This window comes from Triticum urartu, chromosome 1, assembly GCF_003073215.2.
Source record: "Triticum urartu cultivar G1812 chromosome 1, Tu2.1, whole genome shotgun sequence".
NCBI lineage: Eukaryota > Viridiplantae > Streptophyta > Magnoliopsida > Poales > Poaceae > Triticum > Triticum urartu.
In genome coordinates this window covers 303,837,061-303,909,149 of record NC_053022.1, presented here as the reverse complement: position 1 = coordinate 303,909,149, position 72,089 = coordinate 303,837,061, and the positions used below count along the sequence as shown (strand labels likewise).

Sequence of the window (72,089 nt, the reverse complement as noted above, 5' to 3'; positions counted from 1 at the left end):
AAGAAAATACGGCCACGTATGTGTACATACGGGCGGGGTCTCGAACGCCTACTCGCGCATACGTACGGCCAGGGCTCGTGTACATGGCTGGGTCGGAACGGAGAAACATCATCGTCGTCGTGTTCATGGGGAGGCAACGGAATGCGTCGTGTTCATGGGGAGGCAACGGAATGCGTCGTGTTCATGGGGAGGCAACGGAATGCGTCGTGTTCATCGGGAGGGCTTGGATGGAACAGGCGATGGAAACGAGGCCTGGCGTACCGCAGAACGGAGGAAACGGCCTTGTGTTCGACCGGCCACGTTCGAAACGGGATCCTGTTGATCGGGAGGGGTCTGGCGTACCGCAAAACGGAGGAAACGGACCTCCTACGGTCGAAACGGGGGTCCTATTCATCGGGAGGGGTGTGGCGTACCGCAAAATGGACGAAACGGACCTCCTAGGGTCGAAACGGGGGTCCTCTTCATCGGGAGGGGTGTGGCGTACCGCAAAACGGGACTCCACGGGATACTATTCATCTCCACCGTCGACCCCCTCCAGCCTCCACGAGCTACTGTTTATCCACCGTCGACCTCCTCCAGCCTCCACCTGCGACTGTTCATCCACGGGCTCCTGTTCATCCAGCCTCCACCGCACGCTACTCCACCGGCTACTGTTCAACCAGCCCTCTCCACGGGCTCCTGTTCAACCACCCCTCCATGGGCTACTGTTCATCTTGCCCTCCACCGTCTACTGTTCATCCTGCCCTCCGCGGGGTGGTCCTGTTCATCCAGCCCTCCACGGGGTCCTGTTCATCCAGCCCCAACCGGCTCGATCGATCGGGTCCTGTTCATCTAGAGGCAACACCACGGGGTCTTGTTCATCCACCCCCACTGGGAACTGTTCATCCACCCCCCCCCCCCGCAACACTCACTATTCATCCAGAGGCAGCATCGATCGGCTTCAGTTAGCAGCAGTAGCGAAGGAATCGCTCGATCGGGTTCAGTTAACAGCCATCAATCGATCGCTCGGGTTCAGTAACGCGTAGCCTGCAGTGCAATCGCTCGGGTTCAGTTAGAGCCCAACGCCTCGCTCGGGTTCAGTTAGAGCCAACGCCTCGCACACACGCACGTACGTGTACGAGAGAAACGCGCATCGCTCGGCCCCCGACCTCCCACCGTAACCGGGAACTCCCCGAAATTTTCCTCACCCTCGCTTCTACCACGGTTTTTTCCATCATGGACGGCCCAAAGAATGTCATGCAGCTGCGTCTCCGGCCCGCCCAGGACGAAAAGCCCATTCTCTGTCATGATTTTTTGTCATAGAAGTAGGAGCCCACCACATCTATGATGATACCAGGTTTTGTCACAATTATCATCATAGAAGTGTCATATGTATGACAGAAAAAAATTTCGTTCGGCCCAAAATGTCATGGATGTGTCTTTTTTTTGTAGTGAGCACCTCCGCAAGGTAGGGGTTGATGACCTTCTTGAAGAACTTGTCCTTGGGTAGGGATGGCAGTTTTGCCCATGGGTATGGGTACCTGCGGGTACCCTACCTGAAAACAATGGGTATGGGCAAGACTTGAAGAGATTTTCTACCCACGAGTAATGGGTACACATACCCGCAAAATATATGGGTAGGTTATGGGTAAGAAATTGTGCCCATGGGTAACCCAATGGATACCCAGAAAAAATTAATAAATGAAAATAACTCCTATAACATGTGGGGTTAGCATCCAACTCATATGGTCCAACCCTAAATCTCATATTCCTTAAACAAGTCATAGCTCATAGGCTCATAATCACCTGCTCTCCACTCCTCATACATCCTATGTGACTCCTCAAAAAGATGAAATATCGACTCTTTGCTACCAGACTCTTGTCGAACACTCAATCCAGCGATGCCCAATTCCCATCACCGAGGGGCGCTTTCCACCAATCGCTGCTCATACTCCCCTGATGCTTCCAAGAGGCCACCAACTGGAGGAGGCCACATACGTGCTATACTACTCTACCATGGTCACTTGAATTTTAAACTCATTTCTATACCTCTTAAGAATTTGAATGCTATATATTGTACCCAATGGATACCCATTGGGTATAGGATACCCGATGGGTATGGGAATGGGTGTCAGTTTATACCCATGGGTATTGAAGTGGGTGGGTATAAAAAGTTTCTATGTGTATGGGTTTGGGTAGAAGGAGGTTGTACCCGCCCATACCCTACCCATTGCCATCCCTATCCTTGGGGCACTTGAAGACGCCATGGCGATCTAGATCTATCAGAAAAATAGCTCGAAACAAAGACAGAAAATATTTGCATGATACAGTGGTCAAAACCTTCGGGAGATTATATAGTGAATTTTTACCGACCAAAAGAAGTATCGTGCAAGAAAACGGAGTCCGGAGAGCACACGAGCTGCCCACGAGGCAGGGGGCGCGCCCAGGGGGTAGGGCACGCCCTCCACCCTCGTGGAAGCCCCGTGTCCTTCCCGGACTGCTTCTTATTTTCCTATTTTCTTAAATATTCCAGAGAAAAATTGCCATTAGAACTATTTTGGAGTCGGTTTACTTACCGTACCACGTACCTATTCCTTTTCAGAGTCTGAAACGTTCTGGAAAGTGTCCCTTATGTATTCCTCCGGCATTACGGTTTCAATAACATTAGTTTCAACATTTATGGGATTACCTGAGATATAATGTTTGATTCTTTGACCGTTCACCACCCTCGGATTTGTGCCTTCGAAGTTTTTGATTTTTATGGCACCAGAACGGTAGACCTCCTCGATGACGTAAGGACCTTCCCATTTTGAGAGGAGTTTGCTTGCAAAAAATATTAAACGAGTTGTATAATAATACATAATCACCTACATTGAACTCACGCTTCTGTATCCTTTTTTCATGCCATCTTTTAACTTTTTCTTTAAATAGTTTGGCATTTTCATAGGCCTGGGTTCTCCATTCATCGAGTGAACCAATGTCAAAAAGCCTCTTCTCACCGGCAAGTTTGAAGTCATAGTTGAGCTCTTCAATAACCCAATATGCCTTATGTTCTAGTTCAAGAGGTAAGTGACATGCTTTACCATAAACCATTTTATACGGAGACATACCCATAGGATTTTTATATGCAGTTCTATAGGCCCATAATGCATCATCAAGTTTCTTGGACCAATTCTTTCTAGATCTATTGGCAGTCTTTTGCAAAATCAATTTAAGCTCTCTATTGCTAAGTTCTACTTGACCACTATACTGTGGATGATATGGAGATGCAATTCTATGATTAACATCATACTTAGCAAGCATTTTAAGGAAAGCACCATGAATGAAATGTGAACCACCATCAGTCATCAAATATCTAGGGAATCCAAACCTTGGAAAAATAACTTATTTAAGCATCTGAATAGAGGTGTTATGATCAACACTACTAGTTGGAATAGCTTCTACCCACTTAGTAACGTAATCAACAGCAACTAAAATATGTGTATACCCATTAGAGGAAGGAAACGGTCCCATATAATCAAAGCCCCAAACATCAAATGGTTCAATAACAAGTGAATAATTCATAGGCATTTCTTGATGTCTGCTAATATTACCAATTCTTTGACATTCATCACAAGACAGAACAAACTTACGGGCATCCTTGAAGAGAGTAGGCCAATAAAAACCGGACTGCAATACCTTATGTGCAGTTCTATCTCCAGCATGGTGTCCTCCATAAGCCTCAGAGTGGCACTTGCATAGGATATATTCCTGTTCATGCTCATGTACACAACGTCTAATAACACCATCTACTCCTTATTTATAAAGATGTGGGTCATCCCAGAAGTAATGTCTTAAATCACAGAAGAACATTTTCTTTTGCTGGTATGTGAAACTAGGTGGTATAAATTTAGCAACAATGTAATTAGCATAATCAACATACCATGGAGCAGTACGAGAAGCATTTATGACAGCTAATTGTTCATCAGGAAAGCTATCATCAATAGGTAGTGGGTCATCAAGAACATTCTCTAACCTAGACAAGTTGTTTGCAACGGGGTTCACAGCTCCCTTTCTATCAATAATATGCAAATCAAATTCTTGTAGCAAGAGAACCCATCTAATAAGTCTAGGTTTAGCATTTTTCTTTTCCATCATATATTTAATAGCAGCATGATCAGTGTGAACAGTTACTTTACAATCAACAATATAAGGTCTGAACTTATCACAAGCAAATACAACTGCTAAAAATTCTTTTTCAGTAATAGCATAATTTCTTTGAGGAGTGTCTAGAGTTTTACTAGCATATTGAATAACATTTAATTTTTTATCAACTCTTTGTCCTAGAACAGCCCCTACAGCATAATCACTAGCATCACACATAATTTCAAATGGTAAATTCCAATCAGGAGGTTGAACAATAGGTGCAGAAACCAAACCTTTCTTAAGTATTTCAAATGCTTCTACACAATCATCATCAAAGACAAAAGGAACATCTTTTTGTAAGAGATTAGTCAGAGGCTGAGAAATTTTAGAGAAGTCCTTAATGAACCTCCTATAAAAACCGGCATGACCAAGGAAACTTCTTATACCTTTAATGTCCTTAGGACACGGCATCTTTTCAATAGCATCAACTTTAGCTTTATCAACTTCAATACCTCTTTCAGAAATTTTATGCCCCAAGACAATACCTTCATTAACCATAAAGTGGCATTTCTCCCAATTCAAAACAAGATTAGTTTCTTCACATTTCTGCAAAACTCGATCAAGGTTGCTTAAGAAATCATCAAAAGAAGTCCCATAAACAGAGAAATCATCCATGAATACCTCAATAATCTTTTCACAAAAGTCAGAGAATATAGCAGTCATACATCTTTGAAAGGTAGCAGGTGCATTACATAAACCAAAAGGCATACATCTATAAGCAAAGGTACTGAAAGGGCAAGTAAAAGTTGTCTTTTCTTGATCCTCTTTTGACACAGGTATTTGAGAGAAACCAGAATAACCATCTAGAAAGCAAAAATGTGTATGCTTGGATAATCTTTCTAGCATTTGATCAATAAAAGGTAAAGGGTAATGATCCTTTTTAGTAGCTTTATTTAATTTGCAGAAATCAATTACCATTCTATAACCTGTAACAATTCTTTGTGGGATCAATTCATCTTTATCATTAGGAACAACAGTAATACCTCCCTTCTTAGGGACACAATGGACAGGACTCACCCACTGACTATCAGCAACGGGATAAATTATACCTACCTCCAGAAGCTTTAGTATTTCTTTTCTTACCACTTCTTTCATCTTAGGATTTAACCGTAGTTGGTGATCAACAACCGGTTTATCATCCTTCTCCAATTTTATTTTGTGCTGGCATAAGGTGGGACTAATGCCCTTAAGATCATCAAGAGTATATCCAATAGCAGCACGGTGCTTCTTCAGAGTTTTCAATAATTTTTTTTCCTCATGCTCTGAAAGGTTAGCACTAATAATAACATGATATATCTCTTTCTCATCAAGATAAGCATATTTGAGAGTATCAGGTAAAGGTTTAAGCTCAAACACGGGATCACCCTTGGGTGGAGGAGGATCCCCTAGAGTTTCAACAGGCAAGTTGTGTTTCAAGATAGGTCCCTGTTTAAAGAATACTTCATCTATTTCCCTTCTTTCATTCATAAACATATCGTTTTCATGGTCTAGCAAATATTATTCTAAAGGATCACTAGGAGGCACGGCAATAGAAGCAACACCAATAATTTCATCTTTACTAGGAAATTCTTTATCATGGGGTTGTCTATGAAATTTAGCAAAATTAAACTCATGAGACATATCCCCTAAACCAACAGAAACAATATCCTTATTGCAGTCTATCTTATCATTAACAGTATTCAAGAAGGGTCTACCAAATATAATGGGACAAAAGTCATCTTGTGGGGAACCAAGAACAAGAAAATCAGCAGGATATTTAACTTTCCCACACGAGACTTCAAAATCTCTAACAATCCCAACTGGTGAAATAGTATCTCTATTGGCAAGCTTAATTGTAACATCTATCTCTTCTATCTCAGCAGGTGCAATATCATGCATAATTTCTTTGTATAAGGAATGAGGTATTGCACTTGCACTAGCACCCATATCACATAAGCCATGATAGCAATGATCTCCTATTTTAACAAAACTAATAGCATGCCTACAACAAGTCTATGTTTATTTTTAGTATCAGGTCTAGCAATTCTAGCAGATTCATTGCAGAAGTAAATAACATGCCCATCAATATTATCGGCCAAGAGATCTTTAATCATAGCAACACTAGGTTCAACTTTAATTTGCTCAAGGGGTTTAGGTGTCTTAATATTACTTTTGTTAACCACAGTTGAAGCTTTAGCATGGTCCTTTATTCTAACAGGGAAAGGTGGTTTCTCAATATAAGCAGTAGGAACAACAGGATCATTATAAGTGATAGTCTTTTCTTCAACTTTAATAGGTGCAACTACTTTTACTTCAATGGGAGGATTATATTTAAACCACTTCTCCTTAGGGAGATCAACATGAGTAGCAAAGGATTCACATAAAGAAGCTACTATCTCAGAGTCAAGTCCATATTTAGTGCTAAATTCACGAAAAGCATCGGTATCCATAAAAGATTTAACACAATCAAACTTAGGTGTTATACCTGACTCCTTACCTTCATCAAGGTCCCAATATTCAGAGTTGCGTTTAATTCTTTCCAATAAATCCCATTTGAATTCAATAGTCTTCATCAAAAAAGATCCAGTATAAGAAGTATCGAGCATGGAGCGATTACTGAGAGAAAGTCGAGCATAATTTTTTTGAATAATCATTTCTTTTGAGAGCTCATGATTGGGGCATGAATATAACATTGACTTAAGCCTCCCCCAAGCTTGAGCGATGCTTTCTCCTTCGCGAGGCCAAAAATTATATATATAATTACGATCACGATGAACCAGATGCATAGGATAAAACTTCTGATGAAATTCCAATTTCAATCATTGGTAGTTCCATGATCCAATATCATCACATAGCCTAAACTATGTCAATGCATCTCCCTTCAAAGATAAAGGGAACACCTTCTTCTTGATAACATCCTCGGGCATACCTGCAAGCTTAAATAATCCACAAACTTCATCCACATAGATTAGGTGCAAATCAGGATGCAATGTTCCATCTCCTGTAAAAGGATTAGCTAGCAGTTTCTCTATCATACCCGAAGGAATTTCAAAGTAAACATTTTCAGTAGGTTCAGTAGGTTGAGGAGCAACTCTTTCATATATTGTGCCTCCCTGTATCCCCAACACCAGATTGCATAACCAAAAAGTTTCGGGAGTTTATAGGTGGGAATTCAAGTAGCTCCTAGAATATCTTTCTGACAGATACATGATATGGGATTGGGTAAATCTCTATCATATGTTTGTTTCTAGCTTATTTTGCAAGCCAATCCTTTGCTTTTTTTGTGTTGTGGTATTCGAGTTGCTTCGGAGTCAAATGTGGATTCCATACCTTTTCTAAACGGTGTTCTCATATTTCTATGTGGATACTAATCCTTCTTGTTTATCGAGATTGTCGTGCCAATTCTTTTCCAACCGGTTCGCTTCTCGTCAAGATGATCCTATCATTTTCCCCATTCGCAAGATCACCTCTCAGTTTTCCCAACGTTGTTCGTTTCATCCGTTCCCAAGTTGCCTTTGTTTTCCATCCCTCCCACCTTTTTTCTTCAAGGACTCGGAGATATCTAATCAACTATCCATTTTATTCATGTGAAGTCTCTTCATTCTTTTCAATCAATGTTCTTACCCGGTGGTTCTCATGAAGATGCTTTACAAGTTCATCATTCTTCGTTCTCATTTTCTTCCCTAGTGGAGTTAATTCAAGATTCGGTGTTGAGCATATTCCTTTCATTTGTCCAATGATTTCCCAAGCTGGTGCACCTCTCAATCATTCACCTCTCGCTATTCATTTGTTCTGGAGTGCTGAAGATATATCAGAATATTCACGTTTCCATTGCTAATCCGTTCAAGCTATTTCGAGGTTGTTATCTCATTCAAGTCATTTAATTCAACGGGTGCAATCTCTCTTCAAAATCATTTCAACAGTGTTTCTCTTGAGTGGGCCCTAACCTACAGGTCTTTTCCCAGGATCTTACCTGATTCTTCTAATTTATCCGGAGCGATTCCCAAATTATTTTCAAAAGTGTGACGTAAGAATGGATTCCATCAGTCATATGCCTCCTTCTTCGCTTTCATATTATTTTTATCTTTGGCTCAATCTTTCTATTCTTCATTCCGGAGTGCCTCAACAATTCATGGTGGTGTTTCTCATCGTCATTCTCAGCGTTAAAGACCGAAGAAGAGTTTCTCTCAAAACTTGGTTCGTTCTCTCAAAGATTCATAGTTCAAGCTTGATGCCATCATCTCATAATTGTTTTGATTGTGAGAATTCTTTTCATACCCATCTGAAGGGAGTCTTTTTGTCTTGATTCTCCGGAGGCCATCATTTTTTTCTGGTATAATATTTCATTCTCAGTTTTCAGCTTTGTTCTCCAACTATTCTATATTGAAGCCTCTTCGTTCGTCTCCGTATTCTTCGGGGGCATCGTTCAAGTATTATCTAGCCAGCTCATGATCTCTTCGTTCTCTTGTATCTAATTCCCTCAAGTATCTTTGTTCATTTCTAATTCTTACCGGCGATTTGTTCTCTTTCTTCATCGTTTTCAATTTTATGTCGGTGCATTCAAGGTTCCTCTTCCTTTATCATCACATTAATTCATTCGTTTCTTTCCAAAATCCTACCGGTAGTCCATTGAGTTTGAGCAATATCTCTCTTCAATCCTTTTTTTCAATGAGTATAAGTAGCATGCCTATCTGTTGCTTGTCATCAATTTAAGATGGTGAAGGATACGCATAACATAATTCTTATTCTTGTTTCATCCAAGTGTTTAATCCCTTCCTTCGGAGTTTGTTCATGAGGAATAAATTCTCAGTTCAAAGTGTTTTCGTCTTTTCTTTTTCGGAGTTCCAAGCTCTCTCATTTACCTCGTCGCGAAGCTCCATCTAAATCATTGCAAGGGTACACCTTGTTCTTTCAACTTCTCTTTCTTTCTCTCATCCTTTTATTACCAGAGTCCTTCTACAGTTTTCTTAATGGTGGCTCATCAGTATTTAATTCATTCTTCAAGTGTTCATCAAGATTCTGGTTGGAAGAGCTCAAGTATTCTTCTTCTCGAATTCTGAAGTGCAATTTGTTCTACCTTATCTTTGATGTGTTGGAATGTCGTTCTTGACAATTTCCCTTCATATTTCATGATAAACATGTTGTCAAGAATGACATATTTTAAATCCATCAATCTCTTTGTGGGAGTTATCTTGGTATAGATTTCACCTAAATCCTTCCCTAAGGAATGTTGCTATTATGGTGTTTATCAATGATCCAAGTTTCCTCCTATTCTTGCGGTGAAAGAAGTTTTTCCATCTCTTCGTTCACCACAGCTAATCAATCTCTTGGTAGTGGCTGGTTGCCACCTCATAATTTTGAGATGTCTCCATAAGCCCACGAGGATCATGTCCTTTCGTATTGATCTTCCAACAACTCCGTTCAATCCTTCTTTTTAAGGATGCTCTCTTAAATTCATTTCAGGTAGAACATGTTGTTTTCTTCTCCGTTCTTTTGATTCCATTCTTACATTTGTTCCGGAGGCATTGTGATGTTACTCTCTTCGACCCATCATCTCATTTTACCAAGATCATGTTCTTTTCTCTGCTTATCCATTTAACCGGAGTGTTGTGTCCTCTCTCAAGTTCTTTTCATCTTATCAAGTCTTGCATCTCTTTTCAACCGGAGTGTTGTCTGATGACCCACAAGTGTAGGGGGTCTATCATAGCCTTTTCGATAAGTAAGAGTGTCGAACCCAACGAGGAGCAGAAGGAAATGATAAGCAGTTTTCAGTAAGGTATTCTCTGCAAGCACTGAAATTATCGGTAACAGATAGTTTTGTGATAAGGTAATTTGTAACGAGTAACAAGTAATGCAAGTAAATAAGGTGCAGCAAGATGGCCGAATCCTTTTTGTAGCAAAGGACAAGCCTGGACAAACTCTTATATAAAGGAAAGCGCTCCCGAGGACACATGGGAATTATCGTCAAGCTAGTTTTCATCACGTTCATATGATTCACGTTCGGTACTTTGATAATTTGATGTGTGGGTGGACCGGTGCTTGGGTACTGCCCTTACTTGGACAAGCATCCCACTTATGATTAACCCCTATTGCAAGCATCCGCAACTACAACAGAAGTATTAAGGTAAACCTAACCATAGCATGAGACATATGGATCCAAATCAGCCCCTTACGAAGCAACGCATAAACTAGGGTTTAAGCTTCTGTCACTCTAGCAACCCATCATCTACTTATTACTTCCCAATGCCTTCCTCTAGGCCCAAACAATGGTGAAGTGTCATGTAGTTGACATTCACATGACACCACTAGAGGGATGACAACATACATCTCATCAAAATATCGAACGAATACCAAATTCACACGACTACTTATAGCAAGACTTCTCCCATGTCCTCAGGAACAAACGCAACTACTCACAAAGCATATTCATGTTCATAATCAGAGGGTTATTAATATGAATAATGGATCTGAACATATGATCTTCCACCAAGTAAACCAACTAGCATCAACTACAAGGAGTAATCAACACTACTAGCAACCCACAGGTACCAATCTGAGGTTTGGGTACAAAGATTTGATACAAGAGATGAACTAGGGTTTGAGATGAGATGGTGCTGTGAAGATGTTGATGGAGATTGACCCCCTCCCGATGAGAGGATCGTTGGTCATGACGATGGTGATGATTTCCCCCTGCCGGAGGGAAGTTTCCCCGGCAGAACAGCTCTGCTGGAGCCCTAGATTGGTTCCGCCAAGGTTCCGCCTCGTGGCGGCGGAGTTTCGTCCCGTGAGCTAGCTTATGATTTTTTCCTCGACGAAAGACTCCATATAGCTAAAGATGGGAATCAGAGGGTGATACGTCCATTTTGCATCATGCTTTTATATTGATATTTATTGCATTATGGGTTGTTATTACACATTATGTCACAATACTTATGCCTATTCTCTCTTATTTTACAAGGTTTACATAAAGAGGGAGAATGCCGGCAGCTGAGATTCTGGGTTGGAAAAGGAGAAAATATTAGAGACCTATTTTGCACAGCTCCAAAAGTCCTGAAACTTCACGGAAGACGTTTGCAGAATATATAAAAAAATACTGAGTGCAAGAAGTTCACCAGGGGGCCACACCCTGCCCACGAGGGTGGGGGGCGCGCCCTACCCCCCTAGGCGCGCTCCCCCTACCTCGTGGGCCCCCTGGTGGCCCTCCAATGGTCATCTTCTGCTATATGGAGTCTTTCAATGAAGAAAAAATCATAAGCCATCTTCCCGGATGAGACTCCGCCGCCATGAGGCGAAACCTTGGCGGAACCAATCTAGGGCTCTGGCAGAGCTGTTCTGCCGGGGAAATTTCCCTCCGGGAGGGGGAAATCATCGTCATCGTCATCACCAACGATCCTCTCATCGGGAGAGGGCAATCTCCATCAACATCTTCACCAGCACCATCTCCTCTCAAAACCCTAGTTCATCTCTTGTATCCAATTCTTATCTCCAAGTCCGGGATTGGTACCTGTGGGTTGCTAGTAGTGTTAATTACTCCTTGTAGTTGATGCTAGTTGGTTTATTTGGTGGAAGATCATATGTTCAGATCCTTTATGCATATTAATACCCCTCTGATGAACATGAATATGCTTTGTGAGTAGTTACGTTTGTTCCTGAGGACATGGGAGAAGTCTTGCTATTAGTAGTCATGTGAATTTGGTATTCGTTCGATATTTTGATGAGATGTATGTTGTCTCTCCTCTAGTGGTGTTATGTGAACGTCGACTACATGACATTTCACCATTATTTGGGCCTAGAGGAAGGCATTGGGAAGTAATAAGTAGATGATGGGTTGCTAGAGTGACAGAAGCTTAAACCCTAGTCTATGTGTTGCTTCGTAAGGGGCTGATTTGGATCCATATGTTTCATGCTATGGTTAGGTTTACCTTAATACTTTTGTTGTAGTTGCGGATGCTTGCAATAGAGGTTAATTATAAGTGGGATGCTTGTCCAAGTAAGGACAGCACCCAAGCACCGGTCCACCCACATATCAGATTATCAAAGTACCGAACGTGAATCATATGAACATGATGAAACCTAGCTTGACAATAATTCCCATGTGTCCTCGGGAGTGCTTTTCTTTATATAAGAATTTTGTCCAGGCTTGTCCTTTGCTACAAAAAGGATTGGGCCACCTTTCTGCACCTTATTTACTTTTGTTACTTGTTACTCGTTACAAATTATCCTATCACAAAACTATCTATTACCTATTATTTTAGTGCTTGCAGAGAATACCTTGCTGAAAACCGCTTATCATTTCCTTCTGCTCCTCGTTGGGTTCGACACTCTTACTTATCGAAAGGACTATAATAGACCCCCTATACTTGTGGGTCATCAGAGGGCCACCAGGGGTCCCACGAGGCAGGGGGCGCGCCCAGGGGGGTAGGGCGCGCCCCCACCCTCGTGGACGGTGAGTGGCCCCCCTCTGGTACTTCTTTCGCCCAATATTTTTTGTATATTCTGAAAATAATTCCCGTGGAGTTTCAGGACTTTTGGAGATGTGCAGAATAGGTCTCTAATATTTGCTCCTTTTCCAGCCTAGAATTCCAGCTGCCGGCATTTCCCCTCTTCATGTAAACCTTGTAAAATAAGAGAGAATAGGCATAAGTATTGTGACATAATGTGTAATAACAACCATAATGCAATAAATATCGATATAAAAGCATGATGCAAAATGGACGTATCACTGTCCGAATTTGTTCTTCCTTATTCCTTGTTTATCTCAGTTCAACCGGAGTGGTTTCAATTCCTTCTTGTCCATTGCGCTCGTCATTCATAGCTTTGCAACCTCCAAGGTTCACATGGTGTTCCTTGTTTCTCTTTTCTACCGGAGTGCTCTCACTTGTGTTCAACTCTGTTGTGTTCTTCTTTCAAGTTTTCAACCTCTCAATGTTCATTTGTTTCACTCGTTTGTCAAAGAAGCAACTTGTCTTACCTCTTCCTCTTCTGTTTCTCCCCGGTGCCATCCTTGATCTCGGGTCGAGATCTCTTGTAAGTGGAGGAGAGTTGTGACGCCCCAAGACCGGTGCTCCAGATGCCTTTCCATGGATTCCAAGATTCGTCTTGTGAGTTGTTGGTTTGTTGCATTCATCATTGCATCATTTGCATTGCATCATGTCATCATGCAACCCTTTTTCAAACTCAACTAAATAAATCATATGGATTTTCGATCCATTTAAAACGAGGGAATTCGCATGGTGATTTCTCTTTATAACATATCCTCCCAATATATTAGGGGGCTATAATAAATATTCCATTAACTTAGAATCACCCATAACACATTTGCATTATTCTTCAACTCTTCTTTTATCCGACTCAACTTCCTATCCTTCCTTTTCGACCTTTTAGTAAAAATTGATTTGTAATTTTACTTCTCCATAAATGTTCCAAATCTTCCCATAAATCACATCTGGTGTTTAGGGTCACCCGCTATAATTTCAACCCATTTGGAGTTCATTTGAATGGGGTTCGAAATTCAAACTTGTCTGGGTTAAATCCAACACGTGTGGATTTTACTTCCTCTAAAAATGCTCAGGCTATTTTTTTCAAATTCCTCGCATCTTTTTGAGTCCGGGAAAATAATCCCCATGCCCAAATTCTTTCCCTAACCCCCTCTTTCTTTTTCTTCTCTTTAATTGTTTTCTGCTAAAGAAAATAAGATTTAGAGAGAGAGAGAGAAGAGGGCGAGCCCAAACTCCCCTTAGCCCAGCTGGCCTCCCTAGGCCCAACTCCAGCGTCGGCCCACCTCTCCTAAAGCCCAACCGGCGCCCCCACCAGCTCTAACCCTAGCTCGACCGATCCCATCACTCGATCCCCTCCTCTCTCTCCTTCACCTTCTCCCTCGCGCTGCCACCCCCAGTAACCACGTGCCCGCGCCCGATCTCCTCACCCCCGTGCCTCTACGCCGCCCCACGCGCAAGGAGTGGCGCCCCGCGCTCGGCTTCGATCTCGCCGCCGGCGACGACCAAGACTCCTCCCGCGCCGCCTCTCCTCCTGCTTCTCCTCATCGTCCCCGACCCGCCTTGACCTCTCCGCCGCGTCCTCCCTCTCATCCGTGTTCGTCCGTCGCCAGGAGCTCAAGCCCCGCCATGGCCGCGCCTCCCTGCTGCCGAGGCCCCGCCGCCAAGTCCCGCCTGCGTCCTCCTATAGAGCACCGGGACGAACGGCAGTAGCTCCTCCTCGCCTCGTCCACGTCGACGGGAGCCGTGCCATGGACCTCGGCACCCCCGCCGGAGTGAGCTCGTCCCCGCCGCGCCAAGCCCCTCTCCATCGCCCCCGCCGCACTGCGCCCTCGGGCCCCGCCGGACCTCCTTCCTCTACTCCAAGTCCGCCGCTCCGTCCTGGGTCTCCGTTGGCGTCGGCCTCCTGTCCCGCCGGTCTGCCTCCCCAGGCCGGCAGCAAGCCCCGCTATCGCTGCTCTTCACCAAGCCCCCAGATCCTTCCCTGTTTTGCAAGTCCAGTGACGACCACGCCCGTTGACTCCTGGGATGCCTGCCGCTGCTGCTATTTTCCCCTGTCAAACGAACGAGCACGCCGCCTCCCCGCCACGGCGCCGCGCCCCTGTTCGTCGTCGTTGTCACCACGAGCCCCGTGCCCACTTCCTGTCGCTGCTCGCGCGCCGCCCTGCCTTGCTGCTGCCCACCAGAGGCCTTTTTGTCTCGCGTTGTTTTGGATCAGCAAGGATGAGACGCCAAGACCCGTACCAGGACCGTCAAGCTTTTTCTCTGAGAATTTTGCCAAGTACCACGAGGATGCGCCAAGTTCCTCTACGACCCGTGTACGACTACGTGGACTCGTCAAGTACCCTTTGGATGCGCCAAGTTCCACGATGCCGCATAAGTTTCTTCTTGAACGTGTACAACTACGCGGATTCGCCAAGTATCACGACATCCGGAGCCCTCAGATACGTCAACTTCAACTACCGTCACAAGAACTGGAATCGGCAAGTCCGAAGACCCCAAGTACCACGACATCTTTGGGAGAACCGTGAACATCAAGTTCCTCTGCCACAAACGGTTACAGTGTTGTGGATCCGGCAAGTACCCTTTCCGGATCGTTGAGTTTGTCTACGAAATGTGTACCACTACGCCGGAGACCTTAGATCTGTCAAGTTCCTCTTCGAAATGTATACCACTACTTCCCTCGACGAACTTGATCCGTTTCAAAAATGCACGCTTCAAAGGTATAATGACGAGACGACTGCCTGTGAACGAATGCATGTGTGATGTATGAGATGCCCGTGTTTACACCGTGTCTGAGTTGTCGCTTGCTCGTTCCTTCTCGTTTGCCATGCCGTCGAACCATGGGAACCCGGTAATCGGGATCATCCCACCATCTCTAGCTTGTTCCGCACATCCGCACACTTTTCTTTTGCATTGATGTCTCAATCGAGTTACCGGGACCGGAATGTTGCCGTGGCACCGTTTCTGTTTCGTCACCGTGGCACCCTTTTTCTTCCGCCATGGCGACAAATGACTCATATCATGCTCACGTCAGCATTTTTATAAAACTTGCATATGTCATCCGCATCATGATAACTGAAAGTGCGTTATATCGACTAGAGGGGGGGTGAATAGGCGATTTTTATGAAAGTCTTCAAAACGTGAGAGTTATGAAGACAAACAGTGAAGATTATGCCTATTACTATGCAGCGGAAGTTAGATTACACTAGGCCAGCCGTGGTCATGTATTCAATAGAGTGAAAGCGCAATGACAAACAGCTTCAGTGTAATAAGGATCAGGTAGGAAGAAGTTATGAAGCCAAACAGATCATACATTCATGTTGTGAAGACAAAAGATAAAGCAAGCATGCAATGGCTTCACAATGAATAACTGTAAGTAAAAAGGAAGTGAAGATGAAACCAGTGACACGTTGAAGACAATGATTTGTTGGACCAGTTCCAGTTGCTGTGACAACTGTACGTCTGGTTGGAGCGGCTAGGTATTTAAACCAAAGGACACACAGTCCCGGACACCCAGTCAAGGACACTTAGTCCAAGACACTCAGTCCTCACCGTTTTCTCCTTGAGCTAAGGTCACACAGACCTCGCACAATCACTCAGGTAAGTCTTCAAGGTAGACTCCCAAACCTTCACAGACTTCTTTCACTGGCAATCCACAATTTCTCTTGGATGCTCAGAACGCGACGCCTAACTGTCTGGAGGATGCACAGTCCTCAAGTGTAATAAGTCTTCAAATCACACAGACATGAAGACTTAAGTGATGCCCAATTTACTCTGGCTCTGGGTGGTTAGGGCTTTTCTCCTCACTAGGAATTTTTCTCTCAAAGGCTTCGAGGTGGGTTGCTCTCAAACGACAAAAGCCGTGCACTGAAATCTGAGCAGCCGACCGTTTATGGTTGTGGGGGTGGACTATTTATAGCCACTTGGCAACCCGACCTGATCTGTCAGAAATGACCCTGGGTCACTAAGGAACTGACACGTGTACCAACGGTTGAATTTTGAACTCACACGGCAACTTTACTTGGGCTACAAGTAAAGCTGACTTGTCTGACTCTGGACAAGATTTTCTCTCAAAGTCTTTGCTCGAAGACATAGGATTTGAATTAGGCATCACTTCAGTCATTCTGACTGGTTCTCTTGGACCCCAGTTAACAGTACGGTGATTCCTATGACACAACATAAATGAAATAAAACTACGAAGGTTCTAAGTCTTCGAGTTCCATAAGCTTCATAGGGAGTCTTCTCATGTCATTGTCTTCAATATGAATATCTTCATAAACCACCATTGTCTTCAATGTCTTCGTACACTTTTAGGGGTCATCTCTGGTAATAAAACCGAATCAATGAGGGACTTCTACCTGTGTTTTCCTGCAATTCTCACAAACACGTTAGTCCCTCAACTAGGTTTGTCGTCAATACTCCAAAACCAACTAGGGGTGGCACTAGATGCACTTACAATAACAACATTTAAAATGTTTAAAATTGATGTTTGCATTAAATTGCTAAATGCACATGGGGGGTCTGGAATTATTGTTGTTGTTTCCGGCCTCATTTAAAATGCCTAAATGTGTAGTTTACTTATGTTTCACCTTTTGCCATGTTAACCAACATTTAATCTTGGTTGTACAATTGGAAAGATGACATTCACATATCTTGGACTACCACTTGGTACATCCAAACCATCGGCCCAAGACAAAATGCCTATTGTCTATAATATGGAAAGAAGGCTCACATCTACATTATCCTTGATGTCCTATGGCTCCAAACTTTCCTTACTAAACACGGTCATCACCTCACTTACAATTTTTGCACTTTGCACTCTGAGATTTCCACCAAAAATCCTTAAGCTGTTGGACAAACTAAGAAGGAGATGCCTCTGGACAAAGATGACAGAACAAGGTGAAAAATGCAACTCTCTAGCTGCTTGGGACAGAGTTTGCAAGCCCAAGAAGAGTGGGGGGCTTAGAATCATAAATCTTAAGATACAAAGTGATGCTCTCCTCCTAAAATACTTACACAACTTTTACAACCGTCATGACCTTCCTTGGGTGGACTTGCTTTGGACCACCTACTATACCAATAAAATTCCACATGCCTCTGACCCATGTGGATCATTCTGGTGGAGGAACATCCTCAAGCTAACTCCCATTTTTAGAGGAATCTCAGAAGTTGACATGAGATGTGGAGACAATGTACTAATGTGGAAAGACCTATGGTTGGAAGAAATTATATCTAACACACATCCTAGAGCATTTTCTTATGGGAGAAATGAATACAGCTTAGTCAAAGATTTCTTGACAATAAACTCACTGGATGAAGCATTCTTTCTACCACTCTCTACACAAGCCCTATGTAATGCCCCAAGACCGATGTGCCAGGTGTCGTCCAGTTATTCGCTGTTGTTGCCTTGTCATTGCTTGCGTGTCATGCATTGCATATCATGTCATCATGTGCATTTCATTTGCATACGTGTTCGTCTTATGCATCCGAACATTTTCCCTGTTGTCCTTTGCATTCCGGCGCTCCGTTCTCCTCCGGTGGTCATTTCTATCTACTTTCATGTGCGGGTGTTAAAAATTTCCAGATTGGACCGAGACTTGCCAAGCGGCCTTGGTTTACTACCGGTAGACCACCTGTCAAGTTCCATACCATTTGGACTTCGTTTGATACTCCAACGGTTAACCGAGGGACCGAAAAGGCCTCGTGTGTGTTGCAGCCCAACACCCTTCCAAAGTGGCCCAAAACCCACTTGAACCTCCTCCATCATCTCGGTCGTTCGATCACGATCGCGTGGCCGAAAACCGCACCTCATTTGGACTCTCCTAGCTTCCTCTACCTATATATATGTGATCCCCTCTGAAATATTCACGGATGAACCCTAAAAATTCCTCCCCTCGCGCCGCCGGACGTGTCCTCACCGCGCCGGACAATGTCCGCCGCACCCTCCACCTCACTCCGACCAATCGGGTCGTGCCACATCAGCAGCGCCGCCGCCCCGAGCCACTTAGGGCGCGCCACTTGGCATCACCGCCTCCCTCCGCCGCAGCCCGGGCAGGTCCGCACCGAGCCCTCCCGGCCCACGCGCCTCGCGCCGCCAACCGCCTCTCCGCCGGCGCTCGACCCGCCGCGCCGGATTCCAGCTCTGCCACCTCGTCGCCGGCGCGACCTCGCCGGTGCACCGCCGCCGCCCGGCCCGCGCCTCACCGGTCTCCGCCACCGCGCCGCCCGCGCCGGTCGTCGCCTCCTCCGACCTCTCCCGCCGCCTCCGGCGATCCCCGCCGCCCTGGCCGAGCGCCACCGCCACCTCGACGCCGCCTCGTCTCCCGTGCACCCTCCGGCGACCTCGCCGCCGTCGGCCGTCGTCATGTCTCAGATCCGGCCAGGTGGGATCAGATCCACCCGGCCCGCCAACCAAACAGCCCCGTGCCGCCCGGATCTCCTCGTCCCGGATATCCTCATCCGCCCGTTGACTTTTCCGGAGGTATAATTTCACTAAGTCCCCGAAATTCCCAGATCCATATGCCCATGTTCATCATATCGTAACTCCGCATCCGTAACTCCGATTTGAGCATATAGCATATCAAAATGTTCGTCTCAGAGAGAACAACATTTCATCTCATTGCATCATTTTCATTTGAGTTCATCTTGATGCCCGAAATGCTATTAGAAGAGTGCTATTTGAGATAATCGTTAGATCTGCTGCACCAAATAGCTATTTATCATTTTTGCTATGATTAATGTGTGCATGATATGCCCCTGAGCTCTACATGTATTTTGTTATATACTTCGCCATGTTTCCAGAGGTGCCATCCATGTATTTTTGTGATGTGTGTGGTGACTAGAACAAGCTTGCAAAGTGGTGCATTCGTTAATACTGATTTCAGGGACTTAGCATTTCCACTAAGTCCTTGATCTGTTTATTTCAATATGCCATATGTTCATGTTGTTTTCTAGTGATCCGTGCCTCTTTTGAGGATGATCAGTAAGGATGTTTTGTTAATCTTGTAGTGCTCTATCCATCCATGTCTTTTTTTGCAATTATGGAGCACCCTAGTTTGAGTCAATCGAGCTCTACTTTTGTCATTTCGTGAATCTGGGCAGATTGTCTACTTGTTAGCGATTTTGCCGAGAATGTTGTAGTTGATCCGTGCATGCTATGTTATTGTTCTTGCCATGACTAGCTTGTATAATGTGTATCCTTGATGTGTGTATACTTAGATTGTCATGACATGCTCTGTAGTGAGTGCATCGAGCTCGTAAACATGCCTACTTGATATCTGATTTGCATGCTCCAGTTTTTCACTAAGTCTATGATCTGATTATGTTTTTGCCATGTTCACATGCTTGCAATTGTATTCTCTGATCCCGTTTGGCTCAAGGTCACTAAGGGACTTTTGTTAAGCTTTTTGAGTAGCTTCATGCCATGCTTTACTTTGCCATGTTCAGGTCCTGTAGCATAGAGTTTTCGTGCTCCAAAGTGTGCTACCTGATCTGAAATTCCAGACGAGTGTTAATTTCACTAAGTCTGAAATCTGTTTGCCAAATGCATTTTTGCCATGCTTTTTTGAACCTGTTAATGGATGAATTGGCCGTATCTCAGTGCTAGTCTTTTGTTAGGCATCATGAATGGATCTCTGCCATGTATTTTGTTGCCATGTTTGGGTGATGTAGCATGTTTAACTTGTTGCATTTAGATGGCTACTTGCTGTATATCGCAGATCGGTGCCATATTTGAATTGCTTGCCATTTCCAAACCGTGACTCCGATTCTGGTGATCTTTATATCGTTTTAAGCGATTTCATCTCACCTTTCCAGTGGCACACTTGGATTTCCAAGTTGAGGCCAGGTTCAATCATTCCTTGTCAAATCATGCATATGCATCGCATACCGCATCCCGCATATCATACCTTGTTCATGTGTTGGTTGTTTACTATGTTGTGTGCTTCTTTCCGGTATTTACTTCTTCAGGTTGGTTCCGGTAACGTCGCGTTTGTGAGGGCCTGTTCGTCAACGTCCGTTTGTCTTCTTCATGGACTCGTTCTTCTTCCTTGCGGGATTTCAGGCAAGATGATCATACCCTCGAAATCACTTCTATCTTTGCTTCACTAGATGCTTGCTTTTTTGCTATGCCTATGCTGCGATACCTACCACTTGCTTATCATACCTCCCATATTGTTGAACCAAGTCTCTAACCCACCTTGTCCTAGTAAAACGTTGTTTGGCTATGTTACCGCTTTGCTCAGCCCCTCTTATAGCGTTGTTAGTTGCAGGTGAAGATTGAAGTTTGTTCCTTGTTGGAACATGGAGATGTTGTTCCTTGTTGGAACATGTTTACTTGTTGGGATATCACAATATATCTTATTTAATTAATGCATCTATATACTTGGTAAAGGGTGGAAGGCTCGGCCTTATACCTGGTGTTTTGTTCCACTCTTGCCGCCCTAGTTTCCGTCATATCGGTGTTATGTTCCCAGATTTTGCGTTCCTTACGCGGTTGGGCTATTATGGGAACCCCTTGACAGTTCGCATTGAGTAAAACTTCTCCAGCAATGCCAAACATTGGTTTTACCATTTGCCACCTAGCCTTTTCTTTTCCCTTGGGAGTCGCGCTCCTGAGGGTCATCATTATTTTACCCCCCCGGGCCAGTGCTCCTCTGAGTGTTGGTCCAACCTGTCAGCTGCCGGTGGCCACCAGGGGCAACTCTGGGCTGGCCTACCCGTACCTAGGACAATCTGAGTGTGCCCTGAGAAAGAGATATGTGCAGCTCCTATCGGGATTTGTCGGCACATTCGGGCGGTGTTGCTGGTTTAGTTTTACCTTGTCGAAATGTCTTGTAACCGGGATTCCGAGTCTGATCGGATCTTCCCGCTAGAAGGAATATCCTTCGTTGACCGTGAGAGCTTGTGATGGGCTAAGTTGGGACACCCCTGTAGGGTTTTGAACTTTCGAAAGCCGTGCCCGCGGTTATGGGCAGATGAGAATTTGTTAACGTCCGGTTGTAGAAAACCTGAAGTTGACCTTAATTAAAATGCATCAACCGCGTGTGTAACCGTGATGGTCTCTTTCCGGCGGAGTCCGGGAAGTGAACACGGTGTTGGAGTTATGCTTGACGTAGCTTGTTTTAGGATCACTTCTTGATCATACTTTCTCGAACGTGCTTTGCCTTCTCTTCTCGCTCTCATTTGCGGATGTTAGCCACCATATATGCTAGTCGCTTGCTGCAGCTCCACCTCATACCTTTTACCTTACCCATAAGCTTAAATAGTCTTGATCGCGAGGGTGCGAGATTGCTGAGTCCCCGTGACTCATAGATACTTCCAAAATCAGCTTGCAGGTGCCGTTGAACCGTGCAGATGACGCAACCAAGCTCAAGGAGGAGCTCGATGAAGATCTTGTCCTTTGTGTTGTTTCGTTCTAGTTGGTCAGTAGTGGATCCCAGTTGGGGTCGATCGGGGACCTTTGTCGCATTTGGGGTTCTTCTTTTATTTTGGTTCCGTAGTCGGATCTCGATTGTATTTGGATGATGTAATGCTTTATTCATGTATTGTGTGAAGTGGCGATTGTAAGCCAACTATGTATCGCTTTCCCTTATGTATTACATGGGTTGTGTGAAGATTACCTCACTTGCGACATTGCTTTCAATGCGGTTATGCTTCTAAGTCGTGCTTCGACACGTGGGAGATATAGCCGCATCGAGGGCGTTACACCCTAGAGGAAGTGCAAGATATGCAAAGTTTGGTGACACACATTACATTGGACAACAACCAAAACGCAAAAGATGTCTGGACTTACCCTTGGAGAGGAAGAGAATTTTCAGCCAGCAAATACTACAAATTCTGCTTTAGGGATATGAAGGCCCATAAAACTTACCACTGGCTATGGAAATCAAAGGTCACTGCTAAACTCAAGGTCTTTGGTTGGCTCATGCTGTCTGATAGATTGAACACTAGAAACATGTTGAAGAGAAGGCAATATAACATTGGTACTAACCTCAACTACCTGCTGTGTGGCCAAAAAGAAGAAGACATTGATCACATGATCCTCACGTGCCCATTTAGTCAAAATTGTTGGTCAACCTTTGGGTTAGACCCTGGAGATCAAGCCACTCGGGCTGTCCTGGCTAGAACAAGCTAAAATTAATTGGGGCAGGCCTTTGTTCATGGAGGTCATCCTTCAAGCATCCTGGAGCATTTGGAAAGAGAGGAACAACAAACTTTTCAGGGATATAAACCCCTCCTACCACTCTTGGCTGGCCAGATTCAGGGAGGATTTTAGTCTCCTTCAATATAGGGTTAAAGACAACAAGAAAGAGTTTATCTTCTTACTTTTAGATTCCCTACCCTCTGATTAATTGTACCCTATAGTCAGATTCTACCCCCACTACAAAAGGAGATGGGGTGAGACTTGTACATGATGTAACTACTCCTTGTAATTGTGTTATAATATATAATATATAAGATAGTGGGAGCCTCTCCCACTGTTCCAGTTCCTCAAAAAAACATTTAATCTTGTCTACTTCTTAAACGGGAGCAAACTAAATAAATGAATGTGGCGTTTCGTCAATATGCAACTCGTTGCATATTGAGCTCCACTTAATTTGTAGTGTTGTTTGTTGCATTTTGCCATGCCATGCCTCTTTAAACCGGACATGCATCATACTTGATTGTGCATCATGCCATGTTTATGTGATGGTTGTTTACCATGATGTTTCCTTCTTTCCGGTTGCGCTTCTCCTTGATAGTTTCGGTTACGTTGCGATTGTGAGGATCCGTTCGACTACGTTGGTTCGTCTTCTTCATGGACTCGTTCTTCTTCCTAGCGGGATTTCAGACAAGATGACCGCCACCTTGGATCTCACTACTATCTTTGCTATCCTAGTTGTCCCGTTGCTATCGTTATGTCGCGCTACCTATCACTTGTTTGTCAAGCCTCCCAAATTGCCATGTCAGCCTCTAACCTTTTCACCATCCCAGCAAACTGTTGTTTGGCTATGTTACCACTTTGCTCAGCCCCTCTTATAGCGTTGCTAGTTGCAGGTGCAGTTGCAGGTTGTTCCATGTTGGGACAAGGATTTCATGGATATTTTGGGATATCACAATATCTCTTATTTAATTAATGCATCTATATACTTGGTAAAGGGTGGAAGGCTCGGCCTTATGCCTGGTGTTCTGTTCCACTCTTGCCGCCCTAGTTTCCGTCATACCGGTGTTATGTTCCTTGATTTTGCGTCCCTAACACGGTGAGGGGTATGGTACCCTCTTGACAGTTCGCTTTGAATAAAACTCTTCCAACAAGGCCCAACATTGGTTTTACCATTTGCCTAATAACAACTAAAACTTGCATAGGGACTTGCTGGCCCCCGTGGATTTTTAATCAACCCCCCCCCCCGGCCAGTGCTCCTCATGAGTGTTGGTCCAACCTGTCAACCGCCGGTGGCCGCTAGGGCAACTCTGTGATTGGCCTACCGGAAGTTTGGACAATCCGGTCATGGCCTAAGACGAGATACCGCGACTACTATCAGGGTGTCGCCACGCCGGGAGGTCTTGCTGGACTTGTTTTACCATTGTCGAAATGTCTTGTGCACCAGGATCCCGAGTCTGATCGGATGTCCCGCGATGGAGGATTGTCTCCACGGATCGTGAGCTTGTCATGGGCTAAGTTGGGACACCCTTGCAGGGTTTAAACTTTCGAAAGTCGTGCCCGCGGTTATGTGGCGGATGGGAATTTGTTAATATCCGGTTGTAGAGGACTCGAAGTAAACTCAATTAAAATACACCAACCGCATTGTGTAACCGTGACTGTCTCTTTTCGGAAAAGTTCGAGAGGAGAACACGGTTGGGTTATGTTTGAACGTAAGTAGTTTAGGATCACTTCTTGATCATTACTAGTTGCGACCATTTGCGTAATTTCTCATCTTACTCTGGTATTCGTAAGTTAGCCACCATACATTGCTTAGTCGCTGCTACAACCTCACCACTTATCCCTTTCCTACCCTTTAAGCTTTGCTAGTCTTGATACCCATGGTAATGGGATTGCTGAGTCCTCGTGGCTCACAGATTACTACAACAACAGTTGCAGGTACAGGTGATGCGATGTTCATGACACGAGAGCGATGTTTATGGTTTTGGAGTTCTTGTTCCGCTTCTTCTTCGTTCGAGGGATAGGTTCCTGGTCGGCAGTCTGGGCTAGCAGGGTGGATCTCGTTTGAGCTTTTATTTGTGTTTCATCCGTAGTCGGATGTTGTTCTATGTATGATGTATTGATGTATTCTTGCGGCATTTGTATGCCTTGTATGTATCCCCAACTATTTATGTAATGGTTTGATGTAATGATATCCACCTTGCAAAAGTGTGTCAATATGCAGTTCTATCCTTGGTGGGACCTTCGAGTCTCTTTAGGATAGTATCGCATATTGGGCGTGACACGACCCACGAACCCTACCCTCAATTGATCAATCTTCAAAGTTCCTAAACGAGGCCAACCCTGATTCATGGCTACCAGCATTTTCTCCATAGCGAAGCACATGCATTGTGCTAGGAAGTAGCTAGCTGAGGGCAGCCCTCACATCCTGCTTGACGAGATCAGATTTGTTGAGTTTTAAACATTCCCTTGCATTGGCGGCTCGCCAACCCTGATTCATGGCTACCAGCATTTTCTCCATAGCGAAGCACATGCATTGTGCTAGGAAGTAGCTAGTTGAGGGCAGCCCTCACATCCTGCTTGACGAGATCAGATTTGTTGAGTTTTAAACATTCCCTTGCATTGGCGCGGCTCAATGACAGGCGTTTCATGCGGCGATCGAGCTCGTCGCCTCTTGTTCGGACGTGTGTGATCTAGTGAACACTATGACCACCGTAAAAAGGAGGATAAGTGGCGCCATGGGCGGGTTAGAATGGAGTTAGTGGACCTATGCGTTGTATTAGGAGTGTGAGATGTCTTTTGTTTTCTCTCGGTGCAACGCACAGGCATGTTTACTAGTTTGTTGAAATTACAGAAATCATAGTTAGATGAAGACATATTTGCAATTGCCAAAGTTTTACCTTTGCATAAGAAATACATAATTTTCTTCCTCCAACCCTCTTGCATAGTAGACATGAAGTGCGTTCTACTACTACAGTGGGGCTGCTCAATCTCACAACCATGGAGAAGACAGCGTGCATGAACTTGCAGAGATGATTGAACTAGTATGGTATACATGGACATGTTTCTCTTCAGTCCAGATAATGTTCATTTCGCTTTGTTGTTGAAGCACCAGTTCTCCTTCGTCAACTTTAAATAAGGGCAGAGTGGAGTGATTAACCTTGTACAATCCAACAACCATGGAAAGGATGCAACGATGTGACAAGATATAGATGTGGTGATTTAAGTGCTATCATGTCACTGGTTGGCATCAATTGCGGTGAGCACTCGACTACTTTGCCCAAGAACATGCTAGTTCAATTGCAACCAACAATCAGTGACCTTTAAATCAAACCATGAAAACTCTCTTTATTTTTACGTTGTTTGGTAATATGATCTATGTTCTCTATACAACTGCTGAGGGTGACCCCGTAAAAGAATGAGAGAAGTTACTCGTCTGCAGTATATATCCTCTTAGTATGGAGAAATCCGGCAAGAAATACAACTCAGAAGGCATGAGCATCTGCGCAGATGTTTTATATGCTTAGTTGACCAATTGTCCTGTCGCGCATGCAGACCCATCATCATCAAAAAACATTACTGGGAATTGAGGCACACGACCACTTGAATAAATACCGACTGCTCATTCTTATCCCTGATCAACTCTGAATTTTGTGGACAAGCTTGAGCTTGACATTGACCTTTGTGGTTTTGGGCGTGTGCAAGTTTCCACGTTGGATTTGTGGCAGCTGATCATTTAATGCCATTCGATGGGTTCTGCATTTTTGCTAGTTTTTCCCTTTGGTCGACCATTATGTTTGGCATTTTTACCCGTCAGAAACTTCAGTGCATGCTCGAGCGTAATCTTCTTTGGGTCTTGAGTCTGTAATCAGCCATTTTCAAGGCATTGTTAGACTTGCAATGAGAACATCCAAATTGAGAACTGTACAATTGTAACTGCGTATTTCTATTAAAGTTTCTTCGTAACCAGTTGACAACAATGCCGCAAACATCAGAATCTCATTTCGTATGGTTTCTGGTATTTAACAACACCAACACGTACCTTTGGCACTGGAGCAAGGGTTCCCCTGTGCCGGATACTAAATCCAGCTTTAGAATGTGTCATAAGTACTCGATGCTCGTCATCAGGATGTTTTCCCTGTTGGCAAAGATATCATCATGATGTAACTGAACAACACGTACAAAAATCTAACATTATAGAAAAGAATACCAGAATTTTTGGATACTGCAATAGCTCAATTGCATCTTTGATAGTGATAGAGTCAACATCTTTGACCTTGAAAGTTAGATATCTGCAATAAGTTTCTGGAAAGACAATTTGAAACGGTAATGATTAGTTAATTACCTCAGAAAGAGGAGCTCTTTTCTGAGATGCCCCTTTCCGATCCTCTCCAACCTGGATGTAGTAACCATAAGGACCTTGTTTCAAGAAGACCTGTAGAACGAGCAAAACTGTTGTACACACTTCCTACCTGAAAAATAAATAAAGCCAGATGCCATATAGACTGAAAGAAAAAAGACCTTTTCACTTGTATCAGGCATGACACCAAGTAACCTAGGTTCAAAAGACCTTGGAATTTGCTCGGAGGTTTCATTTTCATCATCTTCATCTGATAATGTGCGAGCGATGTACCTATCATAATTAGTTTAGCCATTAGGTATGATTGGTAGTGTCCCCGTAAAAAAAAAGATGATAGTCAATTATAATCAAGAAACTGCAGTGGAAATTACAACTTGTAACAATAGAGAACAAGGGTTACTGCAGAGATCAAGCTCCAACTTCAAGGCATTTAATGTTCATGAGTAGGGATAACAAGATCATACTTGCACTTCGGATGTCGATCACAGCCTATAAAATAGCCTTCTCCATACCTACTAACTTTAAATCTGAGGGTTCCTTCAGAACAACTGCAGATATTCAGCAAACAGTTAAGTAGTATCAAGAAAGAAACATGGTTAATGCATCGCATAATAGGGTAACATCCTAGTTCGCAAAAAAAAAAATAAAAAAAATAGGGTAACATCCTAGGTTTCCCCTGCCAACTTAATATGGACGAACTGTGCAAACATCTACGTTTGGGAAATGGCAAGTATTAAAAATTAGACTTCCTAAACAGGATTAAATACTCCCTCCGTCCCATAATATAAGATCGTTCAAGCTATGTTAGCTTGAAAAACGATCTTATATTGTGGGACGGAGGGAGTAAATTATTCAAGTATAATTATGGCATGCCTTACCTAGGGCAAATCCTACTGTCGGTGTCAAGGTCAGGAAAGAGGATAGGACAGAATTTCTCTTCAAGCATTCTCTCTACCTGCAAAAGTGGGTGATTCAAATGTAGATTCAAATTTCAGTTAGTGATCTAAACACTCTTATATTTCCTTACGGAGGGAGTACTTAAGTAACTGCGGGATGATAAGATAGCAACTTATTTGCTACACTAACAATGATCTATCAAAAGGACTAGATCTGCATAATTATCCATTATAGCATGCTACAATGGATGGGATGATGATGAGAAACAATAGAGAGGAGGAAAAGAAAAAGGAAATCAGAAGACAAATCCATTTGACTACTCCTAGGTAATTCTGCCCTAGTCTAATTATTTGTTTGTCTTAGCTTTAGCTACTGTTTCGGGGGAGACATGAGATCTCACATGTGAACTCGTGAGATCAACCCCAAAAAATCATATTTAGACGTTCCGAAAAAATCTGAAATTATTTGATAACATCCATGTGGGGTATGTCTACAACTCCGGAAAAAATCAGCTCGAAACTCGATGTAAATTTAGAGATTCAAAAAAGACAAATTCGAATGTGAATAGTGGCAGCTTTAGGTGAGTAGTAGTTTGACGTTATTCACATCTGATTTTGTCTTTTTTGTTTCTATTAATGTAAGTCGAATTAGGAGCTGAAACTTTTTGAGGTTGTACATCAAACATTGATGTGTGCCTACAAAAAATTGAGAATGTTTGAACATGTATTTTCAAAAAAATACATCTCATTGATCTCACCTAATGTGAGATCTCACACAAGTCTAATCCCTGTTTTCTAGGGTCTTCTAGCTGTGAGTATAATCCTAAATCTTAAGTAACATTTTCTAGAGTGTTCTAGAGTCCTCACCTCTAGTTCATAACCAGCCTATGTACCCCACTACCTATAAGAGACTTGATGTTTTTATCCAAGATCTTGGACTAGATCTTGTGCTCTAGGAGTTTTGGATTGAACTCCTGCTGCCATATCGGCCTATATCGCCTCTAGAGCGATATCTAGCGCAGCACATTGAAGTAGTTCCTTCAACGTAAGTGTTGTCCATTTTGTAGCAGCAAGGTGGAGTTCAATCCCAGCCAGCCTCCTCAACCTTGCGCTACTTCAGATGAGCTCAGGTGGGATTCAACATCCTATTGGAGGTGCAACAATCCCATCTAGGACTAGTATGCTATTTAGCTGGGGGATCAGTGAGCTGGTTACATCTTACTTTGTTCATCTATAAGCCTGTTCCGAAAATATTATAGCGAGAACTGCAAAAAAGGGTAATTAGGTAATACATACAAAATTTTGTTTGAATAAGAATAAGGGCTCTAGAACTGTGTTTTAGTTGGGTGATAGCAGCCTTTCAAGCAATAATGACAAACTATCCATCCAAAATAAGATATATCCGCAGATGTAAGAGAATTGTCATAGCCCACAACTTATCATTTGTCCCTGGAAGAAATGCAAAACTTGCTAGTTTCAGATGATATGTCAAACAAAAGCTGGTTTGACTATGAGATAGTAAAACTTGGGAGTAATAACCACATGCGAGATGTAGTTGTTTACGTGAAAAACCTTCTGGGTGCAAGGGTACAGATATTTTCCAAGGAACCACACAAAAAAAATTACCTTTCTGACATCCCACTGCCTAGCATCTCCGCAATATTTGCTGAATCGTTCCCAGTAATCTTTCAGGAGACCCTTCCATTCAGTTGACCCAGCAGAGACATTGTCTAGCTGTTAATGAACCAGAAAAAGGAACATTAACAGGATTATTACAACAACTGAATTCCTCATATGCCTAGTTACTTGCTGTTAACAAAAGAAAGAAAAATCTTCATATTACCACGTTTCCTATTCAGACATCAGCGTAGTTCTCATCTTTAAGGAAAAGGGTTATCCAGTTGAGGATCATAGCCTTATGGCAGATTTATATATTGACTCTGTACCCTCGGTTCTATTATGAATTTACAATTAATATCTTTAAGGAAAAGGGCTATCTGGTACTCTGTTTGGGAAACCATGTAAAGTTTCAAACCTGTAAATCACATAGCCCAATATTCTACTGAGCACCAATAAAACCAGTGTATATATTCGTATTTCTTTCCCTAGTAAATGTTGTTTGGATAAAAGGTATTTAGTTTGCTTGCTGGGAATCCTGAGCTAAACACAGAACTAAGTGAGCTCAGACATGATTACAGGAACAGGGAGATGAATAGAAGTTTCAGTATTCAACACACAACATAATCTGGTCAACCTAACAAGAGCTCCAATATCTGAATCACAAATTTGGTAACCTAAAATCTTAATATCACAAGCGATCAAGATGCTCAATTGAGTAGCACATCTGACAATTATAACACCGCAGATCTTGCTGGGGAGGCCAAGCATGGAGAAGCTGTGGAGGGAGTTGTCCGTGAGAGGCGTGGATAGAGAAGACATGAGCAGATCAGGCGAGTAGAGGAGGCGGGCAGTGAAGGAGGCTCGTACGGCAACAGAGGAAGGGTGGAGGAGCAGCTCGGTGCCGCCGGTAAGACAAGGGGAAGGGTTGTGCTAGACCAATTAGGAGCGCATGGAGCCATTGACAAGCTGGAGAAGCAACTAAGGAGGAGAGCTCGTGGCGGCCGGCATCACCCCGCATGTGGTGGTCGGTGCTCGCGTCTCACTCTGACATGATATTTGTTCTATTGAAATCCGAACCAGCCTACCAAATTATTACTTTCCGGGCGTCGAGGAATACGACGTATTGGGGTTGGACCAAAACAGGGGATCCAAACGAATTTTGAAAGTTCTGAGCTAATTTATTCATAGGCCTGTAATTTACACCTGTATTAAGATCAAAACTGGGCTTCCATACGGGCTTTAAGAATCATAGGCTTAGGGTAGAATTCCATCTTGACTCTGTACCCTTGATTCCACTATGATCATTGATCAAAACTTCTAAGAAAGGATAAATAGTGATGCAGACGCTGTCATGGTCATGGACTTACCCAGCCAAGCTCAGTACGAGACTGCACAAGGAATGGGAACTACCCCACTGGACTGGGCTATGCTTGCATGTCTTCATATTTGGATTTGTTGTTAGAATAATCCGAGGCACGTCGTCAATCATCCGAGGACCAAACAATCACACAAGGCACGACACCGAGATTTGTTAACGAGGTTCACCAAACTCGGCTACATCCTCAGGGCCTGACTATGGGCGCTCCTTCCCGTGACACCAGCACAACACCGAGATTTGTTGTTAGAATAATCCGAGGCACGTCGTCAATCATCCGAGGACCAAACAATCACACGAGGCACAACACCGAGATTTGTTAACGAGGTTCACCAAACTCGGCTACATCCCCAGGGCCTGACTACGGGCGCTCCTTCCCGTGACACCATCACAATACCGCAGACCGGCCACCCGAGCACCGGCACACGCTGCTGGCTCCCCCAGTGTGCCTGTGCTATTATGGTGGCGTAGGTTACATCGTGTGTCTATCATTGCATTATATAGGAGGCCGAGGATACAAGTGCCCTATTAGGACACGACTCCTACCTTATCTAGACACAGTACAACTTAGAGTCCAGATGTAACCTACCTTGTAGACAATATTCGGCACAACTCCAAAAAACTCCACCTTGGCGAATATTCTCCACCATCTTGAATCCGTCTATGTGTCAAACTTCCATGTACATTGGACTTAAGCTTATCCATGAGTACAACTGCTACTTCTAGACTCCATGTGACTCCACCTACAACTGTAGTCCCTTCTTTTGTTGATCACAGTCAACACTCGAGCAAAATTTTGTTCCTCTTTACTCTACTTTGTGCTCCCAACTTCCTGAGTATCCGTTCAACACCATCACACACTGATCATTGATCTGCATGAAAGTGAACAACTCACTTATTACATGCCACACATAAGAGTAACCTGAACTCAACATCCTCGCTCTTTTTCGACCGCCTGTCTAAAACTTGAAGGAATTTCACTGTTGCTTGTAGTCATCCCGAGTCAAATTCGTAGTTGTCTCACCACATGCCTGACCAGCAGAGCCGTGGTCCGTCTCCATGTCCCGTGCATACTGCACACCTCGCCGCTATTAGCCTATTACCGCATAGAGCCTCTGCTATCTCGTCGAGTCTCAAGGGTCGCAAACCCACACCACTCAACCCCCACTGCAGAGTACCACTGATCATCACTGACCGATGACGAGTTTCACTTTTTCATCGGACCACTAGGCTCTAGTCTGAACCATGTGTCTCTCGCTTTTCCCGTTCAATAGGCTTCGACTCTCTGTCAACTTACATCGTAGCCCCTCAATCAGCACCAAGTGGAATCCCCTGTCGAACTCCAGCTCCACCTTCAACATAACTCCATGGTAGATGATCAGTCCACCCCGTGCCCCGTCGACTTCAAGCTCTCATGCATACGCCGTCTTGAATCAACCCCGCGCTATAGTCTTGTCGAAGCCACACAAGCCCTCGGACATGTGCCACATGTTTCCACGCCCATAAGTCGATCACCATGAGCATCACGATTCCTATGTCGTCTTCGCTGAAGGTGGAGCTGGAATAATCCGAGGCATGTTGTCAATCATCAGAGGACCAAACAATCACACGAGGCACAACACCGAGATTTGTTAACAAGGTTCACCAAACTCGTCTACATCCCCGGGGGCCGACTACGGGCACTCCTCCCCGTGACACCATCACAATACCGCACACCGGCCACCCAGGCACCGACACACGCCGCCAGCTCCCCCTGTGTGCCTGTGCTATTATGTTGGCATAGGTTACATCATGTGTCTACCCTCACATTATATAGGAGGCGTAGGATACAAGTGCCCTATTAGGACACGACTCGTACCTTATCTAGACACAATACAACTCAGAGTCCAACTGTGACCTACCTTGTACGCAATATTCGACACAACTCCAACATTTGTTAGATGCATATCTTCACATCTGGTTAGTTTGGATACGGTATTATCTTTAGTTGATTTGTCGCGCTAGATATCCTTGTCAGGTGGCTGCCAATATAAGCATGATATTACCATCTATTTTCATCAAGTAATAAATAACAAAGTCTTGCCAAATCCCTAAAGTCCACCGTTGGTCTCTCCCTTGGCTGGCTATTCTAGATCTCTTCACCCAAGCTGTGACCACCATCTAGAGTCATTCTACCCCAAGTCGCTACTGCTGACCTCCCTCTTTACATGTTTACCACCAATGATAAACCAGGTTTATGATAGGCACTCTGCTGGAAGTGTAGAAAATTGATCCAGAAGAAATGATTATCCTCATTTGTTGGTTATAAAAATTCTGAAGATGTCATTCATCAGAAAATTCATGGAATAATTTGTAGTCGAGGTTTCAACAGATTGCCATGATCTAGTGCCAAAGGGTTTGTACAGACCCCCAACACCAACATCAACACCACACACACACACACACACACACACACATGCAAGGAGGCTTATTGACCGATTTGGATATCTCCCAAGTTTTTTCGTATTGTATTTCCATTGTAAATTGTGATGAAAAGCCTTTTCTCCTTCTAAACAATTCATTTGATAGTAACCTGCCTTCAGTTATGATTTTAGTGGAACTCCACTGTGCAGATTCATATTGTTTAAATGGACGAACAGGGTTGCACATCTCCAGATGGCCAACATTGGGTAGAGGGATTTAATTTATTGTACAACTACCAGTCAGTTTTTTTATGGCTACTTGCCACAACCAGTTTTCCCATAATGGATTCAGAATCACAATTCCTAAATTATTCTGCAGCCATAATGCTGAGGTAACAACAGGACAAAAGCCCAAAACTACTCAATTTTGCATATTTTGAACCAGTTACACATTTCTAAATAATATTGATAATAGTATTATTTAAAACAACAGGAAAAATGAACACGGTATAACCGTTCTTTTCAAAGTATGTGGATCTAACTTCCTACTGAAATCAACTTGCAGCTTTCCAGGAATTTCATATTATCCTAAACCACTAGCTAAGCTGGTTTCTGAAACCATAGCAAAGAACATGCACACAAAAATGTACAGATAAGCTACAGGCTGAAAAAAAATTAGTACCTCCGTCTCCATGTTAGCAGTAAAGCTGTAATCGGCAATCTCAGAGAAAAGATGTGAAAGAAATGCTGAGACCTGAAAAACAGATGGTGTTGAGCATGTGTAAAAATTAGACATAGAAAGCTGAAATCTCATACACAAGAAAACTGAAATAGTGCAACCTCAGCTAGGTGAACTGAAAGAACGCCTTAAAACACAGGCTAAAGCAATATGCAAAAAAAATTAAACAGCAGAAAAATGAAATAACAGGTGAAGTGTACTTGGGCATTTGCAAAACCATGAAATGTACAGCGTTGTAAGGACATCATTTCATCTTGATAAGAGACATGAGAAAGAGTAATAAAGGTACAATTACAAAGATGATGAGTTGGTACAATGCATACAAATGCACTGGCAGTGCAGACAATGTAACAAAAACAATGCACGTAACTGTCAGACATTATTTCTGAGCAAGTCAACATAATGGAATTTCAGATGGCATCACGACAGAAGTTGTTTTGACAGGATCTTTGCAGAAGGGTGAAGATGGCATCAGGAACAAGGATATACCATTCGACCGCGGAATTCAGGGTGCAGAACACGACTTTTTACTGTCACGTATTTCCGGTCCTGGATGGCACAAGTATGGCAAAAACTCTTATCCATTAGCACAAGTAGTTGCTAATTATAATGAATGAAGAAAGTACCGCCAATGGTAATTAATGGAACTACAAATTTGGCATATGGTGAATTCATAAGACCTCGCAACTGCTGGTCTCGGCCATGTGTTACTGTTATCAAAACATGATACTTGTATTTAGCATGGAGAAAACTGTAAACTAACCAGTTGTGCATACTAGTAACCACCCGGGAGAGAGACCTGTTAATCTGTACTAGAAATCAATTGAGTACGCCAGGTTTCAGAAAACCGAACCCATGTTGCAGACCACTAAAAAAGTCAACTTTCCCAGCAATCCAAAAGTCAACTGTGACATGCATTGCTAAGTTACCGCATGTCACGTGTGAGCTTTGTGGCATGTGGCCATGTGCAGCACTCGAGGGCAATTACATGAACCAACTAACCCAAAGATGTCATTCAGCATTAACGTGTTCACGAGACTTGACTCAGGAATCATCAGATATACTAGAAATAGCTAAACGGACATTCAAGAAAGGGAATGGGATGTATTTTTCACATAACAATAGATAGCACGTTAAGCTACCTGCAACACCCTCATTATAGAGGCGTACGTAGATGGCCTTCCGATTCCAAGTTCCTCCATCTTTTTAATCTGGCATTACAAGGCACGCTGTGAAAATCATAGGTTATAGAACAAACCAATACTAAGGAACCCTTCTTATTTCAGGCATGTGCAATTACAAGAGGAATACCAAGTGAAAAATCCAAACCGTAGGTTATTACTGACCAATGCACCCTCAGAATAACGGGACGGAGGTTTAGTAAAGTGCTGTTCAAGATTCACGTTAATGGGAGACACCAAATCCTTCATCTGAGAAAAAGGACATATGCTATGACATAGTTCAATGATGGCCAGCAATCTGTGGTCACATGAAGAAAAAAATGGGTACAGAAAGGGAATATCAGAGGCCAATCAGCAACTGCTAACCTCTAATTTGGACAAGGCCTCGAAATTATCCTGATGTGCAGTTTCTCCTTCGGGGTTTTCACTGGACCCAGTTGCTTCAGTGTCCTACAAGCAACACATTCTCATTATTTGGTTCTGTAAGCTCATAAAACTGAACACTGGGCACACAGTCATTTTACAAAACACAACCATCTTCTATCCATGTGAAAGCTTAACTATTCACTCCTTAGGGGTTGTTTGGATAACGGGTATTTAGGAAGCTAGTTTTCCTCGATCTCGTTTAGCACCGCAATAAACCCATAGTAATAACGGGTATTTAGGAACAAAGTTAGGTATTTAGGAAGCTAGTTCCCCCCACCCATGTCCACAAAAAGCCAAATCTACAAATGGGTTCAAGGCCTTCTTAATCCAAACATGATTTTCTATGAGTGCATACCTAACTGAATTATATATAAACAAAACCGGTTTTCCAGAAAATCTTCTTAAAACAAGGTTTACTAAAACTGGTAGGTACTACGTACTTGCTATCCAAACAACCACTTACGGAAAACTAGAAGCTAACGCATAACAGTAAAAATTAGAGATGCTGATGAATCGGCAGAAATTCACGCTTCCAGCAAAGGCAGGAAATGGGACATCCTGTGGTGAAAAATACATGACAATCTACGGGGTATTACATGATTACGTACAACACAAAACACACTATAAAGCAATTTTAATATAGATAAGCTATTCAGTAGATTTACTAGTGAAAACAAGGCATATTTTATTCCCATACATAAGAATACAGAATGCAAAAAGATCAACATTGCATCAGTTGAAGATAAACCTTCAAGCAAGTTCAGTAGAAAAAATCAATAACGTACAGTATTGTTTGTATACTTCACAAATGCACACCATAAATGAGTCGAAACTTCCCCGCAAAAAATGAGTTAGGACATGTTGAATTTGTAGAGGATGTCAAACTAACCAGGAAGAACCAGCTGAAAATGGCCAGTTTTCATAACAGGCCAAAGCCCGGTTTGTCAAAAACAAGACCAGTTGAGAGTTGAGACCATTAAGCACACCCTGATATGCATCCTATGCAGAATAGGTGTATTAGTATTATCATTGTTGCATAAAATGGCTGTTAGATTTAGTTTGGCCCTGATATCCTAAATTATATCCACATCCAACTGAGAACATATTGTCTTCTATGTTCATATCCTAAAAGAATAAAGTGGTGGATCAGACAGATTGTATTTGAGCCATGTCACCCCTAATACACACATACATATATATGCAGAGTTATGAATAGGGTTTGTGGTGGGAACTGGGAAGAGAGGGACAAGGGAAAAGGGAAAAACTCCCTAATTCTGGTTAATTCAACTGAATGGATGCCTCGCGTTTCGAAGAGGGGTAGAAGACCTAACAACTTCAAGTAACAAGAGAAAGGAATCTGGTCATATCTTAAATAATTCGCTTAAGGTCCGTGAAATTAAACAAGGAATCTAATCACATTTATATCTTGCAGCAGGCACTGGGCACCTCCTTTGATGTTGATGTGGACCAGCTCACATTGTAACAGATACAGACCAAATTAAGGTTACAGAGATGATAAAGATGAACACAATTATGCAATCATCCTCATCCCTTGAAACATGAAATGATATCATGAGTGAGATGAATACAACATATTTCCTACTAAATCTACTCATGGGCTGGCCAAAGTAGCATAAAGGAAAGTGGAGAATGCTACTGTCATGTGGGGCCAGCCCTATAGGCGCAAGGGACCTGCACGGGCCGGCCCTGCACCTGCCTAAAAATATGTCCTAGTTTAATTATAGTTTTTTTTAGATTAGGAGTCTAGGTATTAGTTGGAAAGGTTTAGTCCCGTAGAAGGTTACCCTGCCAACACCCAATTGTAATAGGAGTCTGTAATCTGGTCTTGTAATTAGGCTATATATAGCCAGCCCTTGGATCAATAAACGCAAGCAGAAAATAACCTACAACCTCACCTCCTTGCTCCTGCGCCACGGCGCCCCTCCTCAACCCCCTTCTCCAACCATAGGCCGGCGAGGGCCTCGCCCTCGTCCTCCTACAACCCACGACTACAACCTGCGCGGCAATCAGCCAGGCCGTGACAACTTGGTATCAGCTTCCTCGTCGATCCCAGCGGCCATGTCTCCGCCACCGCCGCTGGTGCCCCTGCCGCAAACCCTAGCAGACCTCGCGACCAAACAGCACGAGGATCATGAGGCCGTGGTCGCCACTTTGAACAGCCTCTCGGAGGAGAACCACACCGCTCGGACAGAGCGCGCCGAGGACCGCGCCACCCACCAGTCCATCACCGAGACGCTCAAAACCCTCCAGGGCCAGCTGGCGGACATATCACAGCAGCAACGTGCACAGAACCTGGCCCTCCTTCGGCTGGAAGGCAAGGGCACGCCTCAATTGGGTTACCGGGCTCCTGCGGCCCTCAAATGCGTCGTCCCACACCGGGGGCCCAGCCGATCTGGCGGATCGGGCTCCGCGCCTCTACAAGATTGATTTTCCCCTCTTTGACGGGGCCAGCGATCCGCGACCATGGCTGACACGCTGCAATCTCTTCTTCCTCGGGCAGCGAACGCCGGAGTCGGATAAGACGTGGCTCGCCTCATACCATCTCACCGATGTCGCCGCATTATGGTATGGCCACCTCGAGACTAAGCTGGGCCAGCGGCCATCCTGGACCGAGTTTCAAAAACTGATAGCCAACCACTTCGGACCGCCGACCCGCGCCAACCCCTTTGGCGAGCTGATCTCCACCCACCGCTCCGGCACCGTGGCGGAATACTCCAAGCGCTTTCTAGAGAATCTTTCTTGGGTGGGCCCCATTGCTGACGACGATGAGCGGGATATCTTCACCAACAACTTGGGCGAACCTATGAAAACTCAGGTCGAGATGCTGAAACCGGCGACTTTGGACGCGGCTATGGACTTAGCAATCTCCTTTGAGCACCTCAATATTGTCACCAGCACCGCGGCCACCCCGGACCGGCCCAGCCGTCCACTCCGCCCCATGGCCGCACCTACTCCGGCCTTACCGGACTCCTGCAACCCCACGCACGCGCTCGTCTTTAAAAGACTCACGCCCGCCGAGATGGATGAACGGCGCGCTAAGGGTCTCTGCTTCTATTGTGACGAGAAGTTCGCGTGGGGCCATCGCTGCAAACAACTGTTCTACATTCAATCCGCCTACGCCGAAGAGGAGCAGTTTGAGGACTTCCAGGAGGCACAAATCTCACTCTTGGCTGTCACAGGAATTCCCACCAGCGACACAATGCAGGTCACTCTTCGCATCGCGGACCGTGACTTGGTCGCCTTGCTTGATTCAGGCAGCACTCATAACTTCATCCACGAAGAGCTGGCCACCATCGTCGGGCTGCCTTTCTCCTCCAATAGTCGCTTGGGAGTCACGGTCGCTAATGGCGATAAGGTGACCTGTCGGGGACTCCTTCAGCAGGCTGCGATCACCATTGACAAGGAGCGTTTCGTTGTTGATCTGCATGCCATTCCATTGGGCGGGTTTGACATCGTCCTCGGTACACGATTCCTCAAAACTCTTGGGCCAATTCTCTGGGATTTCACTACGCAGTGGATGTCGTTTTGGCACTCGAATCACCATGTGGAGTGGTCGGGCCTCGGCTCCCTTGGACGGCCTGCCCACCTACATGCGTGCGAAGGCAAGGACCTTCTGGACAGCCCGCTGGCCACTTTCACCGATGTATTCGCCGACCCCCAGGGCCTGCCGCCGCAGCGCGCACATGACCATCATATTCATCTTAATCCCGGGGCACTGCCGGTTGCTGTCCGTCCCTACCGCTACCCAACGATTCAAAAAGATGAACTGGAGCGCCAATGTTCAGAGATGCTAGTTCGCGGTCTGATCCGTCCTAGTTCTTCTGCATTTTCATCCCCCGTTCTACTCGTCAGAAAGGCCGACGGGACTTGGCGTTTCTGTATCAACTACCGTGGTCTCAACCTTGTCACCATCAAGGACAAGTTTCCAATTCCCGTTGTCGATGAACTTCTGGATGAACTCAAGGGCGCCCGCTTTTTCACCAAACTGGATCTTCGGTCGGATTACCACCAGGTTCGGATGGCCCCTGAGGATATCCACAAGACGGCATTCCGCACACATGAGGGCCTCTTTGAGTTTGTGGTGATGGCAAGGATTACGAGTCGACGAGTCGTTCCGAGGTTGAGACTCATAGACTAATCGGACTAGTCTTAGACTAGTGCTGGACTAGTCGACATAGTACTGTAGTACTCAACTACTAATACATAGTAGCAGTATGGAGTAGTATGTAGTAAACTGTACAGCACATTACAGGCCAGCAGTGCTAGCCAACACTAGTCAGGCCCAGCCCAGCCCAGCGCCACACAACACGCCCCCACCAGCTGGCCCATTTGGGCCCAAGTGGCTAGCCTATACTTAACTCACGTCCCAGCCACTGGAACCCTAAGATCCCAATCGATCCCAACTCAGCCGCCAGTGCCAACACGCACGGGAGCACATGCGCGTGCCCCGCGCCTCCGGCCGCTTCCGCCGGCGAGCTCGCCGACCACCGCCGTGCCTCCTCCCTCTCCCTCCCTCCCTCTCTCTCTCTCTCTCTCTCTCTCTCTCTCTCTCTCTCTCTCTCTCTCTCTCTCTCTCTCTCTCTCGTCTCAGGGCCGCGCTCGCCTACGGGTCATGGCCACGGCCGCCGCTCGAGCACGAGCTCCAGCCGACGGCCGCGCCTCGCTGTGACATCCGCCGTCCCGGCGATGAGTGGCGGCGGCCTCGTCCAGCAAGCTCATTTATACCTCCAAAATTTTGAGTCGCTCGACTCGATTTGGTCGACTAGCCCAAACTAGTCGTCGACTAGTCCATCCACGGCTCGACTCGGTCTGCTAGTCTACACGAGAAATGCAGTCGACACTCACTTTGCGACTCGTCGACTAGTCGAGCGACTAGTCTAGACTAGTCGAGCGACTAGTCTAGACTAGTCGTTCGACTCGTAATCGTTGGGTGATGGCCTTTGATTTGACAAATGCCCCAGCGACGTTCCAAGCACTCATGAACGACGTCCTCCGTCCCTACCTTCGTCGGTTTGTGCTTGTGTTCTTCGATGATATCTTGATCTACAGCTCGTCCTGGTCGGGTCACCTACGTCATGTCAAGCTCGTTTTGGAGGTTGTGCGCACACATCAACTGTTTCTCAAGCGCTCCAAGTGTTCCTTTGGGGAGGAAACCATGGGTTATCTGGGACACGTCATTTTCGTTGCAGGAGTTGCCATGGACAGCGACAAGGTTCTAGCCGTGGTAGACTGGCCGGTTCCGCGCACCGTCCGCGCTGTGCGTGGTTTCTTAGGACTGGCAGGATACTACCGCAAGTTCATCCGGGATTTTGGCACCATTGCAGTTCCCCTCACAGTGCTCCTCAAGAAAGATGGATTTCTTTGGACGCCTGCAGCGACTATCGCCTTGAAGCCCTTGATAGCAGTATATTCGTGCTTGTCAGGTTTGTCAACGCAACAAGACGGAGCAGCTTCATCCAGCCGGCTTATTGCAGCCCTTGACAGTGCCATCTCGTGTCTGGGAAGACATCTCCATGGATTTCATTGAGGCACTTCCGAAGGTGGGCGGCAAAAGTGTGATATTGACCGTCGTGGACCGTTTCTCCAAGTATGCGCATTTCATCCCATTGGCGCATCCGAACACTGCGGAGTCCGTTGCTAAGGCCTTCTTCTCCAACATTGTCCGACTTCATGGGTTTCCCACATCCATCGTTTCGGACAGGGATGTGGTTTTCACTTCGGGTTTTTGGAAGGCTCTGTTTGCCGCCGCGAGGACGCGCTTGCACATGAGTTTGGCCTTCCATCCGCAGTCTGATGGACAATCTGAGGCCGTCAATCGCGTCATCACCATGTACCTTCGTTGCATAACTGGGGATCGCCCCCGGCAGTGGCTCTAATGGTTGCCTTGGGCGGAGTACTGCTACAACACTTCGTACCACTCAGCGTTGAAGGACACTCCTTTCCGGGTGGTTTATGGACGGGATCCCCCCTCATTGCGGGACTACACGCTGGGCGAGATTCGCCATCAGGCGGTGGAACGGCAGATCCTCGACCGCGATCAGTTCTTACTTGACATCCGTGAGCGTCTCCTTCAGGCAGCACAACAATACAAGCATTACTATGATGATAAGCATCGGGCCCTTTCTTTTGATGTTGGAGAGTGGGTTTGGCTCCGTCTTCAGCACCAGCTGGCAGCATTCCTTGGAGTAGGCGCCAAAGGGAAATTGGCTCCCAAATATTATGGGCCTTTCAAAGTCCTTGCTAAAATCGATACAGTTGCTTACCGTTTGGAGCTGCCCCCACGCGCCCGCATTCACAATGTCTTCCATGTCGGGGTCCTGAAGAAGTACCATGGTCCACCGCTGGAAGTTCCGCCGATGCTTCCACCTCTGTTTCAGGGTCGAGTACATCCAACCCCTGTCCAAGCATTGCGTGCTCGTATTGCTCGCGGTGTCCAGCAGGTGCTCATTCACTGGGAGGGCCAGCCGCGTCTGCTGCTTCATGGGAGGATGTTACAACCTTCCGCGAACGTTATCCAAGCTTCCAGCTCGAGGACGAGCTGTTTCAGAATGGAGGGGGAGATGTCATGTGGGGCCAGCCCTATAGGCGCAAGAGACCTGCACGGGCCGGCCCTGCACCTGCCTAAAAATATGTCCTAGTTTAATTATAGTTTTTTTTAGATTAGGAGTCTGGGTATTAGTTGGAAAGGTTTAGTCCCGTAGAAGGTTACCCTGCCAACAACCAATTGTAATAGGAGTCTGTAATCTGGTCTTGTAATATTTTCTTACCTGGGCAAACATAAGTAACAGAAGATCAAGAAGCCTAGATACTTACCTCATAGACAGCTTGGTACCCCTTGAAGTCAAGCCTTGACGCAGATGAATGAAAAATCATGTCTCCTTCAGGATTACCAATACCAACTTGTATCTACAATGCAATTATTAAAGTGCACACAGAGTAAGAAAATAAGCATTGGATTTTACAGGATATATAAAATAATGAAAATCCAAAACAAAAAGGTAGAACTTAGCATGTCTTGAAGTTGCGTAGCAAAGAAAATGGAAGTCATTTTCATTAACTACCAAGGCATCAAATATATATATTTAGCACACAACCAGAATTCTGTTTGAAGAGCCACAACAAATGGGATGAAATCTCTCACGCCTAAGTTATAACAAATTCTAATAGTTAGATGCCTCATCATCATGTTCTCGTACTCAACCATATCATATACAACTAATCTCAAAAGATGACCACCACATTTATTCTTACACTTCGCATACATGCCGGTAGATTGTAATTCCTCTGTTTCACCACACTTATCCATTTTATTGAGAAATGCCAATTCAGAATGTTAAAATAGCCGGATTCTCTCCTGTTTTACCATTATTTAAAAAATAAGAAAGGTTCACGGGTAAAGTATTTCGCTTAATATGGCCATCGGCCAGCTTTCCAGCTTTCCATGCTTACTTGGTTTTGTTCATAAGATTGCTAGGCGACAGTTGTGGAACAGATGGCTTAGCTGGTAACGAAAAAACAGACCGATAGACAAAGAAATATCAGTACATTTAGGCAAAATGTTCTGTCATAAACACAGGGCTGCCTCATTCATCTACAGAAAAGAGTTGAACATAGGTTTGCTAGATTAGATGTCAACTTACAAATCCCTCTTAATTCTATACCTGTCATAATTTCTATAGACAGATGAGGAGTTTTCTAAACCAACAGTGCTGCACCAACGAATATAACATACAAATATGAGCAGCAAGCTACCTATACACTGCAAACTTGTTGAATTCATATTTCCTTTAAACTGGAAACATGTGTTATTCATGGTTTTTAATGAGGAAAGAGAAGGAGGGTGATTGGCATATTTTTTGCAGTCTCGAATCTCAAAACATGTGCACAGTTAGATTCTTTGGTCTAGCTGAGCCAAGGTTCAGTAAATTATTACTGTCGACAATATAGCTTTGTAAAAATACACATAGTAGCCAGCCAGCCCAAAGATTGGAGTAATAAACAACAGATAAACATGAAGTAAAACAGTAACCCACCAGCTCAGTCCTTGAAGCTTCCATTTGGCAAGCCATTGTTCTTCTCCATATTAGAGTGTACAGTTTCAAAGAATCCTCATCAAGTATTCCAATCAAAGATGCTGAAAGAGATACCATGATAGTCATAGAACTATAAATGGAAAACAAGAAACCAAAACTATAATGCTTAAATATAAATATGCAAGTAAGAAAAAGAGATGCTACAGAAGATTTGGCAAAACGAAAGAAACATTAGCAACTCCTAATTCTGAAAATGAAAAACACATTCAGGTACTCTTTCAGCCCTAGAGCGCATGACTTCATGTATAACCATCGTTCATCATGAATGTGTCAATTCTAAAGCATGTTCACAACAGATGGCAAAACCCTGCTAATTACAAATCAAGAGGCGACATAAAGAAGGTTATGGTAGATGTGGAACAGCGAGTACATGAGAACTTACAATTAGCTAGTAAACAACACCCAACATGCCATTCAAATACATAATATATATATCACCTCTGGATTCGTAATGAACTAGTAAACAACACTCAGCCCAGCACCAAATCCTGCAGAAGAAAGCCATAGGGAAGAGAGAAGGGTGGGTAGAAGGAGCTAGGGTTTAGGCTGTCAGTGTCGTAATGGAGGGAGGGTGCAGGTGTCTAGCTCAATGGTCCCTAGAATCCTACGACTCTCTCACCCTTGGTTATCTATTTTTGATAGTCTCTTTTGGATGTATTCCTCACCCAACAGCGGCCCTCCATCACCCAGTGCCATTGTACTTCCAAATCTCCTTGTCCCAATTCTCTCCATGGGAACAAATGAGAAATGTTTAAAAGGATTAAACAGCCAGAGAAAGGACAATAAGTAAAGGAAACACCTTTAGTTAATACATAATACAACCTCCGTTAGGAAATAACTGACATGGTTTTAGTTCAAATTTGAACTTTGAACTAAAACCACGTCAGTTATTTCCGAACGGAGGGAGTAATAAGAACTTTCGCAACCAAAGCTTGCAATGGCCATGAACTGTCAAATAGTCTATACATGAAATCTGCAACTCACAAGCCACTAGCACATACCCAGTATGTTTCTCAAAACCATCAATGGTAAATAGAAACTTGGGAAATGAGTATGTGATAATAACAACCCCCACCCCCCCCCACCCCCCCCACCCCCACACACACACAGAAAAAACACATACCCAAAAATGATTTACGGTAGTGCAACATCGTTAATAAACACAGAACTACAGGTGGGTTTATTACATGGCAACCTCCTTATGCTGGTGGGCCTTATGGCTTCATGGGCCTCTTGAGCATTTTTCACCTTCTTCAAGTACTTCCTAATATCCTCTGATGCATATTGCTCACCATACCTAGAACAAATACTTGTTAGCAAGAATGGAAGCCCCAGGTGACATACTCATAAACAGGAAGGTAACATGTTGAACTCCCAAGATACTGATTCTCTCAAACTAGCTTCCAAAGAATAAGATTAGACAGGAAAAGAAACAAACTCATAAAAATGATACCAGAAAGCTCTCCAGCCATTCCATCAAACATAGTACATACAAAACAATTGAAGGGTTGTAAATATTTAGTGATATCAAATATTGTGTCTCACAATATCCAATCCCATAAATCCTGACAATGAGAAAGAAATAAGCAGAACTGCAAACTGCCATTTTGCTGAAATTAATCACTGGAGCACTAATCAGATTATTTGGCATAATGGAACTGATCAATTAAACATGAAACAAGATAGATTAGCAGTCCAGAACAAACTTAGTAACACAAACTTGACAAAATATTCCAGTAGAGTATACCTTTGTTTCACTAACGAACGAATATCTTCTGCAGCTCCATGAGAAATCTTCAATGGAAAGGACAGCATAAACAAATAAGGCAACAGTTTCAGGCTATTAAAATGAGTACCGCATAACAATCAACTATCACTGATAACTGACAAGAAATTCTCAAATCAAGGAATAGAAAGTAATATCTTTCATGCACGCAACACAATTAAGATTTTGTAGCCAAATCTAGTATTTGAGTTAATGCTCATATATACACATGATGTGTTTCATGTAACTGAAGTTGCCTTAAATTTAAAATTACACCGAGATCACTTGGGCGGGAATGGATGCACAATCTCACCGCTGAAGTTCAAGTCATCACCACTTGAAAAATTCATGCATATATTTCTGTATTAAAATGCACATGAGTTCCTTCTACATGTTCGTTTGTGATATTATTACTACTGTAGCTAACCCAGGGTCCTAGAAATATACATGAATGGAACTAAATAATGAGAACAGAAAGTCAAAATATAATAGAGCAGACAGTTTATTTGGAATAGCAATAAGGACTTATAGAACTCCATTTTCTTGATCAGATGTTTGAGCTGATATACTAAGTTTTTTCTTCTACTAAGCAAAAGTATCCAGATTTTGGCCATAGCATCAAGCTGGCCTCTCTACTCGAAAAACTTTTCAGCTTCCGCCTTCCTATCCAAGGATGAGTATTGTCACTGTGTCAGCATGAGCCTTCCTATCCAAGGATGAGTATTGTCACTGTGTCAGCATCAGATTCAAGCAAGAACCTAGATCATCCCACTCTATAATCTCTCTCCTTTATCTGAGTGTCAAACCCCTCAAAGTCAGCGCCATGTGGAATCTTTCTCTACAGTTCACTTGTATATAGAGTGACCAATTTGATGGTTTTTTTTGTGAATGCACCAACTTTAACCAACAACCACAGATCACAGATAAGAGACCAAGAGTATGTTTTACCTGACCTACAGATACATTTATAAACAGAAAGACTACTTTGGCAATCAACTAAAAGTAGAATGAACGTACATGAAACCCATCTGTTCTGAGGTAAGTTATTAATCCTGTTGCTTGTTCTGACGAAAGATTCATCCCTTCATAAAGCTTCTGGGCTACCTGCAGTCACATAGTGAACCATATGAGTCAAAAGGTCACTACATGTAAATGACAGTATTATAATAGTAAAGCTATGCATCTAAGTTCTTATTAAGTAGAAACAACCTTCATGGCGTGCCCTGCACCAAAATGTAGTTTGTTTGCTGCATCTTGCTGAAGGCTGGATGTTATATATGGCATCGGAGGATTCTTGTGAATTTTGGTTCTCTGAACACCTCTTACTTCAAATTGGCAAGAATAAATCCTCTTTTCTAGAGCTCGTGCTTCTTCTTGAGAGCTTATAGAAAGCTGATCCAACTTTTTTGAATTGAGATGCTTTATCCAGGATGTAAGACATATGCCTTTTGAAGAATCTGAACACTGGGTTTCAAATTCAGTATCAACAGTCCAATATTCCTGTGGGCTAAACTTTTCTATTTCAGTCTCCCGATCACAAACAAGCGCCAAAGCTGCAGACTGGACTCGTCCAGCGGACTGACAACCAGGCAACTTCCTCCATAAAAGTGGTGATATGGCGAACCCAATCAAATAATCAAGGGAACGGCGTGCAAGATAAGCATTAACTAAGTCCATATCAATATATCTTTTATGTGCCAAGCAATTGCTTCACCTTCACGGTCAGGGTCAGAAGCGAGAATCAAATTTTCTGCTCTGGAGATAAGAAATAAGCAACAATAACAGAAGACAATCAGCAACAACTTCATAAAGCAGGGGAACTCAACATGGAAACTTGCACCAGCACAAGACATATACAAGAAAGAATTAACTCGAACACATGTATGACACTTGCTATAAGCGGAAGGCAGATCTAGAGAAAAAAGGTTCAACTAATTAACGGATACTCAGATGTAGCAATGAAGAAAATACTCACAGAATTCAGAATTTAATTGAAGCTCCGGTTGAAACCAATTTAATCAGCTATGTGAAATATGCAAAAGATTAAAACAAATAGAAGTAAATGAACAACCAAGACCGTAACTTGGTAATGGAGCGTCTATTACGTAAGTATACAGTTAAATAGTTCAGTTGATACATTTTCACAGAACATGTATGGGTCTAATAGAGATGTCTTCATCCGCTAGTGATGTGCAGGTATAGTATGCCAACATACACCTGGTGATAGTGACATTCGCATACGAGAATATAGGCATAGGATACTTGACACAAAATTATCTACAAGGACAGCTTAACAACAAAAATCTGCATATGAGATGAATCAACCATCACCAACACCATACTGTTGTTATAGTTTCTGTCTATGTGTCCTTGAAAAGCCATCAAGTTTAGATAGAACATAATAAATCTAGGAGACATGGTACTGTTTATCACTCTGTGCACACTTCACGGACAATCTAACTTATACTCAAAGGTGAGTGGCGCATGGATCCAAAAGGTATTAGTACTCACAACATTGCATTACGTCCAATAAAGATTACAAACTACAAGTTGTAAAACAGAAACCAAGACGACTATCATGTGTTCACCCAATTAAGCCTTGCAGAAAGTGACAAGGATATGGACAAATGGTATTGCATGGAATACAAGTTTTTAGAGACAAAGATATGACTCATACCGTAAAAGTAACAAAGTATGTGAATTTGTCTTACCTTCCCAGCAACTAATGCATAGCAAACCTATATGCCAAGAACGAAATTTGAACAACGTTACTGATAACCAGCCTATAAAACATACCCTTTCAATGCAACTCCAATGCTTTTAAGGCATGTCCAGGCACCATTAGGCACCTCCCATACCATGCTGAAGTCATCCTCAGGGCGGACAGATCTTGACCTTCGAGCTAGATCTCTCACATGACCATAGCTGGGTAATACTTCGTACATGTCCCCAAGGTATTGTTGAATAACTTTTGCTTTTGTAACTGATTCAACAACAATAACTGATTTAGCTACGGGGGGGTACAGAGGTACAAGTGGCCTCCTCTCACTACCAGAAGCATCAACAGTGGTCTTCATGTAATTATTGGCTTCGGCAGCTGCAATAGCAGCAGATTCCTTTGCTTCCAAAGATTTCTTCGAACTGGTTACTGTTTTTCTCTCTTTGGAACTACCAACCCCTTTCTTTGATTTAGATGTGTCGGCCTTCTTTTCTTCTTGCTTCACACTTGCTTTCTCAGTTGTATTTGCTGCTGTTTTACTAGTTTTAGTAGAACTGCTCTTTTTCTTGGTAAATACTTTCTTTTCTTTCACATCTATGCTAACTTCTTTTTTGCTGCCTCCAGAATTTTTATTCTTCGCAATGTCCTTTTTAGTACCTGTACCACTCTCACTGCACTTGCTCGTAGATGTGGAAGCCTCATCAGCGATGGTGCTGCATGCAGCTAGTGTGCTTTGGCGTCTCTCAGATCTATGGAAGTACCTATGGGCAGCACCCCCATCTTCCCTATTTATATTTGGATTGATAAATGAGCTCTTATTGCTAATGAGAAACCTTAACTTTTTACCATATGCAGTTGAGAAGAACCGTGAATTAACACTATTGGTAGCCTTTAAAGGAACTCCACAGACATCTGCTTTTCTGGAACTTACAAAACTGTGATAACCCGGGAGCCCAGTAGTAAAAAAGACACTACTTTTAAGCTGTAGGGCGAGCTGAGAGCTAGTTCTTAGAGACATTTTCCTTATTGAACTATTCCTCACTGCAACTCCACACATTCGACAAGGAAGGAAAGGTGAATAAGGCATGAAGGTGCATGAATATCACTGGGAAAGCTGCAAAGGTAACACATAAACAATATTTAGAGAGTTAGAGAGCGAGCATAAAATCCTCATACGATCAATCTTGTTTTGACAAGATGATGGAAAAAACAAACGCAAAGCAAAATTGTGATACAAGGGAAAAAGCATTCTCATTTTGTTAGTGGCATCCTAAAATGCACCGATACGGATACGTATATCCGTATTGGGCCAGTAGGGATACATAAATTCGCCATTTTGGAAAAGCTTCAATACGGGGATACGTTTTACTATTTTTTTAGTTCACAAAAAAAAGAGTATATAAGCTAGGTACATCAGATTACCTTTTTGTTTGCTCTCCTGAGGATGCCGAAGCAGCTCCAAGCCTCTCCAATTGACAATGTTGATGCCGTGTTCCAACTCCAAATTCCAAAGGGATAGAATTAGGGTGTGTTAGATTGAACTGCGGATTCTGAAAAGGCAACTGTGAGCTGTGAGCTGTGAGAAAGCTGCTGTGAGCTGAGAACTATGAAAAGGCTGGAAATTGTTTGATTGAAACAACTGTGAAATTGTAGTTTTGGCATGAATTATTTGTAATGCCCCTCAGGGCTGAAAGAATATTTATGTGCTAATTGACCGTAAAGCAGTGGTTTGAGCATTGTTAGGCATTTCAACGACCATTTTGGAAAGGAAAATTAGACAATATAGACAATTCACGGCTAAGATATAGGAAATTCAACGACTATTTTGTAATGTTGCATACGTATAATTATTATTACTAAAGACATGGACTATATGGAACACATATGGTTCACATGATGATGGCCTTCATCAACATAGCTAACCTATCTTGCTCTCGCAAAACACGCATCGGCTATCCTACTATGAATATTGTTCAAGATATCTTCATTCTCCTCCTCTTGAACAGGATCCGCTTGTGTTGGTGACACCCCCTTTGGTAGCGCTGGGAAGTACATACACATGCAATTCAATACCTTCCTAGCGTATATATTGACACAGAAGTTAATTTTAACTTCAAACCCAGAAAATGAAGCCATGTGTAACATTGCTAGTGAGGTTGACTAGGTGAAAACCCAAAGAATGGTTGGCTTGTGTAACATGAAACACGTAATTGCAGGAGAAATTGTATGAATAAACAAGAAACCAACAATTTGTCTTGTGTGCACAGTAGCACGATCTGAGCAAAAATACAGAAAGGTTTGCAGCATGGCATAACAGGAAAGGTGGAACCTGGAGATCAATCAGCTAACATGCAAAAGGAGAAACAATCACTTTAAATGGTAATATTTTAGGTCTGACTGTCAAAACCAACAACAACAATACCACTAGTAGTACTAATGTGTTAACCAATTTCGGCCACTATAACCAAGACAAAACCCCTGCTCTCTCGAATTGCATGTTACTGCTAAGCTTTGATTTCAGGTCAAGAGGGTGCAGATAAAACAACTTAATCTTTTCCTTCTCATATATCGCCAGTCATTGCATATTCCACTGCTAATGTGTTTCAACCAAAACATTTTCTCATCTGAAAAAAAAAACTAAACATTTGCCCCTACAAGCATTAGCACAAACACCTATCAAGCAAAATCCTTTCACATGTGAACTTGAACATGCACCGGAAAAATCACGCAGCAAGTACTCATCAAGAAATAGTCGTCATTATATTCTCAGAAGATCCAGTCTACGCAAGTACTCGCCAATACAAAAATCAGGAAAAAAAATCGAACAAACATAGGATGCAAGAGGAAGGAGGGAGGGGGGACGAGGGAAGAGGGAGGGAGGGAGTGAGAACGAAGGAAAGGTGGCTACCTGCCTATGGACTGGTCGGCGGCGTTGTTGGGAGGGAGCGGCGGAAGGAGGGGCTGCTGGGCTCCTGTGCCGGCGGCGAGGCAGCGGAGGCTTCGGCTGGCTGGGCGCCGCAACGGAGGGCCGGCAGTGGTGGCGGCGGGTGTCAGGACCCAAATGCACAGCGTCCAGTTCGTCAGAAACAGGGGATAAAGCGTAACCATGCAGGGGAGAAGGCGTATTATGGATCGTTATGTTCATCTCACGGCAGAGCGTCGCATCCAAAAGGTCCAGCTAGTCTTCGGCAAAGTGACCTTACTGTTTTATTTCAACAATAAAAACCTGAAGAAGTCCAGTATACAAAAGAAGTTGATCCCCACTATAGTATATTTTTTTCACGAAGAATCATGGTAGTACAACAAACACTAGAAATAATGAAATTATATCTAGATTCGTAGACCATCTAGCGACGACTACAAGCACTCAAGCGAGCCGAAGCGCCACAGTCATTGCCCCTCCTCGCTAGAGCAGGGCAAACATTGTTGTAGTAGACAGTCGGGAAGCCGTCGTGCGAAGGCCCCATAGGACCAGCGCACCAGAACAACAACCACCGCCGTTGAAGAGTAACATAGATCGGAAGGATCCAACTTGAAGACACACGAACGTAGACGAACCACAACAAGATCCGAGCAAATCCACCAATGACAGATCTACTGAAGACACACCTCCACACGCACACTGACGATGCTAAACGCACCACCGAAACGGGGACTTGACAGGGAGAACCTTATTCCATCTTCAGAAAGCCGCCGATGTCTCATCTTCCTGAGAAGGACACAAACCCTAACAAAACTCGAAGGTACATCTAAAGATGGAGCCCTCCTGCCGGCAAGGGCCTGTATCCACCGTGCCGTCATGGCCCTAAGGCCACCGGAGACGAGGCAGGCCAGCGGGGGAGCTGGTGGGAGACAAAGAAAACCTAGCCTTTTTCGTAGTCACTTTTTCGTGTCGCGTAGAAAAGGAAAATGCATCTATGTGCATGTTAAGATTCGCAAACAAAAAAAAGAATTCATAGTTACTTTTTCATGTCGCGTAAAAAAAGTCTTACGCGAGATCAATAGAGGTTGAAATATATCTATCTCTTTTGAGCGACCTCTTTTAGGCACCCAGATTTGTACTGGGAATAAAGGATTTGTAGTCCCATGCCGCTAAAAAAATTGAGTGGGGATATGTAAGTTTTGTTTTATTTTTCTTAGGATTTGCTTCGCCGGCGAGGTGGTGCCGACGATGACGTATTGAAATAAGTTCTCTTCGGTTTCTCCTCACCTCGACGACGTTCGATCAGACGCTGATGAAGGACTTGTGAGAGTTTGTGTCCTCGGATCTATTAGTTCTCTTCAGTTTGTGTGTCTTTTAAGAAGAGTTTTTGGTTGACTATTAATGTGGCGACTACGACATCTTCCCTGTGTTGTTCTTAGGCTTGGTCCGGTTTCTTCAAGCCACTATGCTAATGGTGTTGCAAGCATATTCTGCGGTGATGCTCCAGCCAATGCGAAAAGTCCATTCTGCACCCGAGCTCATATGCTCCCACATGAACAGTAAAATCGAAAAAAATTCAAAAAATACCAATTTTTTTTGAGAGAAACATTGATAAAAGTTCTAAGTGCCTGCAAAAATTCATCATGAAATCACATTCCTGTAAGGCGTGGCAAAAAAAAAACAAATTCAGTGCTTCAAAATGCATTTGAAAGTAGTTTTTCCAGAGTACTATTTTTGTTTTTTTTGCCACGCCTTCTAGGAATGTGATTTCATGACGAATTTTTGCAGGCACTTAGAACTTTTGTCAATGTTTCTCTCAAAAAATTGGATTTTTTTGAATTTGTTTTGATTTTTTTTCGATTTTACTGTTCATGCAGGAGCATATGAGCTCGGGTGCAGATTAGCCGCGTCCAATGTTGCTTCGGCGGTTTTTATATCTCGTCTCAAGGAGCGAATGGCTATTGCAGTCTTTAAAGCCTAGTATGACAAGGGCATTCACAGGTGTCACTTTTCTTTGTTGTTGGTTCAGTATATTTTTTAATATTCGGCGAGTTACATACAATCAATGGAAGAAGAAGACTAATATGCTTAATTTTTTTACTGGTCCTTCTACGTCAATTGTCTATCTTATGTTCGTGCAAAAAAATTAGGCGGTGTAGCAACAAAAATCATGAACAAGTAGGTTTGCACCATATGATGCCTTAATTTGTAGATCACCTCAGTAATGCAGAAGCTTGCTACTTGTGATATTGTTGGGATTCCCTAAAGAGAAAAGGGTGATGTAGTATAGTAGCAAATAGTATTTCACTTAGTTAAAAACTAAGGTTTATCGAACAAATAGGATACAGCACACAAACAATATTGACAATACCTACACACACATAAAGCAAATGCTTACACCTAACAAAGTCAAGGGGGCGACACTTCCCTTGTTCCTACCAGTTGAAAGTATCAAATCTGGTGGTGGTAGATATAATAAATAAAAGTAAAAATAAAATTAAAAGAAAACATCAAGGAATTATAAGGTTTGTTTTAATATAGAAGTGAATGGACCCGAAGGCCATAGCGTTCATTAGAGGCATCTCTGTCATAAATAGCATCGGTGGGTAAACAAATTACTATTGGACAATTGATAGAAAAGCGCATAGTCATGATGATCATCCATGGCATAATTAATATATAGACATTACGTCTGTGACAAGTAGACTATTGAACTTACTAATGTCTACTACTATTACTCCACCCCAAGACCGATATCCACTATGCATCTCAAAGTATTAAGTTCATGATAAACAGAGTAACGCATTAAGCAAGATAACATAATGTAAACAAAATAAGATCATGCAATATGTTCAAGCCCAGTTGTTTTACCCTTAGTAGCAACAATACAATATGTGTCTTGCAACTCCTCCTATCATAGAGTAAGGACACCACAAGATTGAACCTACCACTATGCACCACTTCCGCTGAAGATCTAATCATCAACTTGGCTAAAGAAAACTCATAGATCGGAAAAGGCATACATTGCTATGCATCACTTCCATAATTCATCGGATCCCAACAAACACACCACAAAAGTGTACATCGGATTAATCTCATATGAGATCATTGTATTGAAGATCAAAAGGGAGAGGGGGCATCTAGCTAATGCTATGGACCCATAGGTCATGTGGGAACTACTCACACATCATCATGGAGGCAGCAAAGGTTGATGAAGATTGCTCTCCCAATGGTTTCCCCCTCCAGAGTACCGGCGGAGGTCTCCAGATGGGATCGCTTCGGAACATAGTCTTGTGGCGACGGAAGAATTGTTTAGGGTCTCGCTCTGGGGGTTTCTGAATATTATGGAATTTATAGGCCAAGAATTAGGGAAAACGGAGCCAGGAGTGGGACACAAGGCACCTAGGAGCACCCTACCCCCAGGGGGCGTCCCCCTGACTTGTGGCTCCCTCGTGCATCGTCTGGTCTCCTTCCAAAGCTTCCAGGGTCTCTTTATGTCAAGAAAAATCATCAAAAAGTTTCATCATTTTTGGACTTCCTTTGGTATGGATTTCCTAGAAAACCAAAAACATGCAGAAAATAGGAACTGGCACTGGACAAAGGTTAGTCCATAAAAACAATATAAAATGGCATATAAAGTATATAAAAGTGATCATGTAATAGCATGAAACAATAAAAAATTTATAGATATGTTGGAGACGTATCAAAGCTCACCATCCTCTCCTTGTTTCTCCTGCGATGACCACCTCATGGTTGTTAGCATCTTGCTTCTCTTGGATTGCCATTTGCATCCGACAGTGGGGAGGACTTGGTGATTTGCGGGGATATGAGAGGCAAACAGGAGAAAGCTTGGAAGGATGCAGAAACATGGGCACCATAGCTGCCCTGACTCGGCTCCCGACTCGCTCCCCGGCGTGCTCTGCCCTGACCGAACGCACTCTGGGCTATTTGGGCGCGGCGCACCATCCTTGCGATTTGCTTGGCTCGGCTCTAGTTATGGGGGTGAGCCGACTCTGGCGGGAGAGAGGAGAGGCGGAAGGCGGGGTGCTAACTAGCTTATTTCGGTGACCGGCCAGCTACCCTCCAACTCGCATCTTGTTGCGGCTGCAGCTGTGTGATGCCGGAGCGTCTGTGTGGCTATCATACGGTTCGATCTGAGGGTCAAACAGGTTTAACCCTACTGGACCCTAAAGGTTTTCTGGGCCAGAAGGTTATCCTATTGGTAACGAACCTTGGTGCAGTCCACCAGGGCCAACGGGTCAGAACGGACCATGTGCATCTTGACTTATCGGTTCTTGACCTCGATCTCCCAATCTCGATAGGTATGCTGGCCACTCGAGATCGTGACATAAATCATGTCACTTGGGGAGATGAGTGATCGAAGGCGATTCGGCAAAGCGAAGAAGAAGGGTTGGTGGTGACACTATAAAATCCTTCGATTCTGAGTGAGCCACAGTGGTGATAGTCCAACGACGTTCCTTGCAACCCCCAATCATCCTTGGATGTTGTAAGTGCATCAAGTGCCCCCTTAATGGTTTTGGAGTATTGAAGACAAATGGGTTGAGGAACTAATGTGTTTGTGAGTGTACACATGTGTCATAGTCCCTGAAGGTTTGGTTTAACCCATGGAAGATGACCCCTAAAAATGTATTTCTTCAGGTGAAGAAATCGGTAAGGCCTTTCAAGAAATTGATGTGAAGACTTTGAAGCTTGAAGACTTTGTTTTCATAGTTTCTTTCTTCTTATTTTTTGTGTCATAGGAAAAACCATACTGTTAAAGCGGGTCCAGGTGAATCATATTTCACATTTCCAAAGTGATGCTCAAACCTATACATACACAAGACGCTTCGAGTGAAGCATTTGGAAATCTCCGGAACAGCTGACGACTTTGCTAGCGACAGTGATGAAGTTCATCTGGTCGCTGGCGAATTGGGTCACGCTAAGGAGTTAGGATTCCGCTAGTGCGATCTACCTATCGTGAGGAAATTGAGCGCCCCAACGAAATTGAGAGTTCATTTTTCGACCATTGTTGCAACGCGTGATAGCTGTTGAGTGGATCCTTATCCTAACAACGGTCATGTCTGAGAAGGGCATTTATTACAATTCATGTCGGGTTGCCCCTGGCTATAAATAGCTGCCCCCCACAACCACTTGTTGGTTGGCTACTCCTAAGAGAACTTGACACTTATCATTTGAGATCAGTCCATCCTCTGGTGACTTTGAGAGAAACCTAGTGAGGAAAAACCCAACCAGAGCCAAAGTGATTGAGCATCACTAAAGAGATTGATCTGTGTGATCTGGCGTCTGTTACCTTTGAAGACTGTCATTCTTCCAAAAGGTTAGGCATCATGTTCTAAGCACCCAAGAGTAATTCTGGTGTGCCGGTGAACAAGTCTGTGAAGGTTTTGAAAGTCTACTTTGAAGACTTACCATGAGTGATTGGGCGAGGTCTGAGTGACCTTGGTTCAGGGGAATACGGTGAGGACTAAGTGTCCTTTGAGTTCGTCTCAACCGCCTCAACCAGACGTATAGTTGATACAGCAACCGGAACTGGTCTACCAAATCGTCGTGTCTTCACCGAGCCTACCTGGTTTCAAATTCCTCACCCTTACCTTATGTATTTCCGCTGCTGAAGAATTTTTGATCTATCATCTAAAAATTTGAACTGAAGACTTTCATCAGGCTGTTTTTCATTTCTTCAGTTCATCTTCCTCATGCTTGTATGATTGCATGTTCTTCACCTATATGTATCTTGTATGCATGCTTTCTGCTACTGTGATGAATTGGTTGCCTTATGTTTCTACTTCTTAACTTTTATCTTCATCAAATTTACCAGAGTTTGACAAATTTCTAAAAATCTCTCATTCACCCCCCTCTGGGAGTAACCCTGCACTTTCAAATAGGCGTCAACTTGTTGCCATTCATGCCAATATGACAGTGACACATAATGCAGTCTGCAAGAATCACTACTACGCCCACGAGATTTTTGACAGAACATGGGCCATATTATCACATCTGAAGACTAATGACAAACTTATTGCAATGGAATTTCAACAGAACTTTGATTGGTCAATGCCTCCCATGAAGAAGTTCAAGAAAGTACAAGTTCCTCCTCACGTGCCAAGCTCGGTGTCTCCTTCACGCTCCACTGATGAAAATGAAGAGGTTGAAGTCACTGCAACTGGTCCTCTTCTGCATCTCGCAACCCCGACAACAACGCTGGCACTCCCCTGGATTCCTCAAGATGATATTCTTCAGGGGTGTCCTCAGTTTTGTGTCCTTTTGGTCATTTGATGACAAAGGGGGGGATTTGAGTTAGTCTTCAAGTGGGTCTTTATATGGGTTGTATTTGCTAAGTTACAACTCTTGGTCTTCATTTGATTTGCTCTTTGATGAGTTGTAACTTAAATAACTATTGGTGGTCTGACTCTTTTTCTACATCTTTATCCGCATGATCTGATATGCTTATCCTCAATGATATATGATCATGCATGTTGTATTTCGTCAGACACCATTCATCATGCATTCAAATTCTCCAATATCATATGATCATGCATAGTTGGATTCCAATATATAGGGGGAGATCTCCACAATTCCATCATGCCATATGCGTTTGCAATCCAAAGCAAATTCTTCATATGCACATCTTCATGGGGAGTTCCTCAATATCGTGTAACCAATTTCTCCAAAAAGGGGGAGATTGTAAGTGCATCAAGTGCCCCCTTAATGGTTTTGGAATATTGAAGACAAATGGGTTGAGGGACTAATGTGTTCGTGAGTGTACACATGTGTTACAGTCCCTGAAGATTTGTTTCAACCCATAGAAGACGACCCCTGAAAATGTATTTCTCCAGGTGAAGAAATTGGTACGACCTTTGAAGAAATTGATGTGAAGACTTTGAAGCTTGAAGACTTTGTTTTCATAGTTTCTTTCTTCTTATTTTTGAGTCGTAGAAAAAATCGTACTGTTAAAGGGGGTCTAGGTGTTGGAAACGTAGTATGCAATTTCAAAAAAATTCCTATGCCCACGCAAGATCTATCTAGGAGATGCATAGAAATGACAGGGGAAGAGTGTGTCTACGTACCCTCGTAGACCGAAGCGGAAGTGTTTGACAACGCGGTTGATGTAGTTGAACCTCTTCTAGCTCCGACCGATCAAGCACCGAATGTATGGCACCTCCGAGTTCTGCACACGTTCAGCGCGATGATGTCCCTCGCCTTCTTGATCCAGCAAGGTGTCGAGGAAATAGATGAGTTCCGTCAACACGACGTCGTGGTGAAGTGATTTTCGTAGGGCTTCGCCTAAGCACCGCAAAACTATGACCGGGGGTGTAAACTGTGGAAGGGAACACCGCACACGGCTAACTAGGCGCCCCTTCCCCACGTATATATAGGTGGGAGGGGAGGAGAGGCAACCATGGGGCGCCCCAAGTAGGAGGAATCCTACTTGGGGTCCTCCCCAATTTGGCCTCCCTCCTTTCCTTATTTTCAGAAGGGGGAAAGGGAAGAGGAAGGATAGAAGGAAAGGGGAGCCGAACCCCCTCTTTCCCTTCTCCAATTCGGCCTCCTTCCTTGGGGGGGGGGAGTGATGACCCAAAAGTATAGGGGATCAATTTAGCTCTTTTTGATAAGTAAGAGTGTTGAACCCAACGAGGAGCAGAAGGAAATGACAAGTGGTTTTCAGCAAGGTGATGTCTGCAAGTGCTGAAATTGTAAGTAACAGAGTAGTTTGATAGCAAGATAATTTGTAACAAGCAAGTAATGATAGTAGTAACAAAAGTGCAGCAAGGTAGCCCAATCCTTTTGAGTCAAAGGACAGGACAAAACGATCTCTTATAATAAACAAAGTGTTCTTGAGGGTACACGGGATTTTCATGTAGTCACTTTCATCATGTTGGCTTAATTCATGTTCAGTACTTTGATAATTCGATATGTGGGTGGACCGATGCTTAGGTGCTATTCTTACTTGAACAAACCTCCTACTTATGATTAACTGTAAGTGCATCTAGTGCCACCCCTAGTTGGTTTTGGAGTATTGATGACAAACCTGGTTGAGGGACTAATGTGTTTGTGAGAATTGCAGGATAACACAGGTAGAAGTCCCTCATTGATTCGGTTTTCCTACCAGAGATGACCCCTAAAAATGTATGAAGACATTGAAGTCAAAGGTGGGATGTGAAGACATTCACATTGAAGACTATGACAAGAGAAGACATCGTGTGAAGACTATGGAGCGCGAAGACTTAGTTGTTTCGTCGTTCTTTTTCTTCTTCGTTGAGTCATAGGAACCACCGTACTGTTAAGTGGGGTCCAAGTGAACCAGTCAGAATGACTGAAGTGATGCTTAACCAAAATCCTATGTCTTCGAGCGAAGACAATGAGAGCAAGTCTCATCCAGAGCTGGATAAGTCAGCTTTGCTTGTAGCCCAAGTAAAGTTGTCGTGTGTGTTTGAAATCTGACCGTTGGAACACGTGTTAGCTCCTTAGTGACCTAGGGTCATTTCGGACAAATCAGGTCGGGTTGCCTAGTGGCTATAAATAGCCCACCCCCTACAACCATAAACGGTTTGCTGCTCAGAGTTAGTATACGGCTTTTTTGTTTGAGAGCAACCCACCTCTAAGCCTTTGAGAGAGAATTCCTTGCGAGGACAAAGCCCTAAACACCCAGAGACAAAGAGTGTTAGGCATCACTGAAGTCTTCCTGTCTGTGTGATATGAAGACTTATTACACTTGAGGACTGTGAATCCTCCAGCCGGTTAGGCGTCACGTTCTGAGCATCCAAGAGTCATTGTGGATCGCCGGTGAACGAAGTCTGTGAAAGTTTGGAAGTCTACCTTGAAGACTTACCAGAGTGATTGGGTGAGGACTGAGTGTCCTTAGCTCAAGGGGAACAAGGTGAAGACGCGGTCTTCTGAGTTGAATCTCAGCCTCCCTAACCAGACGTACAGTTGTCACAGCAACTGGAACTGGTCCAACAAATCATTGTCTTCAGCGAGCCACTAGTTCTATCTTTCCCCTCTCTTTATTTACAGTTGGTCCGTGTGAAGTCATTGCCGGTTTGCATTATCTTTTGTCTTCACTGAGTGACTGCTCGTTCTGATTGGCTTCATACTATCTTCCAACCTGATCTATACTGCCTAGCTGCTTTTAGTATTTGTGCTTTCACTTCATTGAATACTTGACTATGGCTTGCTTAGTGTAGTCTACCTTCCGCTGCATGGTAGTAGGTTTATCTCTATTGTTTGTCTTTAAAACTTACATGTTTTGAAGACTTTCGTAAAAATCGCCTATTCACCCCCCTCTAGTCGATCACTAACACTTTCAATTGGTTTCAGAACAAGGTACTCCCTTGTTCTGTGTGATTCGGTTTAACCACCTGGAGTTTTAGCTATGTCGACTGCAAGGATAATCAAAGTCTCCGCTGCGTGCCCAGTCTTCGATGAAACTGAATATCCCTACTGGAAGAATAAGATGCGCATGCATCTTGAAGCCATTGATGTCGACCTCTGATATGTCGTCAAGAATGGCGTTCCCAAGGCTGGTGAAGGTGTCACCACTGCTGATGTCAAGAAGTTCATTCAACTGGACTCCACTGCCAAGGACATCATCTGTGGTCATCTAACCAAAGGACAGTATGGCTGTGTGAGTGCTCTGGAAACATCTAAGCTAGTCTGGGACTGGCTCTCCAAGGTCAACGAAGGCGTCTCAACCCAGAGAGATCAAAGAATCAGTGTCCTTCGCAACCTCTTCAACCGCTTCAAGAGAAATGACAATGAGAATGTTCAGCTCACGTTTGATCGAATCACTGACATCACAAATGAGCTTCAAGCCCTCGGCGCTACTGAGATCAGCAAGCATGAAGTCGTCAAGACACTCCTGAGATCACTTGACAGCTCGTTTGACACACTGGCCCTGATGATTCAAGAACGCCCTGACTTCAAGACACTTGATCCATCTGACATACTTGAAAGGCTCAACACACATGAGTTTCAGCTTTCTGAGAAAAGAGACATCTACGGTCCCAGCTATGGGCGAACTCGTGCTTTGAAGGCAAAAGTTGTTTCCTCATCTGAAGAAGAATCTAATTGCAGTTCGGATGATCCTGAAGACATTGGAAAGGAGCTTGCTATGCTTGTGAAGAAGTTTCAGAAATTCACCAAGAAGAAAGGCTTCAGAAAGTCCTCACGATCCAGCTCAAGGAATGATGAAGCTTCTGCTCATGACTACAAGAAGAGAACATGTCACAAGTGCAAGAAACCTGGTCACTACATCTCTGAGTGTCCGTAGTGGGAAAATGAGAACAACAAGAAGAAGAGCAAGGAATATGATTCTGACGACAAGAAGAAGAAGAAATACTCGAAGTCTTCTTCCAAGTCTTCCTCAAAGTCTTCATCACACAAAAAAAGCTCATCTGGCAAGGCTCGTGCGTTTGTTGGCAAGGAAATGGATTCAGAGGAGGAGTCTGCTTCTGAGGAGGCGGAGGTGGAGTCTGAGGAGGAGTCTGATTCTGGCATTGCTAGTCTGGCTACATCCTATGTTGCCAAGTCCATCTTCAACATTGAAGACAATGACTCCATCACCGACGCCGATGCTAATGACCAGGACGACTCCGCTCCCACCTATTGCTTCATGGCACGCGGTGCCAAAGGTATGATACCAGCTGCTTCAGAATGGATTATTGATAGTGGGTGTACTAATCACATGACTGGCAAGCAAAGTCTTCTCATGGACTCAACGTTACGTCCATCTAACAAGAGTCACATCACATTTGCTGATACTGGTAAAAGCAAGGTATTGGGTCTAGGTAGAGTTGCAATCTCAAGGGATCAACACATGGATAAAGTAATGCTTATTGAATCCCTTGGTTTCAACTTAATGTCTGTCTCAATGCTTTGTGATTTAAACATGATTGTGATATTTGGAAAATATCGTTGCCTTATTCTAATGGAATCTGACAAGTCTCTAGTCTTTGAAGGGTATCGGAAAGATGATTTGTATGTGGTAGATTTCTCAATAGGACCACAGCTTGCCATATGTCTTCTAGCAAAAGCTTCAGAATGCTGGCTCTGGCATCAGAGGCTAGGGCATGCTGGCATGAGGAACTTGCACACCCTTGTTAAGAAGAAGCATATCATAGGCATCGAGGGTGTCAAGTTCAAGAAGGATCACTTATGCGGTGCCTGTGAAGCTGGAAAGATGATGAGGGCCAAGCATCCCTCGAAGACGATCATGACAACGACTCAACCCTTCGAACTGCTACATATGGACCTCTTTGGTCCCACTCACTACTCAACTCTTACTACTACTGCTTGTCTCTATGGTTTCGTCATTGTTGATGATTATTCAAGATATACATGGGTGCATATAATCCTCTACAAGACTGAAGTGCAGGATGTCTTCAGACGCTTCGCCAATCGATCCATGAACAACTATGACATCAAGATCAAGCACATCAGAAGTGACAATGGCACTGAATTCAAGAACACCGGCCTCGACACTTATCTTGATACCTTGGGCATCACTCATGAATTCTCAGCTCCGTACACGCCGCAGCAGAATGGCATCGTGGAATGCAAGAGCAGAACACTTATTGAGATGGCCCAGACGATGCTTGATGAATACAAGACTCCAATAAAGTTCTGGCCTGAAGCCATTGATACTGCATGCCACATCATCAACCGTGTTTATCTTCACAAGCTTCTGAACAAAAAATCCTATGAGCTCCTCACTGGTAAGAAGCCAAATGTCAGTTACTTCAGAGTATTTGGTGCCAGGTGCTGGATCAAGGATCCACATCACACTTCAAAATTTGCACCGAAAGCACATGAAGGTTTTATGCTTGGATATGGAGTCTTCAACCTCTTTCACTATAAAGTGGTTGAAACTGTGGATGTGCGGTTCGATGAGACTAACGGCTCGCAAAGAGAGCACCTGCCAAATGTGCTAGATGAAGTTCCATCCAGTGAATCCATCAAGCTTATGGGAACTGGAGAAATCATACCGTCTGAAGCTCAGCCTGAAGAGGAACTTATCATCTCTGCACCTGATCAACCTGAAGACAATGCTCAGCTTGAAGACAATCCTTCTAACGATGAAAATGATCAGCAAGAGCAAAATATTCGTCCTGCTCATCCTCGTGTTGCCAATGAAGTACAGATTGAGAGAATAATTGACAGCATCAATGCACCTGGTCCACTCACTCATTCAAGGGCAACACAACTAGCAAATTTATGTGGACACTTCGCATTTGTCTCAATATCTGAACCCAAGAAAGTTGATGAAGCCTTCATAGAACCTGAATGGATTCAAGCTATGCAAGAAGAGCTTCAACAATTTGAGTTGAATAATGTATGGGAACTAGTCAAACATCCTGATCCTCATAAGCACAATATCAACAAGCAAGATGAGCATGGTCAAGTTGTCAGAAACAAAGCTCGTCTCGTTGCTCAAGGGTACACTCAAGTTGAAGGAATTGACTTCGATGAAACATTTGCTCCTGTGGCTAGGCTTGAAGCTATACGGATACTGCTAGCCTATGCAAATCATCATAACATCCTTCTGTATCAAATGGATGTGAAGAGCGCTTTTCTCAATGGCAAGATTGAAGAAGAAGTGTATGTTGCACAATCGCATGGCTTTGAAGATCCAAAACATCCTGACATGGTTTACAAGCTCAACAAGGCACTGTATGGCCTTAAACAAGCCCCTCGAGCTTGGTATGACACACTCAAAGACTTCCTGAAGAGCAAAGGCTTCAAACATGGTTCCCTGGATCCCACTCTCTTCACAAAGACATATGATGGTGAACTGTTTGTGTCCCAAATATATATGGATGACATTATCTTCGGCTGCACCAACCAGAAATACAGTGATGAGTTTGGATATATGATGCAAGAGCAATATCAGATGTCCATGATGGGTGAGCTGAAGTTCTTCCTTGGTCTTCAAATACGTCAACAACGCAACAACATCTTCATATCTCAAGAGAAATACCTCAAAGATTGCCTAAAGAAGTTTGGAATGCAAGAATGCAAAGGGTACACGACGCCAATGCCAGCTAAACACCATCTGGGCCCCGACGACAATGGTAAAGAGTTCGATCAAAAGGTATACCGCTCCATGATTGGTTCCTTGCTTTATTTATGTGCATCTAGGCCAGATATCATGCTTAGTGTTTGCATGTGTGCCCGATTCCAAGCGGCACCAAAGGAATCGCATCACTTAGCTGTGAAGCGAATTCTTCGATATTTGGCTCACACCCCAACACTAGGATTATGGTATCCAAAGGGCTTAGAGTTTGATCTAGTTGGATTCTCGGATGCTGATTATGTTGGTGACAAGGTGGATCGCAAGTCTACATCAGGCACATGTCACTTTCTAGGACGATCACTTGTTTGTTGGTCTTCAAAGAAGCAGAACTGTGTATCTCTCTCCACTGCTGAATCTGAATACATTGCTGCTGGATCTTGCTGCGCTCAGCTTCTATGGATGAAGCAAACACTCAAAGACTATGGCATTCATCTGAAGCAAGTGCCACTCTACTGCGACAACGAGAGCGCCATCAAGATTGCTAACAACCCAGTTCAGCACTCGAAGACAAAGCACATTGAAATTCGTCATCACTTTCTCAGAGATCATGTCATGAAGGAAGATATTGATATCATACACGTCAACACTGAAGAGCAACTGGCAGATATCTTCACAAAGCCCTTGGATGAGAAGAGGTTTTGCAAGTTACAGTGTGAGCTAAATATCTTGGAATCCTCAAATGTCCTTTGATCAGGCACACATCCTAACACTTATGCATGTTGATGACTTAGATGTGCAACATACGAAGTAACGTATGTCTTCAGTTAATGAAGACTTACATTCTGAGTGTGAATACATTAACGAGGAATTTGACTTCGGAGCGCCACGATAATTGTGCGCCGTGTCTGGGTCTAATACTTCCTATACGGTGGGTAACGCCACCACCAAATTCTTCCCTTAGAGGTGTTCTTCACATGGCGTTACATTTGCAAAGTCTTCGCTTTCTGTTTGTCTTCAAGGTTAACATGGCCTCATGTTTATCTTCAATTTGGTTTCTATCCTCTACAGCATTCACTTATAGCTATGTCTTCACGTTGAATCTTTTGAACTAAGTGAATGTGATCGGACCCTAACCCCTCTATGCTTCTATCTTAAGTCTATCTATCCAAATCATATGCATTCTATTGACCCTGTCAAAATGTCTTCTCTGCGTCCTTGTCAGCAGAAGACACAGAGACAAACATTAATCTGTTTTCAATGCTAAATCCTTCAACCCGAAACCTGGAGAAGTGGGAACGACCACCCGACAATCCAGGCGTGCGTGGGAACGTGGAACAACATCCAATGTGTTGCATGATTGCCACGCGTCCTTCAGATGTAAACCGCCAGGGGCACCTGTGTAATAACATTGTGCTGTCCCTGTCCCTATAAATACATGGCTCAACCCAGTCATTATCCTTTCTTCCACTCTCGCACAAACCCTAGCGCCACCGCTATCCCTCGACGACGCCGGCGATGAAGCGCTTAGCTGCCGCGACCTCACCGACGCCGTCCTCACGCCGGCCGCGGACATCGTCTTCTCCGCCGTCGCCGTAGGTGTCCTCCGTCGCCAAGTTAGGGCATGGAAGATCGAACTGCTCGGCCTCCTCTCCCACTCCGTCTAGCAGTTCCTCGTGTGGTAAATAAAACCTCCTTTTTACAGTCTCTTTGATCCGATAGATTCATCCTTTTCTACCACAAGCAGTTTCTGTTCACACAAGTTGGATCTATTTCATACTGCATCTCATAATATGCCTAGTATATTCACTTATGCTTCACAAAGTAGTTAGATTCCTCACTTGTACTTATTCGTGGATTTGTACAAATCTGGAACCAACTCTCTATCTATGAGTGAATGTCTTTGCACTATGAGGTCAATGTCTTCTAAACTGATTTATCTTCAAAATCTTCTGAGAATGCATATGACCTCTTCCCCTTCCCTCGCACCTTTAATGCTATCACAGGTACATGACCGTGGGAGAATCCCTTGGTTCTCATAGTCTGCATTCATTTGCAGAATTCTTACAACATCATATAAATTCTCCTGAAGCCAGTTCTTGTCTGACCAGTAGACGGAAGACTTTGACAACTTTGAAGCCTTTCAGTCTAAACTTCATGGCACCAGAAAAATCTGCAAGGAAGGGTGGCAGACAGTGCCGTGGTAACACCTCAAGAGATCTGCCTCCTGACCTCTATGAGCTGTACAAAACAGATCCGGAGGAGGACTACAATCGGCGGAAAACTCGAATCCAATGGATTCGAAGATATTGGGCAGAACAATGGTTCAAGTACAGGTTCGTGACCCAGGAGTATGCTGAGAAGAATGCCATCAAGCGACCGTGGGGAGACATCCTATACAGAAATCTTCGACCCAGGTCCAGAGCTGAAGCCATTGAACAAGGCTTCTATCCCTGCATGGTCCGTGGACCACATCCTGCAGATGCAGACCCATCGTCATTGCTATGGTGTCGTGACGACAATCTGTTCAAGCGCAACTTTCAGTTTGCCAGGAACTTGGCCAAAGAAAACAAGAAGTCGTGGGGATTAGACTTCAATCCAGGTCCCTCTGCTCCTCGTGCCGATGGCACACGCGAAGCTGAACCCAATCTTGTTGGGCCCTTCTACAACCTAGAAGGTCTCATCACTCATATTATGGTTCAAGGGACCGCCGTGGATGAACCTGCAGACGACGCTGATTCTGACGAAGCGCCTGCATCACCGAAGCCAAAGAAGCTAAAGAAACCTAAAGCTTCGAAGCCTTCCTCAGCACCAAAGGTTTCACGGGCGAAGCCTCTGGCCACTGCACCTCCTGAACACAGTGTGCAGTTTGAAGATCTGTCACGCATCTCCAAGCCCTCCAAAGTGAAGATGCCCATGCAACCCACCAGCCAAGCACTGACCCCTGCTGCTGTTCCGCGCAATGAGAATGACGCCATTGATCTGTCCAGCGGCGACGATCTTGGCGATGACGCTCTTGAGCAGTTGATCAAGAGCAAGCAAGAGGCAGAAATCTTCAATGACCTTCCTCTCTTTGATGTTGAAATCTTGAGCAAGTTCATTGATGAGTGGTTTGATAGCCCAAACGTTAGCTTTGATGATCTTCAGCTTCCCATTGGCCTCAGCGTCGCCTTCCACGGAGCCATTGCTGCTGAGCTGGCTCTAGCTCAGAAAATTGTCGAGCTGAAGCATAAGATAGATTGTGAAAAAGCTCAGTTCAAGAAGCATATGGCCAAGCTCAATGTTGAAGACATTCAGAACTTCCAGACCATGATGCATGAGCTCAAGGAAGCATTCCAAACGAAACACGAAGAAGCCAAAGGTTCTCGTGAGCGCATGAAGGATCTTGCTGCCAAATGTGTTCAGTGATACAATGAAGCTGAAAAGCGCAAGGCTTTGGGGCGACCAGGCATCGACCCCCGAATGGAGGCCAAGAAGAAGAAGAAGCCAGTTGTGGCAGAACCCGAAGCACCAAGGCAGGAAGTACATCCAATTGTCTTCCCAGCCAATATGACTGGCTTGAAGCCTAAGGTCCCCACAGTGGCTTCAGAACTGAAGAAAACAAGGGCAGCTGAAGCCGAAGCCAGGAAGCGCAAGACCAAGGCCACCACTGATGATGCTCCCCCAGCCAAGAAACGAAAAACCAAGAAGAGAGACCAGGCTGCTCCCAGAGCCCCTTGAGGTCGAGCCAATCTCAGTGGCTCGTCCTGCATCTGAACATCCAGAACGCCAAGTGATAGTTCATGAGCCTGCTTCCCCAGAGGCTCCTGAAGCTGAAGACAATCCAGCTGTTGACCCCACCGCAGCTGAAGACATTGGTCCTCACGACAATGTTGAAGATGATGAAGTCCTTCCTTAGATCGAGCACCAGTTGGTATCATTGTAAGTGCATCTAGTGCCACCCCTAGTTGGTTTTGGAGTATTGACGACAAACCTAGTTGAGGGACTAATGTGTTTGTGATAATTGCAGGATAACACAGGTAGAAGTCCCTCATTGATTTGGTTTTCCTACCAGAGATGACCCCTAAAAATGTAAGAAGACATTGAAGACAAAGGTGGTATGTGAAGACATTCACATTGAAGATTATGACAAGAGAAGACATTGCATGAAGACTATGGAGCGCGAAGACTTAGTTCTTTCGTCGTTCTTTTTCTTCTTTGTTCAGTCATAGGAACCACTGTACTATTAAGTGGGGTCCAAGAGAACCAGTCAGAATGACTGAAGTGATGCTTAACCAAATCCTATGTCTTCGAGTGAAGACTATGAGAGCAAATCTTGTCCAGAGTTGGATAAGTCAGCTTTGCTTGTAGCCCAAGTAAAGTTACCGTGTGTGTTTGAAATCTAACCGTTGGAACACGTGTCAGTTCCTTAGTGACCCAGGGTCATTTCGGACAAATCAGGTCGGGTTGCCTAGTGGCTATAAATAGCCCACCCCCTACAACCATAAATAGTTGGCTGCTCAGAGTTAGAGTATGGCTTTTGTCATTTGAGAGCAACCCACCTCGAAGCCTTTGAGAGAGAATTCCTTGCGAGGATAAAGCCCTAACCACCCAGAGCCAAAGAGTGTTAGGCATCACTTAAGTCTTCCTGTCTGTGTGATCTGAAGACTTATTACACTTGAGGACTGTGAATCCTCCAGCCAGTTAGGCGTCACGTTCTAAGCATCCAAGAGTCATTGTGGATCGCCGGTGAACGAAGTCTGTGAAGGTTTGGAAGTCTACCTTGAAGACTTACCAGAGTGATTGGGTGAGGACTGGGTGTCCTTAGCTCAAGGGGAACAAGGTGAAGATGCGGTCTTCTGAGTTGAATCTCAGCCTCCCTAACCAGACGTACAGTTGTCATAGCAACTGGAACTGGTCCAACAAATCATTGTCTTCAGCGAGCCACTGGTTCTATCTTTCCCCTCTCTTTATTTACAGTTGGTCCGTGTGAAGTCATTGCCGGTTTGCATTATCTTTTGTCTTCACTGAGTGACTGCTCGTTCTGATTGGCTTCATACTATCTTCCAACCTGATCTATACTGCCTAGCTGCTTTTAGTCTTTGTGCTTTCACTTCATTGAATACTTGACTATGGCTTGCTTAGTGTAGTCTACCTTCCGCTGCATGGTAGTAGGTTTATCTCCATCGTTTGTCTTCGAAACTTCCATGTTTTGAAGAATTTCTTAAAAATCGCCTATTCACCCCTCTCTAGTCGATCACTAGCACTTTCATTAACCCTCCCACAAGCATCCGCAACTACGAGAAAATTATTAGGAATAAATTCTAACCATACCATTAAACTTTTGGATCCAATCGGTCCCTTACGGAATAGCGCATAAATTGGGGTTTAAGATTCTGTCACTCTCGCAACCCATCATCTAATTGCTAATCTATAATGCATCCCCTTAGGCCCAAATATGGTGAAGTGTCATGTAGTCGACGTTCACATGACACCACTAAGGGAATCACAACATACATACTATCAAAATATCGAACACATATCAAGTTCACATGATTGCTTGCAACATGATTTCTCCCGTGACCTCAAGAACAAAAGTAACTACTCACAAACGATAAACATGCTCAAGATAAGAAGGGTACTAAATAGCATATTAGAGTTGAACATATAATCTTCCACCAAATAAACCATATAGTAATCAACTACAAGATGTAATCAACACTACTAGTCACCCACAAGTACCAATCTATAGTTCCGGTAACAAGATTGAACACAAGAGATGAACTAGGGTTTGAGAGGAGATGGTGTTGTTGAAGATGTTGATTGAGATTGCCCTCCACAAGATGGGAGAGTTTTTGGTGATGATGATGATGATGATGATTTCCCCCTCCAGGAGGGAAGTTCCCCCGGCGGAATCGCTCTACCGGAGGGCAAAAGTGCTCCTGCCCAAGTTCCGCCTCGAGACGGAGGCACTCCGTCTTGAAAGTCCTCCCCTTATTTTTCTAGGTCAAAATGACTTATATACTAGAAGATGGGCACCGGAGGTGGGCCTGGGTGAGCACAATCCACCAGGGCACGCCTGGGCTACCTGGCGCTCCCAGGTGGGTTGTGCCAACCTGGTGCCCCCCTCTGGTAGTTATTTGCTCCAATATTCCTCAAATATTCCATAAAAATTCTCCATGAAGTTTCATCTTATTTGGAGTTGTGCAGAATAGGTAGCCTGACGTAGCTTTTCCAGGTCCAGATTTCCAGCTGCCGAATTCTCCCTCTTTGTGTATACCTTGCATATTATGAGAGAAAAGGCATTAGAATTACTCCAAAAAGCATTATTATGGATAAAAACATCTTAAATAACAGTAATAAAACATGATGCAAAATGGACGTATCAACTCCCCCAAGCTTAGACCTCGCTTGGCCTCAAGCGAAAATCGAAATCGAAAAACATGTCGACATGCTTTGAGAGAGAGGTGTCGATAAAAACAAAATACGGACATAGAAGCATCATGTAGATTATTATAACAACAACAAAATTGAACATAAAACTATTATCATAGAACTTTTATCATATACTTCTCCTGAATAAGTAACAATTCATCACACAATTGAAGTATAAAGCAAAAACTCTATTAGAAACCAACAAACTATGTTCTTAGTCAACTTTGTAACTACAATTCATCATCTTTTCAGGAAGGGTCGCGTATTGGAGGCTTTAGGCAAGTCCACATACTCAACCATCATATAGTCTTCTATGATTGCTAACACTCACCGCTTACACATGAACAAAACATTTCAACCGGACACATAGAAAGATAGGGGCTTATTGTTTCGCCTCCCAACGTATTCACCTCAAGGGTGATGTCAACAATAATAAATCATGCTATCTATATTCAACTAGACATATGTGCCTAGATCTTTCCTCACCATATGATGCTTGCCAAAGGAAAAAAATTAAAAGGAATAGAAGGAATACTTTGACTCTTTGCATAAAAGTAAAAGATAGGCCCTTCGCAGAGGGAAGCAGAGGTTGCCATGCGCTTATTTGTTTGTATGCTCAACCCCTTAGCGCAAAAAATGTCACGTTGCATTGCCCCTTGTGATAGCGACCTTTATTATGCAGTCTGTCGCTTTTATTCTTCACCATCACAAGTTTGTGCAACGCTCAATTTTCTCTTACACTAAATGATCTCACACTTTTAGAAGCAATTTTTATTGCCTTTTTGCACCGATGACAACTTACTTGTGGGTCTTTCTCAATCCCTAGGTAGGTATGGTGGACACTTGAAAGTAAGATTTGGGTTTAAGGGTTTTTGGATGCACAAGTAGTATCTCTACTTAGTGCGGAATTTTTGGCTAGCAAAGATAGGGGCAAGCACCACATGTTAAAGGATCTATGACAATATGACTTCTATGTGAATATAAACAAACGTAAACCATTAAGTTGTCTTCCTTGTCCAACATCAACAATTTTGGCATATAATATTTTGATGAGGGCTCACAATCACAAAAGATTTCTAGGATAGTATATTTATATGTGAATCTTCTCTTCCCTTATTAATTCTTTCATGAGTTGCATCATTGACTAATGCTATGTATGCCAACCTCTAATAAAATTTTCTACTTATACTTTTTCTTATGTGGTGTCATCACCTACCATAAGTTTAGTATATGATCTTCTCTTCATTTATTTCCTTTCTTTTATTTATTTCCTTTCTCTTTTACTTTTATTTGCAACATGAAAGTAAAGAAAGCAAAAACTCAAACTAAACTTTATTATATAACTT

The 72,089-nt window shown here is 43.7% G+C and overlaps 1 pseudogene; it reads right to left on the bottom strand.

Annotated features, from left to right (window-relative positions):
- Window positions 1-26,110: 26,110 nt before the first annotated feature.
- Window positions 26,111-51,489, bottom strand: LOC125509027 (annotated as a pseudogene).
- Between the last annotated feature and the right edge of the window lie 20,600 nt (window positions 51,490-72,089).